This window comes from Myxocyprinus asiaticus, unplaced genomic scaffold, assembly GCF_019703515.2.
Source record: "Myxocyprinus asiaticus isolate MX2 ecotype Aquarium Trade unplaced genomic scaffold, UBuf_Myxa_2 HiC_scaffold_64, whole genome shotgun sequence".
NCBI lineage: Eukaryota > Metazoa > Chordata > Actinopteri > Cypriniformes > Catostomidae > Myxocyprinus > Myxocyprinus asiaticus.
This window is the reverse complement of record NW_026249814.1, coordinates 19,141-84,729: the sequence shown is the minus strand read 5'-3', so window position 1 is coordinate 84,729 and position 65,589 is coordinate 19,141. Positions and strand designations below refer to the sequence as shown.

The following is a 65,589-nucleotide window of genomic DNA, read 5'->3' as shown; positions in this document are numbered from 1 at the left end:
CATATTCACCTAGGGCGTGACCAATACACCCCATACATTTTGTTCTGTGTCTTTAGTCTGCTTAGAAAACATTAAACTATGAGAGAGGACCCTCCCCATCTGGAACCTCTTTACGGGGCCTTATCCTATATTTTCTCTAGTGTCAAAACATGAGACTCAAGTTTACCATATATGAGTACCATATGTGATTACACATTCCATTTTCAGGGGCCTCATTCCCACAGGCCACTAAACACACCCAAACACACAGTAAAGTCCATGCTTGACCTTTAGAAATAATTGTAGACAAAAATGGCTATATTTACATTGATTATACTTGATTAATTTATATTTAACTTGATAAAAATATTCCACAAGGTCCGCACATTAAGTTCCACGCGAACATCGCTATTAATCCATGGCTTCTGGTTCGGATAGATCCGTGTTGTTCTGGTCGGAACGGCGTCCTCTACGCACTTTCTGATGAAACACATTATGCTATCAGCATAAAGCTCGATGTTGTCATCAGAGGCTGACCGGAACATCTCCCAGTCCGTGTGATCAAAACAGTCCTGTAGTGTAGAGTCTGATTGGTCCGACCAGCACTGGATCGTTCTGAGAGTGGGTGCTTCCTGTTTCAGTTTCTGCCTGTAAGCGGGTAGAAGCAGAATGGAAGAGTGGTCCGATTTGCCAAATGGTGGGCGGGGGAGGGATTTGTAGCCATCCCGGAAGGGAGAGTAGCAATGGTTCAAAACCAGGTCCCCTCGTGTGTTGAAACTAATGTGCTGGTGGTATTTTGGTGCGACTGATTTGAAACTGGCTTTATTAAAGTCCCCGGTCACAATGAACACGGCCTCAGGGTGCGTGGTTTCCTGTTTGCTTATAATCCCATACAGTTCCTTGAGTGCCCGGTCTGTGTTGGCTTGTGGCGGGATGTACACAGCAGTGATAATGACCGCTGTGAATTCCCTCGGTAGCCAGAATGGTCGACACAGAAGCATGAGAAATTCCAGATCAGGAGAGCAGAAAGACTTGATAGAATGTACGTTCCTCTGATCACACCAGGATTTGTTGATCATAAAACATACACCACCATCTCTGCTTTTACCTGAGAGGTCTTTCGCTCTGTCCGCTCGGTGCACGGAGAACCCAGCGGGTTCAATGGCTGAGTCTGGAATCTCCGCAGACATCCAAGTTTTCATAAGGCAGATAGTGCAGCAGTCCCTTGTCTCTCGTTGGAAAGAGATCTGTGCTTTCAGCTCGCAGAGCTTGTTATCCAGAGACTGAACATTTGCCAGTAGAATACTGGGTAGCGGGGGTCGATTTGCATGGTGTCTTACTCTGATGAGAACGCCGGCTCTGTTTCCCTTTTTCCTCCTGCGTTTCCGCGGCCGTGCAGCCCAGACAAAGGGCTGCATGTTTGTAAACAGCGGGTTGGCATTGAGGAATCTGAAGTCCGGTTTACGATGTGTAATTGCTGAACCAATGTCCAAAAGTGTTTGTCTGTCATAGACAATAAGACAAAAAACATGAGAATTGTAAACAAAACAAACAAAACACTACCATGTTGTGTTGGAGCTCACAATGCAGCAGCCATACTCGGCGCCATCTTGAGTTAATTCCCAAGTGTCCGCTCATGTTCGTTACCACAATGGTCATTTCCCAGTCATCCAAGACTCTTAGTCTCGAGCCTCCCACGGCTCCGCCTTCCACGGATTCGCCCCTTGAGCCTACCATGGTTCTGCCTTTCACGGCTTTGCCCCTCAAGCTTCTAACGGCTCCACGTTCCACGGTTTCACCCCTCGAGCCTCCCATAGCTCCGCATGCCACAGTTTCACCCCTCGAGCCTCCGACGGCTTCGCCTTCCACGGCTCCACCCTCAGAGACTTCCACAGCTCCAGTCTCTAGTTTGTGGCCACCTCCCAGGCCTCCTGACCCTGTTTCAGCCCTATTGTTGCCAATCAGGCCTCCTGATCCAGTCCCTACCCTGAAGTGGTCTCCTGAGTCCCCTGGCCATCCACCTGATCTGTTCTGGTCTTCTGGGTCTCCTGGCTGTCAGCCTGATCTGCTCTGGTCTCCTTGGCCTCCTGACCATCCACCTGATCTGCTCTGGCCTTTTTGGTCTCTGGCTCCATCTTGGCCCTGCCTCCCTTACCAACCTTCCTTAGGGGTCAGGAGCTGCCCGTTGGGGGGGGGGGGGTTCTGTCATGGTTTTGTCACAGCCTTGTCACCTTTAAGTTCCCAGGACTCTTATTTTGATATGGTCTTGTCATCTGTCTCTAGTCTCCCTTGTACTACATTTCCCATGATTCCCTGCACTCATTACTACCGTCTGTTTCCCATCATTGCTCCCAGGTGTTCTGTGTTTGGTTATTGTCCTAGTCTGTATATATATATACCCTGTAGTTTCAGTCATGTTTGTCAGTTCTTATTTGTATGGCAGTGCATGAGTGTTATTTTGTAGTTTTCCTAGTCTGCAGCCTTGAATGTTCCCTTATCGTAGTCATAGTGTTTTTGCCATTGTTTTGTTCCTGGTTTCACTCCTCTTTGTTGGTATCTCACATTATCTCTATTAAAGAAGCTTGCGTATAGATCCTTGCCTCTCATCTCAGCTCTGACAAATCCTGACAATCTGTATGCTTTGCCTCTCTATATGCTATTATGTTATTTTAATCAAGTAATGATTTGTCAAAAAGTAATTTAATACATTCAGCATGAAATAAAACTGCTGTCTATCTCTCGCCCGATCGCGCTCACGTTTTCACCATTATAATTACTAGAAAGGTTTCCAAAACTCTCTTCTTATTGACAAATTCATCCAGATCTGACAAGAGCCCTTAAAGGGATAGTTCACCCAAAAATGAAAATTCTCTCATCATTTACTCATGCCTCATGCCATCACAGATGTGAATGACATTCTTTCTTGTGCAGAACACAAGTGAAGATTTTTAGAAGAATATTTCAGCTCTGTAGGTCAGTACAATGCAAGTGAATGGGTGCCAAAATGTTGATGCTCCAAAAAGCACATTAAGGAATCATTAAAGTAATCCATACGACTCCAGTAGTTCAATCTATATCTTCAGAAGTCATATGTGTCAGAAAGCGAGAGCGAGACAGACCCAAGGGCAGAGGAACAGTTCAAAGGGTTTATTTACAATAAATTATAATTTCAGCAAAACGTGAGGAATCCTCTGTGCAGCGAGTGGCAGATCTGCGAGGAAATCTCTGCTAAAGAGTTGTGTGCACCGCTCACACACTCCCGGCATGCCGGCAGAGACAGGCAACCAAACAGATACACGAGACAGGACCAAATAGGCAGAGAGAGTAAGGTAAGTTACTTCACATAAAACACAGTTCAACACTAAACACATTCAATATTAACTAGACTACATTCACAAATCCAGCCACGAATATGACACATGAGGGGATTAAAATAGGCAGGAACAAACAAGGGACAGGTGCCGCTCGCCAGCTGAAAGTTGGCATGAACAGCGTGCCCATAGAAACAATCAGGGTTCCCATGGAAATGCTGATTCCATGTGCCAGCGGCACCTAAAACATATGAGGGAGAAACGCAAACACGATTTGACCAAAACAAACAGAACATGGAGCATGAATGTCCGGATCCCGACTGAGATCGAAACTGAACCATACAGGAAGTCAGGATCCAGACACCATGCTCCGGACATGACACAAGACCGACCAAAGAGCGCATAGCGGTAACTCACATCGCGCTCCAGTTGTCAGTCGCATGTTCGGCAGAGCAAAACGCGTTTACACTTAATGTGTATGTTTACATGGATTTATACTGTTTATACTGTTAGGTGAAATATTCTTCTAAAAATCATAATTTGTGTTCTGCAGAAGAAAGGAAGTCATAAATATCTGGGATGGCATGAGGGTGAGTAAATGATGAGAGAATTTTAATTTTTGGGTAAAATATCCCTTTAAAGTGATAGCTCAGCCATAATTTAATTTTCTGTCATCATTTCCCCACCCTCATGTTGTTCCAAACCCGTGTGACCTTCTGTAATCTGTTGAACCCAAACGATGTTAGACAGAATGTTACAGACTGACAGTCTCGGTCACCATTTACTTTCAAAATATAGAGGGGAAAAAAAACACATTCACTGAATGTAAATGGTGACTCAGGCAAACATTCTGTGTAAAATCTACATAATGTGTTGCATGGAAGAAAGTCATATGGGTTTGGAAAAACGTGATGGTGAATGATGACAGAATTTCCATTAATAATAATAATAATAATTCAGTAATACATGTTAAATGTGTATTATGTAATGGAATATAGGAGTGTTAATGTTCATTATGTCATTTGAGAAAGTAACAAGTTACTCTCTACTTGAGTACTCTTTTAATTGGATACTTTCTTACTCTTATTTAAGTAATTATTTATGTTAGTACTTCTACTTGAGTAAATTTTTTTAAAGTAATTGTACTTTTACTTGAGTAAAGTTTTTGGCTACTCTACCCACCTCTGACCGCTGACCACTTGTGATCAGAAAATGCGTCTTAATACCAAGTGGAAACAGGTTCATAATGTCTCCCATGCGAAGCATATACAAAGAGAAAAGCAGAGGACCTAAAACGGAGACTTGTGGCACTCCATAATTCAGTTTGATCTGATAATTCCTTGTTTACACAATCAAAGTGGTTGCGATCGGATAAATAGGACCTAAACCAAAGCTTTGTTCCTTGTGAATCTAGCCACTGTACTAAATACCTAGAACTGTTCTGGTTATTTTCTATGAGTTTGCGAAAACATGCTGACCTGGCAGAGCCTATCTGTCTCTAAAGACACAATGCTTCCATGCTCCTTGAAACACCTCTAATTTTGTACTCTTCCATTCGCGCTCCACTCCCAAAACCGAAGGGTAGTGAGTCATGCACACTCTAACCACATCCAAAACAGTACCCGACAGCTTTTTTTCCTCACTTCCGAATGCCTCTAATAGCATTCGGATGCGTGATTCTAACTCTGCAAACTTGTCCGTCAGCCTAGCTGTTGCCTTACATTTATCACATGTGAATCCCTCAGTGCTGATGGATGAAGCTATAGTAAACATGTGGCATTCAGTGCAAGTGACGTTAACCAGTGATGATGACATACTGCAGTTGTTTTTTGAAGTTCCTTAGCCGCAAGGTTTTGAGGTTGATGCAGTGGTCCTTGAAAATGTGCAGGGTACAATGTGTGCATGCATTAGAATCAAAATAAAAAGTAAAAGTTTAGCAAAAATGTGGGGAAAATGGATGCAGGCAGTAGATTTGCAATGAACTGCACTAAAAATTAAAGAATGCTTAGCAGGCTCGCAGGCTACAAACACTAATATTTACGCTGTGCAATCATTGAGCATCTGACCAAAGCCATCTGAGAGCAAGCCACAGGCTACCTTCAGAGTTGAATGGACAATAAAATGGACCTTCTAAAGATGGAATTTAATATTATTTTATGTCCATCTTATATGCTTCCTGAACCAATTGTCCATGGGCTGGTTTTTGTTATTGACCTAAAAAGGATAGAAAAGACTTGAATTAGAAGCACAGTGATGGTTCATACAGCACATTTGGTTAGAATGAGGCGAATTCATGGTGAGTTTCATGGGTTACATGTCCTGTTGAGGCACAAGTGCAACATCTTTCAGTTATGCAACCATTTTTATTTGCTAATTTACACAAATGTGAATACTTTCTACATTAGTCCATTCAACCTTTAAAATAGAGTTTGTCTGACAAATGGAAGTGTATTCACGGAGCTCTCTCCTCCAGGTCTATGTGGCCACTCTCTGTAGTCAATGAACGAGCGTAACCTGGTGGTTCCAGCACAATGTCTATTTCACTAGCGTTCACGCTCTCCGTTCAGCTGTGGTGGATTGAGCTTCCAACCTTTACACAATCTGCTGATACGATCTCAACATTCATGAACCAGCTGAAAACACATCTCTTCATCAGCATTTAGCCGGTCCACAATAATGACATTTACGATTTAATTGTTAAGAAAACACCTTTCCTTGTCAGTCTCTTTGATCTGTACTAGCTTCTATACTACTATATTGTTGACTCTTGATTGGAAAAAATAAAAACACAACAACTGACCAAGACTGAGCAGACATCAGGGCATTATATACACAAGGATTAATGAGGTAATGAAAAACAGGTGAGAACAATTGGGAACAGCTGGCAGTGATGAGGGCAGTGAATTATGGGGAATGTAGTCCAGGGAAGACAGAAGACAGAGGCTAAACACGAGGCAAAACAACAGTGAATCATGACACTCACAATCACGGTCACAAACACACAACAGCAAACAGAAACAGTCAGAATGACAGTAGACAATAATCCGAAATTGGACATGACACACGCGGGGTTTAAATAAGAGACACAAACGCGGGGCAGGTGTTGCTCGCAGCTGAAGGTTGTAATAATCAGCATTCCCATGGAAAAACTGATTCAGCATGCCAGCGAGCCCTGAAACACATAAAGGCAAAACGTATACACGCTTTGACAGAAACAGAGAAGGGAACGATGATGCCCCGGTCCTGCACAGGCGTAACACCCAACTTGGCAAGGTGCCATGAACGTGACATCAACGGAGGGCACACGGCGGCAAATCTCGCCCACATTAAACACGAACACGAAACACAAGACAGACAGGGGACGATGATGTCATGGTTCTTGTCAGACAAAGCCCAACCTGACTGGCTGACAGAACCATGACATCACCGGAAAGGGGGAACACAAAACACAAAGGCCGGCTGATACTGCCCTGGTCCAGTCAGGTAGAACCTCAACCGGACAAGGTGACTGGGCCGTGACAGTTCTTCAGTTCTGTAAATCAAAACTAACAACCAAGGGAAAAAAAATCTAAAACTCAAGATTTTTGTCATAATCGTAATCATAAGCCCTAACCGGACATCAACTTTTGCCATTGGAAATGTGGTGTTCTTGGCACTGGCTCAGTAGGGCTGATAGCAACACTTGTCAGCCAATAAACTTTGTTACTTTTTTCACAGTCCACCCCAAACTACTGAAATTCATCAACACTGTTGCCAAAAGTCTTCCAATATCCTTTAAAATGAATGGGTTACAGCATTACCCTTTATGGAAGCTACATACTGGCTTAGCCAGTCATTAGGAATTGAAGCCCTGTTTTTACACTCCTAGTTTGTGAAATACATTTCAGCTAAGTCCTTTGAGGTCTTCAAAAGTATTAGTAAGTGTCGGTGACATATATTTCCATTATTTGACAGTCTGTTTATTCATTCTCTCAATCACGAATACTCTTGCTTTTTGATCATTTAATATTCTTCTTAATTGCACTAGATCAGCTTTTGAAAAAGTCCCAGATACCACACCCCTGGAAACAAAAAGTTACAGATCTCATGCAGTGGTTTCTTTCTCTCATCACTCACCCAAAAATTTCTGTTTATGTTTCTGATGCCAGATTCGGCATCTCTCCCATCTCCAGCTGTAGCGCTTCTCGAACTCCCGCAACGTTCAATCAGTGTTAATCATGTCTACTTGCCAAATAACACCAACTTTGAAGGGTTGTAGCTCCAGCCAAAGGATGTTTCCATTGGGGCAAGGTGAGTGAAGAAAATGCTCTAGCGATAAATCAATTTAACAAGCTTGATTAACTCCTCCCCATAATGAAGAAAAGTGTTTAAATATCAGTGTAGATGAATGAGAAAAGTAGTACAGGCTTTCTTTCTTTTTTAGTATTTCTGAAAGGGAGGGTTGATTTGTGTTGAGTCTTGGATGATCTGTCTCCATGGCTGTAAAGGAGATTTGTGTTTGGAAAAGGCTCATTTTAGCCTTGTTCCTCTTTGCTGTTAATGGACAAAGATCAGGGCCGTAAGTACCATTAAAAAGGGCTTTAGCTCCCTGTTGTCTGTTCTGTGCTAATAGTGTAAGCTCAGTCACATGTTTATTTCTGAATGCATACTGACTCCATAATGGTTTCTGAGACTCTGACAGACTTGTGTTTTGTATATTTGGACAGATTTTTCATGGTGACGTTTCCTGCAGTGATTGAGTCAGGATCTGAGGCCAAGTTGTGTGCAGGCCTTCTCAAACCCAACGAGAGTCTCACGATGACCATTTCTCTCTTTAATGAGAGAAATGTGATAACTGAACTTGTACAGCAGAGATCTGCAACCGACTTTCAGCGCTGCTATAACTTCCGGGTCCGTCATGTGAATGTGTAGCTGTGTGCAATTTTACCTTCTGGTTTGTTGTACCTTAACGAAACCTTTCTCTACTACAGGCTCCTCAAGTAGGGGTAGAATCTGTGCAGAAAGTGAAGGTGGTGATTCAAGGGAGGGCTTTCAAAATGACTGAAGAAAGGAAAGTCCTGTTCAGACCTTCCCTACCTTTGACCTTCATCCAAACAGACAAACCCATCTATAATCCAGGACAAATGGGTGAATGACCCTGGGATGAATATCAGTATTGACCCAGTTACCGCACGCTTTCATATTAAAGCGTGTAATGTTTCTCATTTTACAGTGAATTTCAGAGTCGTTACCGTGGATGGCAAGTTTGTGCCTCTCGATCAAATGGTTAGGCCTGATCTTTCTTTGACCATATTGAGCAAGAAAACTGTTTTAAAATGGAACTTGTTTTTTGATGCAGTAGCACAGTTATGCAAATATTCAATCATATTGGAGTGTGTGGATTTAAATGCCTCTTTGTTTTTGTTTTACAGTATAGTGTGGTGGTGGTGGAGGTGAGAATTTGCTCCTGTTCAAGTCTTGAGATGTTGTGGTGGGTTTTTTTGTGCTTTTTGCTCCGTCTTTCTGTGCTGTCTTGTTTCTAATAGGACAGTCAGAGTAACCGAATTGGTCAGTGGACAAATGTTTCCTCCACAAGGTGGATATTGACACTTTCTCATGAGTTAAACCCAGAGGCTCGGCTAGGGATGTACGCACTGAAGGCTTTTATTGGTGAAAGAATGATTTTGCAGGTTTTTGAGGTGAAAGAATACGGTGAGTTAAAGGGTTAAAACGATCAGAATGGGTAACTTCAGATCTTGAGTAAGCACTTTGTTTCTGGTGTAGTTTTACCCAAGTTTGACGTTACCGTGAGAGCACCACAGATGTGTAGTGTTGGAGATGTGGGACTGAAAGTTGAGGTTTGTGGCAAGTAAGTGAAGCCTTTTTTCTTAACCTTCCCAATCCTCTTGTCGTTGGTGAGTGACACGTCATTGTACCGTTTCCCAGATACACATATGGGCAACCTGTACCTGGTCAAACATGGATTGAAGTTTGTCGTAAGCCTTTTGAATTCATTTCGGTTCCTGAGGTGACCCCTCTGTGCCTGAATAAAACCATGAAGGTGTGTGAGTACAGTGGAGTTTCTTCTTCTGCATCTGGTTGACTTGACTGACCTTTTGTGTTCTGCTACAAGATGAATGACACTGGCTGTGCCTCCCATACCTTCAATATGTCAGTGTTTTTCAACACCAAATTTGAGGACCGTCTGCAAGATTATTTTGTCATTAATGTGAACCTCACTGAAGAGGGAACTGGTGAGCTATATTCTGATCTGAACAAAAGTAGGCTGCTGCAAGTTTGTTCTGTGCGTTAATGTTTGTGGGGTTTACCTTTTTTCTCAGACATTGTCGTCACAAAATCTGTAACTGTATCCCTTACGTTTGAAATTGGCAGTGTCACGTTTGTGGACATGCCTGAGTATTTTGAACCTGGATCAACCATAAAGGGAAAGGTACATACAATTTTTAAATTCTTCAGTTCAGCACTTCACATTGGATGCATCTTGCCAACCTCTTTCTATCCTAACAGATCTCTGCATCTAACTTCAATGGGACCCCAATTGCACGCAAGGTCTATCTCCTGGAGAGTTCCAGCTGGCCACCCAAACTGTTGTTGAATCTCACTACAAACCAAAATGGACTGGCCACGTTCTCCCTCAATACAGCTAGTCTTCCTAATGCTGATGTTAATCTGGTGGTATGATTGTTCATTGAGTACACTGAATTAAATTGAGGACTTTGACTTGCAAGGAACCAATTCCATTCATTGTTCCCCAGGCAAGTGCAACTCCTGAGGAGTCTTATGGTTACAAAACACCATACTTTACCACAGACAGAAAGACCGTTAGTCTCTTCCAACCTGCTACTCCCTACACGCCAACATTCAGTGAAATTGCTATAATGAAGCTCGTGCAGCCATTGAAATGTGGTGCTGAGTTTACGGTGACTATCAAATATTCTTTTGTTGGGGAGTCTGGTAACTACAACACCAACATTACCTACATGGTGAGTATATCCGTTTTGTAGTGGATGTCTTAAAATTCTGTTGGTCTGCACTGATGCACTGGTTTGACTTGTCAGGTGTTGTCCAGAGGAGTGATAATACTACATGGATTTGAGAAAGTTGATGTGAGGACTTCTGGTTCCATAACCAGTGGCACCGTATCGTTCAAGCTGTCAATTGTTGTCGATTTGGCTCCAGCAGTGCAGATTCTGGCATTCTGTGTTCTTCCCAGTGAGAATGTAGTTGCTGGCAGTGCAACATTTGACACTGAAATGTGTTTAAAAAACCAGGTTTGAAGAGCACTTTAACGCCTTTATGATGGGACGAGTGACGTGTGTGTGTGTGAGCTGTGGTTTTTGTTTTGTTGCAGGTGTCCCTGCAGTTCTCCCCTGTTATGGCTGTTCCTGGTGAGGGAAATGTTTTGACACTCTCTGCTCAGCCAGGATCACTGTGTGGCCTCAGTGCAATAGATCAGAGCATCCGAATCTTGGAGCCAGGAAGACGTTTGAATGCTGAAACGGTACCCATGTGCAATTGGTGAAGTTCCTGTTGGAACATTTGTGCTCCATCTCTATTACTTGGTCCTAGTTTATTTCAAATGCAAATTTTTAGTCTTTTGGGGTTTAATAAACGCACTGGGTATATTAGTGTCTCTTTGACCTGGATGTGCTCTTATGGTCCCAGGTGTTCAATTTACTCCCGATGCGATCACCGTCAGATTACCCATATGTTGTGGAGGATGAACGGGAGTGCCTGATTGTTAGACCCCGTCGAGCTGTTCCTACAGACAAAGCCTACGACGCCTTCAAGGTAAAGTACTCCTGACTTGTAGTTTATTGTGAGCACTGTAATGCTTAATGAAGAATCCCCTAAATGAATCACATTGACTTTGTGTCTGTCTTGTTGCTCTGGCAGAGTGTGGGGTTGAAGATTGCTACAAATTTGCCTGTCCGAGAACCGGAGTGCCTGATGTATAGGGGCCTGAATTATTATCACAACGGATGTAGGTCCATGCAGTTGTCTGGCATTCTGTAAAAAAAAATTACTTCCCATTTTTTTAAAAAAAAAAAAGCTCTTCCAATTTCTTTAGATGATATACTTTGCAACTATTTGCTCCGTAATGGTCTATTGCGCTGTTAGTTCCGGAGTGTGCCGTTTCTACTTGTCATGAACACAATTATGCCTCTTTTGTAGTTCCCATCCTAAAGTGCATCAATATGCAAGCACTACTAGATGTGTTTATTGCTCCTCTGTTTCAGTTGTGAGTTTTAAGAGGGGTGAAACTGCCATGGGTGCCCTGGTGGGTGCCATGCAAGGAGCAGATGAGAGCAGTTCCTCTTTTGACCTGACCTTCAGGACATTCTTTCCAGAAACGTGGATCTGGCAACTTGCTGATGTGGGGTTAGTTGGGATTATCTCCTGTAAATGTCAATGGTTGACACCAGAAAGCCATTTGCCCACAGTACTTTCATATCCTAAATGCCTTTGTCAACCTGTCATTTCTTCACAGGGGCACTGGATCGGCAAAGATTCCCGTCAAGGTTCCTGACACAATCACCACATGGGAGACTGAGGCATTCTGTCTGTCCTCCAATGGTCTCGGTCTGGCACCTCCTGCTCTGTTGACTGTGTTCCAGCCCTTCTTCTTGGAGCTTTCCCTGCCTTACTCCATCATCCGTGGCGAGTTTTTTGAGCTGAAGGCCACTGTCTTCAACTATCAGTCCAAGTGCATCATGGTCAGGGTTTGTTTATTTTTGCATAAGGCATCACCTCGTCGGAAAATGTGCACTAATGCTGTTCTCTGGCAGGTACGAGTAACTCCAGCTCCATCATCGGGCTACACTCTTAAACTGGTGTCTAGTGATCCGTATTCATGTCTCTGCACCAATGGGAGAAAAACCTTCAAATGGGTTCTCACGGCTTCTGTTCTTGGTCTGTTTTGGATCAATATATATTTTTATTTTTTTTTTGTCTGGTCTTGTGAGGTTTGCTGATGTCCTCATTTACAGGAGCTCTAAATGTGACCGTCAGTGCACAGGCTGAGCAGTCCCGGACTACGTGTGGCAATGAGGTTGTGAGCGTGCCAGCAAGAGGACGCATTGACATAGTGACTCAAAGTCTACTTGTACTGGTCAGCATGTGTTAACCAACTTTCTGGAGTTTGAGTTGCTGGTACTTTTTTACTGAGGAATTTGGTTTTTAATGCTTTTTGTAGGCTGAAGGAGTTGAGAGGATAAAGACCCAGAGTTGGTTACTGTGCCCAAAGGGTTAGTGGGGGGTTTTTTTTTGTTTTGTTTTTTCCCCCTCCCAAATGTACAGTTAAATGTTAGCCTAGTGCTCTGATCAATTTGTTTTCAGTCTCTTGCACTCTGCTTGGCAGGAAGCCCTCTTTTAGAAGAGGTGGTGCTGATGCTTCCTGCAAATGTGATCCAGGGATCAGCCAAATGCTCTGTTTCGGTCATTGGTAAACTGTTTAATGAGAACCAAAAAGTTTAGCTGATACCTCCAGGTATGGGTTTTAGCTTTAACATGTTTGTTTTCCTGTTGTAGGGGATATAATGGGCCGTGCTTTGAAGAATCTTGATGGACTATTACAGATGCCATATGGCTGTGGAGAACAGAATATAGCTGTTCTTTCTCCCAATATTTACATCCTGCAGTATCTGAAATTCACTCGGCAACTGACCGCAGCCATCCGAGAACGAGCCACTGGCTACCTTGAGAGTGGTATGCTAACCGAATGGACCTATCAAATTTCAATGTCCACCTGAGTCTCTGAACACATTGCCCATGTACTGGGTTTCTGACCTAAACAGGGTACCAAAGACAACTGAACTACAGGCACAGTGACGGTTCCTTCAGCACATTTGGTTACGATGAGTCCAATACATGGTGGGTTTCATTGATGCAGAAGTGTCCTCTTTGTCACCAGTGGATAAACTGGTTTGTAAATGCAGTTTCTCTGGGAACTTTCTCTGCCAGGTTGACTGCCTTTGTCCTGAGGTCTTTTGGCGAAGCACAGAAATTCATCTTCATTGATCCACATGTCATTCAGAGCGCAAAGGATTGGCTGATGAGCAAGCAGGGTTCAGATGGCTGTTTCATGCAACAGGGAATTCTGTACCACAATGCCATGAAGGTGTTTCTTTGCACAAACCGTAACTTGGTCATGAGGTCTGAGATGGTTCTTTCTGAATTTTATTTTCATGTGTTCAAGGGTGGGGTTGGTGATAATGTGACCATGACTGCCTACATCACTGCATCACTGCTTGAACTAGACATCCCAGCAACGGTAAAAACGCCAAGGGGTTGCATTTGCACAAGCTATTGGCAATCCAGTTTTGGCTGTAGTGTCATTTGTTTGCGTTGTTCCAGGATCCTGTTGTCACCAGCGCTTTGTCATGCTTGAGGTCTGTCGTTGGGAACCTGGGAAACACCTACGCCACTGCTCTGCTTGCCTACACGTTCGGTCTGGCTGGAGAGACCAACACTCGATTACAGCTTTTAAATGCCTTGGACAATGTTGCTATTACTGATGGTAAACCATATACTAGACATTTAATGTGAGATTTCTCAGTCCATTTCTGTTTTTGGTGTCTTGACGTTTCTCTCCCTCTCTCCTCCTGAAGGAGGACGTCTCCATTGGTCTCAGACTGTATCTGGTGACACTCTGGCAGTGGAGATCAGCTCCTATGTGCTGCTAGCTGTTCTTGCTGTAAACCCCCTCTCTGCAGCTAATCTGGGCTATGCTAACAGGATTGTCAACTGGCTTGTGGCTCAACAGAATCCCTATGGAGGCTTCTCTTCCACCCAGGTTCTGCAAACTACCCAACAAGTGCACCATATTCCGTTTAACTTCCATGTCTATATGAATGCAGTTTTACCCATGTTGGTGGTTATCAGGACACGGTGGTGGCTCTTCAGGCTCTCTCCTTGTACGCGGCTGCAGTGTTCAGCTCCGAGGGCTCCAGTACAGTTATTGTACAGTCCTCCGCAGGAGGAGAAGTTTATAACTTTGATGTGAATCGAGACAACCGGCTGCTGTATCAGGAGAAGCCGCTGAAGAATGTTCCCGGCAAATACAGTGTTAAAGTGACTGGTTCTGCATGCGTGTCTGTGCAGGTCTGTATGTTTTGGCTGCTATGTCTGTCTCTTGCATGTCAAGCTCAAGGATAATTGGGACTTTCACTCGTAGGTTGCAATGTTCTACAACATCCCACCACCTGTTCAAACCACCAAAACCTTGAGTGTTGAAACTAAAGTGAAGGGAGAATGCAGACCCCTTGGAGACAAACTCCTGCTCAGCTTCACTGTGAAGTAAGATCTGCTTTAACTTGCATAAATCTCTGTAATGTGACTGGAACATTTCTGAACTTGGTGTGTGTCTTCAGATACAATGGACCAAAAGGAAGTACCAACATGGTTGTAGTGGACATTAAACTTCTGTCAGGCTTCACGGCAGACACCTCAACGGTTGGTGTTCTTTTAAGGTGACAAATCCCAAGATGCTGGAAGCTACTTATGTAACTATGCATGATGGGTCCTTTCCACAGCTTGGTGCTCCACCCAATGCGTATGCCCCACTAGTGGAGCGTGTTGATACTGAAGATGATCGCGTCCTAGTGTATCTGAAAGAGGTGAGACGTGTATACTGGATATTAACCCTACCAGCCACATTAAAATGCTACATGCAGTACGTACATGTTTATCCTGTCTTGCAGGTTTCTAAAAGTGTCCCTATGACTTATGCGCTCCAGCTGAAAGCAGTTCTAGCAGTGAAAAATCTCAAGCCAGCTGTAGTCCGAGTTTATGACTACTATCAAACAAGTATGCGTTTTCTCAATGTGATTTTGGGCTGTGCTCTTGTCTGTTTGAAGAGTCTTATTTCCTGTTTCTATTTCAGGTGATCAGTTTGAGACTGTATACACATCTCCCTGCCCATAATTGTGCTTCAGTACTGGCTACAGGATGCATGGCTTAAATAAAAAAATTAAAGTATACATCAGTCTTTTGTTGCCTCTTTTGTTAGACCAACATTAACAAGTGCTTGTTGCGGAATTGCTCACTTGGTCTGGTCCTTTTCTTTCCTGGCCCACTTTGCTTTAATGAAATGGATGCAGGGCTGTTCGTCCTGTTGGTGTGTGGATTTCCTGGATCCTGGCGTGTATTTTTCCGTTATAGGAAAAACGACAAGCTTGCGCATTCTGTTGCGAGTTTGGATCATTGAACACACGTGCAACTCTGTATGCATTTGCGTGAGGTTGAGACTCATTTTCTCTCCATAGCTGATTCTAGGGCTACCAATTATTTCGCACAGAACCCTCATCTGACCAAATTGTCATAACCTACATGTTGTATTAAGTGGATTTAAATCATGCAGTTAAAATATCACCTCGGTGAATTTGGTAAAAAATAATTCTTCAGCCTACTCGCATTCTCTATGAATATAGAGTACACTAAGTTTCTGTTTTGCCTACTCGTAATTTAACGCTACACCATTCCCACTGCAAACATGAGGCGACGTGGCAGTGAGCGGATGGGCTCAATGCTGAAACTATTTTTGCCATGTGGCTCAGCAGCTCTGGGTGCAGTACAACGCTAAAATAATCAGGAGGTTATTGAAAAGACACCAATTATTCAGACCTATAATACAATTTATGTCTGCATGCAAGTTAACTTAAGGAAAGAATTAAACTGCCAGGCTTTTTTTTTTTTTTTTTTTTTTTGTGTGTAGTATAGACACAACATTAACCAATCGCACCCAAGTGTGCTGATGAAGTGCATGTGACTGCCTGCTGTTGTCTTGAAGCAGCACTAACCTCAGCTTATGACCATAATAAAGAGAGAATTTGGCATAGGACCCCATAGGCCTCTTTTCTGTGCAGAGGCGCTGCTGTTTCTCGCGGCAGAGCCAATGTGAACATCCAACCTGACCGCTCACAAATGTGTGAACCTGGCGTTAGATGAAGCGTGTCAAGTCATGGTGTCAGTTTTCAAGGGCATCTGCGAATGGAGACGCCAGGACCGGCCCGTCCTATCTGCGATTTTAGGTGACTGCCTAGGGCCACGACGTGGCTGAAGTGCCCCCATGAATACGTCAAGTCAATGTTTTCATTAATTCGCTAATTTCATTAACTTTAGTTTTGAAACTGACTTGCTGCATGGCGCTTTGCAATACATGTGATCTGTACACACAACATACAAATCACAATGATGGTGGAACTTTATAATATGAGCTCTGAATAATCCCCAAATGCTAACAACTAAGAGATAGGATCAAGAGAGGTATAACGGGCGAAGGTGATGTTAGATGGTTGAAATGTACCGGAAATAATACATAGTTGGAAAGCCTCTCTATAATGGTGCATTTTGACGAGAAGAAACTGCCAGATAGATGTGTTTCTTGGTTTCGTCAGCTATATGGTTTGGCCATGTGGTCCACCAACGCTTGGATGCTATAAATGTCAAAAATATGGACCTGTAGCAGCTGTATGTAGAGAGAAGCAATGGTGTGCAAGTGAAACCGGTCCTGCTCCAAACGGGATCCGAACTGATATCTCCAGCATGGCTCTACAGCCTCTAGCGTCAGTCATCCGTGTGCCTCGTGATGCCGGGGGAGTGAGGTTTACACATACCGCACAGCTATCGTGTACCAGCTGGCTCCCTTTACACAAGGTGTGACGGAGAACATGAGTATGGGAAGTGTGGGCAAGGGGTAAAACCCAAAGGCTGTAACTGTGGAGGAGAGCACAGTGCTGGATGTGGCGGGTGTCGGTCTTTCAGAGGCTATTGAACATGTGCTATTAAGCTGCAAAGCATATGAGAGAGAAAGATATCAGCCAAAAGAAGAATTAAGATCATTGGGTATTGCTAGACTATCAGTGCAGAATCCCATGCAAAATGTTCCTAAGCAATCAGGAATTGATAAAGCTCTGTTGTGTTATATAAAGGATTTTTTATTTTGTAGGTAGGTAATTAATATTGTTTGTTTATATTGGTCACAATTCAACGTTGTCGCTCCACACGCCAGTCCAGCTGGTGTCGCTAATGAGACAATAGTTGGTTTGCCAACCGTCAATAAACAGCACGAAGAAGAAGACGACACTCGAGCTCCTGCAGACTGTTGTTTAGATGAAACGGATGAATTTATCTCAATGAATCGTCAAATAATACTTTTTTAAACATTAGTTCACATGTTAACGCGTCTTTGAGCTTTAACAACTCACCGACCGAGCGGTAAGAGAGAAACCTTCATAAACTGTTTGTTTTATTATTGTCTGATGAACACAAGAGGGGTATTCCAGAAAGCAAGGTTAACTTAGCGTGACATAAACCCTGAACTCTCGGTTGATTGACCCAAAACGTGTTTACTCGCGGGATTCGTTCACTCAGCCGTGAGTTTGAAACTCGGAGTTTGTGCGCGTTCATGGTGATTCTCACAATCGTCACAACGGAAAGAGACTTATTAATATTTCAGTGATGCAGAACATGAAGTTTTAATGACTGTAAATGAGCATTACTTCATCTTCACTCCTAATAGCGACAGGAGCTGCATCGGTTCAGGACTTGACAGAAAGTATACTGAATCACTGCGTGAATTTTTTATTAATAAAACTATAAAGTTATACTGTATATGTACAAGTTTAATTCAGCTATAATATTAGACCTCTCTCGCCTGCATTAATGTTTAATAGGTCGACCTTTATTTGTTTGCACTGAACTTCATTATAAGCATTAACGTGCATATTCTATTAACATTATGATAATACCATTAGGTTTATAGGTTTACTATATATTTTATTTTAAGATGAATTCCACTTGTATTTACCATATTCTGTGCATGCTAATTTTATTTTACTCTATGCATTTCCATTTGATGTTCCCAGTTTAACATTTGGAAAACTTAGAATCACATCACCTTTAATTTCCCACAGTTGCTGATGGTGACATTGTCTTAATACACCCTCTTTTAATTGTAGGATCTCCCACAGTTCGCATCCTTTTTCATAGATTGAATGTAATGTTTGTCAGTAGGACACGCGTGATGATTCGTAAGATCTGCTGTAACAGAGGTGGACAATGATGGGAGATGTATGTCCATTATATCCTTTTCTTATCTGGTGTGGCAATCAAACTTGTTTGTTGTCTTGTCCCCTAAAAGACAATGGCTGTGCAGTCTCGTGTAGAGGGTCCATCGGCCTCCAACAACTCGCTACTGAATGAAATTATGTTGTTACAACTGAAGATCATGTGTCTTGATTACACATTATATATGTTAATGATCTCAATATTAGAGAGAAAAGTAACTCTCATCTCTTCCTAGTTGTAAAAGGTCAGTACTGAAAGGCAGATTAAAGGACCACGTACAGCTTCTAATGGAGTAGAGGAGACTGAGCATCAGAAAGACATCTTTTCATTGAATCGCTTCACCACCAGCTAAACGAGGGCACTGTGGGTGACTCTAAATGACAGCATGTCTCATTTATATTTTCAGATAATAGAGTACAACGATCAAGTCTGGAAATGTGTGCATTTATAAGTACAGTACATGAATTCAAGTGATATGAAATAAGATCTCTATGCTATATCTGTGGTCTGTGATCACATTATCTAGTTAGTGAAGAAGAAGAATGATTGATTATTTGCTGAAGCTTCGAATTGGCAGACATTACCTGCATATCGATACTATGTAATGTTATAAATAACATGATATGTGAATTGACTGAAGCAACTGTCAGAAGAATGTGGGTACTGTAATAATTGTATTCTATGAAATGTGTAGAATAAAACGTGTTTATTAGATGGGCTAACTATAAATACATAAAGCCCTTTCTTTACGGTGAAGAGTGTGGAGGCCTTTCCAATGTATTCTACGTTAAAAATATTACAGTATTAAAAACTTCCCGTTGAAAGAAAAACACAATGTACACAATTTGTTCACTTTTGAATGCAAATCTGTGTTGTGTGAGACTGGAAATGCCGGAATAAAGAAGATTCGTGAGGTAAAGATTGCGGTTTACTGTAACATTGCTTTAAAAGTCTAATCGTGTGCGTAATCTGAGCTTCCACGGCCACTGCGTCGCTGTTAAAAGCGCACGTGTGCGCTAACAATCTCTGAATGATATCTGTCTGAAATGAACTAACTCTGGAACATAATCTACTCGCACCCAGTAAGTAGAGTAAACTGGCTACTAACATACCCTGAAATGACCTTTGTTTTTGGAACAGAAAGTTGAGGTTATCCGCTTACTCGGAGTAAACTTACCCGGATAAGTTGCTTAACCTGCTTTCTGGAAAACCCCTCTGTAGCCATAATAATAACAACAACATATATTTACTCATATAAAGATGCTCATCATTACTGTCATTATTCAAGAGTGTGATGTCAGTAGAGAGTATTGAAGAGTGTGTCAGTTTGAACATCTGATTCACATTGAACACACACGATTAGAGCTGATAATGTTCACAGATATGGACTGTGAGCTGCAGGAGGACAAACTGTGAGTAACACCAACATAAATAACTGCAAAATCCAAAACTGACTCTCTTTCAACTCATGAGTTGGAATTTCAAATGAATTGGATTACACACACACAGGAAGTTGAATTCAAAGAAATTCAACACAGTAACACAATTTCATTAGTCCGAGACACATCTTATGACATAAATTATTGAGTTATTATTTCAAAACGCGAATCTATTGATTGTTTAATATATTGAACAAATTAGAGCTTTCTGGGAGATGAAATGTTCTTCAATCATGGTCCATAAAATGAAAATATACATGAAATATAGTGAGATAACATATTACATTTTTATTATATTTATTATTCATTATTAATAATATAAAAGATGTGTTTGTAGAAATTAAAGGGCTTTTCCACCTAAAAATGTAAATTCTCTCATCATTTACTCACCCTCATGTCATCCCAGATGTGTTGGACTTTCTTTCTTCTGCTGAACACAAATTAAGATATTTAGAAGAATATTTCAGCTCTGTAGGTTCATACAATGCAAGTTGATGGTGACCAGAACTGTTAATCTTCAAAAAGCACATAAAGGCAGCATAAAGTAATCCATACAACTCCAGTGGTTTAATTAATGTCTTTTGAAGCGATCCAATGGGTTTTAGATAAGAATGTGCTGAAATGTTATTCCTTTCCACTGTTAATCTTGACATCAGCAGTCTCCTTGGCAATCATTATTTCAAGCTCATTTACACTACCTATAACGCCATCGAACGCTCTGCGCATGCATCAAGCACCAGGATGTATAATCAAGCTTGAAATCACGATCGTGCCTAGAGAGTACAATGACAAGGTGTACAGTGAAAAAGGAGTTTTGGTCTGTTCTCACCCAAAACCGATTAAATCTTTAATACCTTTTTAATTTTAAGATATTAAACATTTTAATTGCCCAGACCTGCAGATACCCTGTTTTTCAAACCTAGCAACCACACACATTAGGGGTGTAACGGTTTATTGTGGCACTAAACATCGCGGCTCAAAAATATGACCATACGCATTGTGGAGATGGGACTTTTTTATTATGATTAAAATTAGCGTCTGTTTTGTCCAATATGCACAACGTCTTGAGCCTACATAATGCGGGCATACAAATGGAAATCGCTTCATTGCACACAAGGACCCGCACCAGTCGACTTCATGACAACGTCTTCACCGAAGCGATCAGACTTTTAACTCTTGAACTCTCATGATATATCTTATGCCTGGGGGTCTTACTGGGGAAACTGAAATTCCACCGGAAGTTGTTCTGTAGCATTCCCTAATGTAGGCAGCGGTCATTTAGACCCCGTTTCCAGCTGGTATTAGGATGTGATTCAGATGATTCGATGACAAGTGATCAACACTATATACAGGTGTAAATAGGGTGCAAAACCTTTTGTGATTGAATCACAAAAAACACATATGGAGGTAGTCAAAAATGCATTTGAAACGCCGTAAACACTGTCCGAGACGCAGCAAAGCGCAACTCCTTATCTGTCAATCAACCGCTGCGCTAAATAAAGAGTTTAAACTGTTCGTTACTCTGGTGACACATGGCTTTAAAAGGAAATAACTGTCCAATCGGGGAAAATGGAAAAGAAAGCTTACACATACATGTACGAGATCTTTATGGACCTTCTTCAGTGTGTCTTCGTGTGTACTTACAGTAAAATTTTAGCTGTACCTGGTACGCCATTTTTCCAAGCTTCTTTGTCTTTTGTGACATTTTTCCGGTTTATTAATTTATGATGTAGTGGTGCCAAGTTTTCATTAAATATTACTTTATTGGTTCATCCGGCTCCCGCCTCTTCCTTTTCAATTTTAATCCCCCCTGCTAAATTGGTGCCGAAACCCGGGAAGGAGGAGGGATGCACTGTTGTGGAGTCCTTGCCACTGCCGTCCGCCAAAGGAGCAGACGCAGCCGTCCGCTGTGGGACGGAGGAGTCGCTGCTGGCCGCCTGGATGCAGAGGAATGTCCGCCGTCCGCGAGGGGAGGAGGGGCTCGCTGCTGGCCGCCTGGAGTGGTGGAGCCGCTGCCAGGGGCGGAAGGGCTCACTACCGGCCGCCAGAACACAGACGGGACGGAGGAACGGCTGCTGTCTGTGAGGGGAGGAGGGGCTCGCTACTGGCCGCCAGAACGCTGAGGGGCGTTCCATCCACCAGGGGTCGGAGATCTCGCTGCTGTCCGCCTGGGGAGGAGCGGCTGTCGTCCGCCAGAAGGTGGAAGAGTGGTCGAGGACTGGTGAGCAATTTTGTCTGGGAACCGCGTGTCTGGGAACCGGTGAGCAATTTTTTTTCTCTCTCTCCTCTCTTTCTCTCACTGTCGCTCTGCCTCGCTCTTTCCCTCTCCCCTTTTCCCTCCCCTTGTCTCCTTCCCAGGTCTCGAGGAAGGTGGGGAAAACCTGCCAGCAGGTGCAGCCGGAAGGGCATCTACCTTTTAAAATACAATACAATTGAGTAAATATAGTGCTAAATAATTATGTTTGTTATTTACTATATTACAGTGCATCTGGAAAGTATTCACAGCACTTGTTCCACATTTTGTTATGTTACAGCCTTACTCCAAAATGGATTAAATTCATTATTTTCCTCAAAATTCTACAAACAATACCCCATAATGACAACGTGAAAGAAGTTTGTTTGAAATCTTTGCAAATTTATTAAAAAAAAAAAAACGAAAAAAAAAAAAAATTACATGTACATAAGTATTCACAGCCTTTGCCATGACACTCAAAATTGAGCTCAGGTGCATCCTGTTTCCACTGATCATCCTTGAGATGTTTCTACAACTTGATTGGAGTCTACCTGTGGTAAATTCAGTTGACTGGACATGATTTGGAAAGGCGCACACCTGTCTATATAAGGTCCCACAGTTAACAGTGCATATCAGAGCACAAACCAAGCCACGAAGTCCAAGGAATTGTCTGCAGACCTCTGAGAAAGGATTGTATCAAGGCACAGATCTGGGGAAGGGTACAGAAAAATTTCTGCAGCATTGAAGGTCCCAATGAGCACAGTGGCCTCCATCATCCGTAAATGGAAGAAGTTTGGAACCACCAGGACTCTTCCTAAAGCTGGCCGCCCGGCCAAACTGAGCGATCGGGGGAGAAGGGCCTTATTCAGGGAGGTGACCAAGAACCTGATGGTCACTCTGACAGAGCTCCAGCGTTTCTCTGTGGAGAGACGAGAACCTTCCAGAAGAACAACCATCTCTGCAGCACTCCACCTATCAGGCCTGTATGGTAGAGTGGCCAGACGGAAGCCACTCCTCCGTAAATGGCACATGACAGCCCGCCTAGAGTTTGCCAAAAGGCACCTGAAGGACTCTCAGACCATGAGAAACAAAATTCTCTGGTCTCTTTGGCCTGAATGGCAAGCGTCATGTCTGGAGGAAACCAGGCACCACTCATCACCTGGCCAATACCATCCCTACAGTGAAGCATGGTGGTGGCAGCATCATGCTGTGGGGATGTTTTTCAGTGGCAGGAACTGGGAGACTAGTCAGGATCGAGGGAAAGATGAATGCAGCAATGTACAGAGACATCCTTGATGAAAACCTGCTCCAGAGCGCTCTAGACCTCAGACTGGGGTGAAGTTCATCTTCCAACAGGACAACGACCCTAAGCACACAGCCAAGATAACAAAGGAGTGGCTCCGGGACAACTCTGTGAATGTCCTTGAGTGGCCCAGCCAGAGCCCAGACTTGAACCCGATTGAACATCTCTGGAGAGATCTGAAAGTGGCTGTGCACCGATGCTCCCCATCCAACCTGATGGAGCTTGAGAGGCCCTGCAAAGAAGAATGGGAGAAACTGCCCAAAAATAGGTGTGCCAAGCTTGTAGCATCATACTCAAAAAGACTTGAGGCTGTAATTGGTGCCAAAGGTGCTTCAACAAAGTATTGAGCAAAGGCTGTGAATACTTATGTACATGTGACTTTTTTTAGTTTTTTATTTGTAATAAATTTGCAAAGATTTCAAACAAACGTCTTTCTCATTGTCATTATGGGGTATTGTTTGTAGAATTTTGAGGAAAATAATGAATTTAATCCATTTTGGAATAAGACTGTAACATAACAAAATGTGGAAAAAGTGAAGCGCTGTGAATACTTCCCAGATGCACTGTAAATTGTGTGATATATCGGCATTGTAGTGGCCTATCGGCCCCCTGCTGTCTGGATATCAGCATCGGCCATTAAAAAACCCATATCGGTCGACCACTATCTATAGTTGAAGTCAGAAGTTTACATACACCTTAGCCAAATACATTTAAACTCAGTTTTTCACAATTACTGACATTTAATCGTAGAAAACATTCCCTGTCTTAGGTCAGTTAGGATCACTACTTTATTTTAAGAATGTGAAATGTCAGAATAATACTAGAGAGAATTGTTTATTTCAGCTTTTATTTCTTTCATCACATTCCCAGTGGGTCAGAAGTTGACATACACTTTGTTAGTATTTGGTAGCATTGCCTCTAAATTGTTTAACTTGGGTCAGAAGTTTTGGGTGTCCTTCCACAAGCTTCTCACAGTAAGTTGCTAGAATTTTGGCCCATTCCTCCAGACAGAATTGGTATAACTGAGTCAGGTTTGTAGGCCTCCTTACTCGCACATGCTTTTTCAGTTATGCCCACAAATTTTCTATCAGATTGAGGTCAGGGCTTTGTGATGGCCACTCCAATACTTTGTTGTCCTTAAACCATTTTGCCACAATTTTGGAGGTATGCTTGGGGACATTGTCCATTTGGAAGACCCATTTGTGACCAAGCTATAACTTCCTGGCTGATGTCTTGAGATTTTGCTTCAATATATCCGCATGATTTTCCTTCCTCATGATGCCATCTATTTTGTGAAGTGCACCAGTCTCTCCTGCAGCAAAGCACCCCCACAACATGATGCTGCCACCCCCATGTTTTACGATTGGGATGGTGTTCTTCGGCTTGCAAGCCTCACCCTTTTTTCCTCCAAAAATAACAATGGTCATTATAGCCAAACGTTTCAATTTTGGTTTCATCAGATCAGAGGACATTTCTCCAAAAAGTAAGATCTTTGTCCCCATGTACACTTGCAATCTGTAGTCTGGCTTTTTTATGGTGTTTTTGGAGCAGTGGCTTCTTCCTAGCTAAGCAGCCTTTCAGGTTATGTCGATATAGGACTCGTTTTACTGTGGATATAGATACTTGTCTACCTGTTTTCTCCAGCATCTTCACAAGGTCCTTTGCTGTTGTTCTGGGATTGATTTGCATTTTTCGCACCAAACTACATTCACCTCAAGGAGACAGAATGTGTCTCCTTCCTGAGCAGCATGATGGCTGCGTGGTCCCTTGGTGTTTATACTTGCGTACTATTGTTTGTACTGATGAACGTGGTACCTTTAGGCATTTGGAAATTGTTCCCAAGGATGAACCAGACTTGTGGAGGTCCACAAGGCTGATCTCTTTGGATTTTTCCATGGTGTCAAGCAAAGAGGCACTCTGTTTGAAGGTAGGCCTTAAAAAACATCCACAGGTAAACCTCCAATTGCCCAAAGGCTTGACATCATTTTCTGGAATTTTCCAAGCTGCTTAAAGGCACAGTTAACTTAGTGTATGTAAACTTCTGACACACTGGAATTGTGATTTAGTCAATTAAAAGTGAAACAATCTGTCTGTAAACAGTTATTGGAAAAATTACTCATGTCATGCACAAAGTAGATGTCCTAAATGACTTGTCAAAACTATAGTTTGCTAATATGAAATCTGTGGAGTGCTTAAAAAAATTAGCTTTAATGACATAAACCTTAGTGTATGTAAACTTCTGACTTCAAATGTATACTAATCTACTATTTATAATGCTGAATGTTGTGCATAATAAAGCTATGGGGCAATTTAATCCTTATGTCATGTCTGATTTGATTTCATCAGTGAATTATTATTACTACCATTGAATATGTATTTTTGAAAATAATATTTAGATGTAATCAGTGACAATATATATTTTTTTTATTTATTTTTTTTAATAAAAAATATTTTAAATGTATGTCATCAGTGACATTGGGTAAGCAGTATATGTACAGTATATAACATGATTCCGTATTTCCAGTAAGCAGAATTATCTAATATTTCCATTTGGTGTCACTGTTGCCCTGTTGTAGGCTTATTTTAGTCCCTGTTCATCACTGATGGATTATTTAACACTTTTAAGAACAATAGTTTTAGCCAAATTTTACAGGAAAGGAACTGTTTTGCATATGTCTTTATAATATAATAATACTAAAAAACTTTCAATCTTAACTTTTCTTGATTTAGGCTTAGTTTAAAGAACCGTGAACTGAACCAAACCAAACCGTGAGCTCATTATCGTGAACCGAATTGTGAGATGAGTGAATGTTTACACCCCTTACACACACTGATAATCTAATTTAATCATGTATGTTACATCATCTCAATGGGCAGCTGCACTGAAGAGGCACTGCAAGCTTTATGCTTTAGTTTGAGTCAAAACTTATAATTAGTGTGTACATTTTAAAATTCAAATGATGCTTAGGGAAAAAGTTACAGGGCTCGAAATTAAGAATTATCATGTGCTTGTCTTTCGGACAGGAAAATTGGTCATTCACTTGTCTGGAGAGAAAAATACATTTAAAGTAATAGTTACATCCTCAGTTAACATGTCAAAGTTTCTGTTGTATGTTTTAAAAAAAAAAGAAAGCCCAACCTAATGGTATGTCCACTGTCGGCCATCTTTGGAAAGCTCTCGGGAGGCTATTTCCAGTCATGACAGTGCAGCTCCTATCTACTTGAATGGAGAAAGACCAAAATTTCTAAATCATCAAGGTTATGATAAAAACATATTTCCAATCAGCAATAAAAAAAATCTGACAGTACTGTTATGAGAAATTTTGATTAATTACCTCATATTACGCTGAAAAACGCAATTTTCCCAGCTTGTATAGCTAATGTGCTTGCGTGTTATAGAGTTGATTGACAGGTGATCTCTGGATATAAAAGGTGATTGGCTCTTTTAACTTTCTATATCCGTTGACCGTTTGGTGTTCAGAGCTTCTTGGTTGAGCGTTCCAATTTCTCCCATAAATTATTATTATTATTTTTTTCTCCCCTTTTCTCCCCAATTTGGTATGCCATTTAAATAAAAGTGGCCCATCTCTGCTAAATAATCTCTGACTTGATACACTGTGACCTCCCCTAGGGGGTCATGGTCAAGGTAGCCAAGGACTCAGAGGGCTCAGAGCTCATAGGCACCAAACCAGGAATGGAATCTCTTGGGCCACAGAGGCTAGGAGTACCGAGTCTGTGACCATCAAGACTTGGACCAATGGAATGAAGGGGCCTCAATGACTGGAATTTCCAAAACCAATGAAGCAGGGACCCCTCTCTTCCTTCTCTTAACTCTCGCCACCTTCGTAAAGCAAGTGCTGCGAGCCGCCTCCAGATAGCAAGCGCTGAGTACTGTCTCTGACAAGCGAGTTTTTGGCGCCGCCCTTGGTGAACAAGCACTGGAAGTCAGGAGAGTGTGATTGCCGTGGGTACGGATTGCAAAACCCTAGGTATAGTTTATGAATCTGTGGGTACAGATTGCAAAATTGAGCGTACGGTTTAAAAACCATGGGCACGTTTAGTTAAAACAAGGGATCAGTTTACAGTTCTGTGAGTATGGTTTATAAACAGAGTACAGATTGCGAAATCGTGGGCATGGATCAGCAGTTCTCTTTATATTTCCTCTTATTGGTCCATAGAAATGAGATAACATAGAAGAACAATTAAACTACTAAAATACGGAGAAAAAAAAAATTTAAGAGTAAAGACCATGACTTTGAAGCTCTGCACAAATTCACTTTTTCTAAAACACTATTTCATAGCCTAAAAAAAGGATGTTTCTTTCTTATCATAACTTATTTTACTTTAAAGTGAGACCTTTTTTATTTACTGTACAACATATTGTCAAAGAAATGATCAGAACATCAAACAGATCTGAAATTTCTCATGTAGAATACAACAAATATTGTTTCACTCACATACCAAATATAAATCAAGTACAATTGAAAAGACCACAATGTGTAATTACACAACAATCACAATCCACACCTTCAAATAAGCCGCACCCTTTTCAATTAGCTTATAAATGCTTGGAATATTCCCATCATCCTATAGGTGAAGAAAGAAGAATAAGGTGGCATATAAAGAGGGAACAACTCCAAGTGTAACAGCTGAAGTCTATTGACATACTGTTGCAACAGTGAAGACATGAGTGATCTAAAACCATGCAGAATAAAATTTGAAGATACTGAGGAACAAATAGGTTGGTGTCCATTTTTGGTTCTTCGTAATGACTGTTGATGAACATTAAGGCAACAAATCTTCAGACTGTTTGCTAGATCTTGCAGCTGTAGTTTGACAGTTATAGAAGCAGTGAAATTACAGTTAAAAAAATAAAACCAGAATCTACCAGATTTTGTGATATTAACCCGAGAATGACAGAACTAACCTTCAACATGTTAAAGATAACATAAAATAGATAGCAGCCTTTGCTGCTTCAAGACATTAAATTGGAGTTCAATTGTATGTTTTGTTTCACATTTCTGTTTCTTTTATCTATTTCTGTTTACTGTTCATTTTAGACCTGATGGAGGTGAAAGAGGAAATTCAAGAACTAAATGACATAGATCAGAAACACCATCAGCATCCTAAATCTAATAATTCAATAACTGATGAAGAATCTAATATTTGCTTCAAGAGTGAAAGGAATTTCTCACAAAAAAGCACTCAAAGAACAAGAGCCAAATATTCTTTCATCTGCCCTCACTGTGGAAAGAGATTCACAAAAAAAGCAGGTCTTCAAAGGCACATGAGAATTCACACTGGAGAGAAACCTTTCACATGCACTCAGTGTGGAAAGAGTTTCACACAAGAAGGAAACCTTAAGAGACACCTGACAATTCACACCGTGGAGCAGCTTTACACCTGTCCTCAGTGTGGAAAGAGATTCACAAAAAAAGATCTACAGAGGCACCTGAGAATCCACACTGAAGAGACGCCTTTCACATGCACTCAGTGTGGAAAGAGTTTTACACAAAAAGGAAGCCTTAACAAACATATGAGAATTCACACTGAAGAGAAGCCTTTCACATGCCCTCAGTGTGGAAAGAGTTTCACACAAAAAGCATCTCTAAAGAGGCATCTGATAATTCACGCTGGAGAGAAGCCTTTCACATGCACTCAGTGTGGAAAGAGTTTCACAATAAATAAAACCCTTCAGGAACACATGAGAATTCACACTGGAGAGAAGCCTTTCACCTGCCCTCAGTGTGGAAAGAGTTTCACAGAAAAAAGAAGCCTTAAGGAACACATAAGAATTCACACTGGAGAGAAGAAGCCTTTCACATGCATTCAGTGTGGAAATAGTTTTACACAAAAAGGAAGCCTTAAGGAACACATGAAGATCCACACTGGAGAGAAGCCTTTCACATGCACTCAGTGTGGAAAGAGTTTTACACAAAAAGGAAGCCTTAAGGAACACATGAGAATTCACACTGGAGAGAAGCCTTTCACATGCCCTCAGTGTGGAAAGATTTTCACAAATAAAGCAGATCTAAAGAGGCATCTGAGAATTCACACTGGAGAGAAGCCTTTCACATGCCCTCAGTGTGGAAAGAGTTTCACACAAGAAGGAAACCTTAAGAAACACATGAGAATTCACACTGGAGAAAGGCCCTTTACATGCCTTCAGTGTGGAAAGAGTTTCACACAAGAAGGAAACCTTAAGAAACACATGAGAATTCACACTGGAGAAAGGCCCTTTACATGCACTCAGTGTGGAAAGAGTTTCACAATAAAGAAAACCCTTCAGGATCACATGAAAATCCATACTGAAGAGAAACCTTTCAAGTGTTCTCATTGTGAAAAGTGTTTCATGATGTCAGAAAATCTGAGAACCCATGAGACAGTGCATACTGGAGAGAAGCCATACCACTGCACTTCAAGTGGAAAGAGTTTCATTTAATCAAGTAATCTACTCTCATCTAAGAAAGTGTTGTCCAAATTTGTCATACTGAGCAAAGATCATTTTCAGGGTATACTCTTTTTCCAATAAACGCTGTGAAATTCAGATTCACAGAGTCACAAAGATGCAATTTATATGATCAGAAACTACATAATAACTGGCAAATAGCAGCACAAATGGAGATTGCACCAGTTTGATCTTAGAGTTCTGAGCCCAGCCTAGTGTAATCAAACCAGTTTGGTCGTGCATGCATTTTCACTAGCCAAAATCCCACACCCAACAAAAAGTGATAAAGGTACTGAAGACTGTTACTGCATGCATTTCTTTGGAAATTCTTTGGAGTTTAGCAGGACACGAGACATTGTCCATAATTCATGGAAGTCTAGACTTTAAACCCATTCGTTCTAAATTGTACTTGCCTTTATGAAAGATTACCATTGCTCTTCTATTGCTTAAGATTGGCATTTCTAATAATAAGTCCAAAACTACTGGTAAGACCATGGACAGCTCTATATTACCATGGTTATAATCTTTATAAAAAATAAACTAGTATTTTTTTTAATGAAAAAACTAATAGCCTAAGCACACTTTGGATATTAGATAAATGCAAGAACATGTCTTATTTTTATTTTTAATTTGTTTAAGTACTGTGTAAAATGTATTTCTCTGAATTATTTACTTTATACTTTGCTATACTAAACATTACTATGTTTATTTTCATTATATGTAACCTTACAACTATTCCTTATAAGTTTGACATAGTGTACCTTGTTTGTAATGCTTATAATGTTGTACATTTGAACGTTCAGAAGATAGCGTCAATGTATTAGTTTTGAGCTTTAATGAAGTAACCTTGTGTATGTAACATAAGCAAATAGCTTCATCAAACAGCTGTTTCTTTGTAATATTAAACATGAAAACAGAGAAAAGTTATTTAACTGCTTTACACCATAGAAGAACATGTACATGTAGTAGAATAAAGAAGTTTAACCTAAATGTAACCAATGAGATAAACATGTAGTAATCATAAGTGTACAACAGAGGATGGGGTATGTATGAATAGTTTTACAGACAAGACTCTTGAGAAAGAGATCCAGGAGAAGAAAAAGTCGTCTGGCTAAGAAACTGCAAAAGAGGGTTTTAAAGGCGCTCTCAAAGCTGCAAGCGATGTCACCCAGAGAATCCTTTAACTCTGAAAGAATGCGGAGACTGACTATATAAAGACTGATGAATTGATTGAACATGGGATTCAGCATCGATTTACACTGTTTCCCCAACACTGCTGTTGCTCAATTGAGATTGTTTTCTAACCATTTACAGTACCTTTTTAATTTTAAGTGTTATGACTAAAGCATTGTAACCAATAAAACTGAGGGTTTTATGTCGCAGGTGTCTCCCTGCGCTTTGATTTTTGAGACTTTGTAAGTCTGAGTTGAAGGACTACCATTTAGTAGAGGTCTGCATGGGTCTTAAATGAGACCCGACCGGTATCCGAGGCCGTGTGAATCCGAAAATGTTTACTCTCTTTATAATTCTTCTCAAAATAATAGGATGTATGTAAGCATTGTGTACAACATTCATAACAGTACAGTAAAAGTAAACATCCACAGGCAGTAAACAACACTGTACGGCAGCCCCTTCAGCACACCAGAGCAGAGGGGGAAAAACATTGGCTTACCTTTTATGAAGCGCGGAAACGTTTGTAGTTGCAATTTTCTTGTTGAGGGCGAAGAATTGACGTGGGTTTTTGTTCAAGTTTAAACTTTAATGAAAACGTATTCAGAATTACAAAAGCAACAAAACAAAAACAGTTATAAACTTAATATCAAAACTCAGGTCAAAACTGTGTTGCTCCGTTTCTTTCCAGCTCAAAAAAATAAAGGCTTCATATCCTTTCTATTGGGAAACAGAGCAAACCAAAAGAGCATAAAAGGGGGGTGTTTTAGCAAATATACACAAATAATGTATCTAACATTTATATAAACATTTTCTATATAAAAAAACTTACACAGTTTCTAAATTCTAATATAATTCTTGAGATTTTTTTAGCCATTCATTCTTATAATTTCTTTCTTGATTCAGTTGTTCAAATTATGTCTCTAACATCACCAGTCCCTAATTGTACAGGCAGGCGGACTATATCGATTACTGTACTTAATCATCTAGAACCATGATATTTCAGGGTTAGAGTATCTGAAATTCTACTCCATCTACAGTTAGATAGATAACTTGGAGATAGGTCTGTCCAGGCATGCTAATCTTCGTCTGAACATGGACACTGCGAATATTTCCCTTGGAGTCAGGCATCGTCCTGATGATGCGACCCATCCTCCAAGATTTCAGAGGTGCATTGGAGTCAACAATCAGGACAATGTTTCCAACCTCGAAGTTTCTCTTCAGTGTGGCCATGCTGTCATTCCTGCATTAGAGGCAAGTATTCCAGCGTCCACCTATTCCAGAAAAGATCCACCATGTATTGAATTTGTCTCCATCCATGCCTTGCATAGATATCGACATACCAAGAAAAAGATCTCTAATAATATTTGTGATTTACATATTTCTTGCAATAAATTTTGTTTCATCAGGGTACACAGTTACTTTTCAAAACTTGATCTGACACTGAATGCTCAAGCAGCGTAATTTACACTTAGAAAACTCCTGATGTTGCTATAACAATGCAAAAAGCACTTACCAATTTGCTTGAAGTGAAAATCAGTCCTCTTTTACTGTTTAATTAATCAATCCACGATGCAGAACATCTCAGGTTTTTAAATCCATGAGGATCTCTTTCTCAATTGCAATAGCCGCAGTGATGACAGCTGTCTCGTCAGCAAGATCTCGCGCTCTTCGCTTTCAAATTACGTACATCACTTAAAGTGTGATTGCGTCACTCAAGGACAGCTAGAAGGCCTGGACTGGGACATATCCTAAAGACCACACCCACCAAGAACAAACAAATCAATCTGATTGGCTGATGAATCTGAATACTTATTCACTGCAGTGTTGCGGGATTCTGTAGAAATTCTGAGGGCCTGAAGGGGTGGAGCTCAGACTTACGCGCTGCTACGGAGCATGGCTTCGGGCATGCGATTTGTGAAACAGTTGTACACTTTGCTTGTAAGCATCGAGGAATAAATTCTGATTGGAAACTTTTTGTTTTTTGCTGTTCATTTGTAGTTGAATTAGGAGTGGAAAGCGATTGAAAATACATAGGCAAAAAGATCAATGAGAATGAAAGGATGGTGGATTTATTAGGCATGTTACACCAGCAGAGAGGCTTTGCTGGCCCTGAGAAATCGACTCTTGAACACACCTGGAGGTAAAACTGGTTGTTTTCTCATTAGCAACAGGTGGTTAGGGGTCAACGCTTCAAGGTTCTTAGGGTCATCCGAAATTTTAGTAATGGGCCTATCATTGATAATGGATTCCACTTCGCACAACAGTGTATGTAGACCATCATCATCCAATACGTGCTGTTTTAGTACAGAATTTAGAACTTTCCACACTGTGCACATCTGACATTCCCAGGTGCCACCGTGGTGAGATCCACCAGGTGTATTGAATATCCGCTGAATTCCTCTCTTTAGCATCTCTTCTTTGATCATGGACTGATTCAAATTTTGCAATGCTTCACGCAACTCCCTTTAAGCTCCTACAAAATTTGTTCCATTTTCTGAAAGGATAACAGACACATGCCCTCTTCTGCTAATGAATAAAAAGTACGCTGTACCTTCTGAACATTGTACGTCCTCATCTAACCTCGAGCAGTCTGAAGTAATCAACTTCTGTGTTGGTAAACGGTGCTTTGTCTGGTAGCAGCCTATCCTCTAGCAGATCTGCCATCTTTTGTATGCCCGGCTTGGGATTTAATCGTCAGCAAATGTGACACTCATTAATGATCCTTCTGACAGCAGCGTAAGTTTTTGGAAGCCAGTATTTCTGCCTGAGCTTAGCGAGTACTTGATTTCTTCCAGAATGACCAACTTCTTGGTGTATGTTTCGAAGAATCAAGGAAGACGAACTTCATGCAGGTAAGGCATTTCTGGATATCCTTTTGCTCATGAATGTTCCCTTTCTTCACAGGTAAGTGTTGTTGAGTCAACACACTGGGAAAATCAATGTAGGTTGTCTCTTCTAAACCGCACACCTCTAAGTCAGACAGAAAGTATCCATGCAGATTTGTTTGTTGAGATGGTACAGAGTAGAAAACAGTGTTGTAGTACTTGAGATTGGTCTTTGTCTTGAGACCACTTTTTGAACGTCTCCGTCTCGTCCCAGGATCTACCGTATTTTTACTCGGTCTTGTCTCAGTCTCAGACAAAGAGGACTCGGGATTTTATTTCAAGACCACAACTGCGGGGATATCACTAAATTGCCTGTGCATTGTCTGATTTATTTGTTAACATCATTACTGTGATTGGATGTAAAACTTCCTGCTTCAAATGCAAGCAATAACTTGACTCATTTATAATTTGAAATTTTTGTTACTGTTAACGGCTGTCACCCCTCCCCGTCCCCCTTCACATGCACTCCAAGAAAGTGAATGTGGGAGACAGGAGAAGAAACTTTGGCTGTCTGAGAGATATCAGCCAAATCTTCTGTAATACAGTTTGGCAACCTAAACCAGTGTTTCCCAACCACTGTGCCCACTAGTGTGCTGTGAAATATTGTCAGGTGTGCCATGGAAAATGATCAAATTCCTCAAAATAAATAAATACTGTTTTGTTTTTCTCTGTATTTTAGTGAAGGCATAGAGACGGTAGAAGAGTTTTAAAGTTGCCAGTTCAGTATATTTTCCATTACAAAGTATTTTATGCAACCAGTTTAAATATTTTGTCCATCATAACATTATTGTTCAAACAAACTCTAGTCCACTGTCAAATGCAACTCCTCACATGCCCACAAAATGATGCTTCATCATCACACATATAGTAAGTACATTCAGTCAGTGAACTGAATGAATGAACAGAATACAACAGGTGTATTTTTTTACTCAAAGACTAAAAGCCGTTTATTTGTGCACAGCGTAGAGTTACAGATGTAATAAACAGATGTAGCTTACTTGTCGCGTTTCTCTCATGAAACATAAAAAGCATATGATAAACTTACGATTGCTAAAAGCAAATTCTCCTGTTTTAAACAAGTCCAAAAACACCATGATACGATGTGAAGATTCTGAGGTACTGTAATCTTCATGGAGCGCATTTCACATCTAAACCAGTGAATGGAGGCCGGATGGTTGCTCCTGGGTCCTAGTGCCTGCCGGATCCAACCTCTGTCAATGTGACTTGTGTGTGTGTTTTTTTCTCTATCAACAACGCGATTTTGACCCGGTGCGACTTATAGTCAGGTGCGACTTTATTTTCAGAAGATACAGTAAATAAATAAAAAATAAAAAATGATTTGCTGCGCCATTGCTAAAATTAATTTGCAAGAACAAATATACAAATTGGAAAAGACACAAATTCGTTGGTTTTTCATTATCCATTTAGTGCTCTTGGCATCTGTGACCTTATTAGGACCCCTCTGTCAAGCTCCTGAAGTTTGCAGACGACACCACTGTTATCGGCCTCATCCAAGATGACGATGAGTCTGCATACAGAAGGGAGGTTGAACAGCTGGCTGTCTGGTGCAGTCAAAACAACCTTGAGCTGAACACACTCAAAACGGTGGAGATGATTGTGGACTTTAGGAGGAACACCCCAACACTGACCCCCCTCACCATTCTAAACAGCACTGTGGCAGCAGTGGAGTCATTCAGGTTCCTGGGCACTACCATCTCACAAGACCTGAAGTGGGAGACCCACATTGACTCCATTGTGAAAAAGGCCCAGCAGAGGTTGTACTTCCTTCGCCAGCTGTTACAGTTCTACTCAGCAGTCATTGAGTCTGTCCTCTGCACTTCAATAACTGTCTGGTTTGGTTCAGCTACAAAATTAGACATCAGAAGACTACAAAGGACAGTTTGGACTGCTGAGAGGATTATTGGTTTCCCCCTGCCCCCTTCAAGAACTATACACTTCCAGAGTGAGGAAAAATGCTGGAAAAATCACTCTGGACCCCACTCACCCTTCCGATTACCTTCCGCTTCAGAGCCGTCAGGCACAGGAAAAGTTTTTTCCCTCAGGCTATCCATCTCATGAACAGTAAAACTGCCCCATTGAGCAATAACTATGTGCAATACACAGTTTAGTCTTTTTTATATTTATCCAACACATCCAACCTCTTCTGCTATTTCATTCCTCTTGAAATATATATATTTTTTTTTGCAATGTACAAAACAGATTGTATTTGCACTGTACATAACAGATAACAGATTTGTATTAGATTTGCACTACGTATGTGTATGTACGTATGTGTATAGTTATTTTTTTATTATTATCTATGTCTTGCTGCTGTTTTTGTATTGTATCGTAAAAAGTGTGCCGTGGCAGAAAAAAGGTTGGGAAACACTGACCAAAACCACAAAGAGTTCATCTGCAAAAAAACATCCAAAAGAAAACACGCAGCAGTATGTCAATTCTGCAATTCAATGCTTACCGAGATGGCTGGGACCATGTCAAACTTTTATTGGCACATAGAAAGGAAGCATAAAGAAAAGTAAGCTAAGTGTAAGCGATGCTATCAAAGCTAGCTAGCTAACCTTAGCAATCTGCCTCTTGCTGCATTCCATTCAACTCGGAAAGTCGGATTTTCCAACTTCCTACTGGGAAAAGTGCAATGGAATGCCACTTGAAGTCGTAATTGCAACTTGGAAAGTCATGCGGAAATTTTAAACTCCTACTTCACCGAGATGCAGGTGCGTGACATCACAATCTTGTCGGCACCCAGGAAGATGTACAAAATAAGTGATAAACATTCACTTTGATTGAATAATATTGATAAATTAGTCAAAGTTCCTACATTACAGGATATTAAAGCTTGTTTAACAAACGTTAGCAGAGTAGCAGGTGTTCAAAACATGGTAAATTATATTCTCTTTTGATAATCGTACACCTGTAGCACAAATGCTAGCGTTGTTTCTATAATTGTTTCTAAATTGGGTTGCTAGGAGACATTTCTGGTGACAGTCAAACACCTGCTAACGGAAGCATTGCAGTTTTGTTTCCTTAAACGTCATCTTCATGCAATGGAACGCCTTTAGTCGGAGATCAGAGATATCAAGCAGAATATCCCATATCCAATTTGAATGGAATGAAGCATCTGTACCTAAACTCATCTTCACCTTTCACCCAAAGAGATTTATTAAGCGAGTATTAGCTATACATATTAGCTACCTACAGTTGAAGTCAGAAGTTTAAACACACTTAGGTTGAAGTCATTAAAACTAATTTTTTAACCTCTCCACAGATTTAATATTAGCAAACTTTAGTTTTGGCAAGTTATTTAGGACATCTCCTTTGTGCATGACATGAGTAATTTTTCCAACAATTGTTTACAGACAGATTTTTTTCTCTTTTTTTAATTGACTACATCACAATACAAGTGGGTCAGAAGTTTACATACACTAAGTTAACTGTGCCTTTAAGCAGCTTGGAAAATCCCAGAAAATAATGTCAAGCCATTAGAACAATTATCCAGTTAGCTTCTGATTGGAGGTGTATCTGTGTATATTAAGGCCTACCTTCAAACCCAGTGCCTCTTTGCTTGACATCATGAGAAAATCCAAAGAAATCAGCCAAGACCTCAGAAAAAAATTTGTGGACCTCCACAAGTCTGGTTCATTAATTTGGAGCAATTTCCAAATGCCTGAAGGTACAACGTTCATCTGTACGAACAATAGTACGCAAGTGTAAACACCATGGGACCACGCAGCCATCATACCTCTCAGGAAGGAGATGCATTCTGTCTCCTTGAGATGAACGTAGTTTAGTGCAAAAAGTGCAAATCAATCCCAGAACAACAGCAAAGGACCTTGTGAAGATGCTGGAGGAAACAGGTAGACAAGTATCTATATCCACAGTAAAACAAGTCCTATATCAACATAACCTGAAAGGCTGCTCAGCAAGGAAGCCACTGCTCCAAAACCACCATAAAAAAGCCAGACTACAGTTTGCAAGTGCACATGGGGACAAATATCTTTAACTTTTTGGAGAAATGTCTTCTGGTCTGATGAAAAAAAAAAAATTGTTTGGCCAAAATGACCATTGTTATGTTTGGAGGGTGAGACTTGCAAGCTGAAGAACACCATCCCAACCTTGAAGCAATGGGGTGTCAGCATCATGTTGTGTGGTGATTTGCTGCAGGAGAGACTGGTGCACTTCACAAAATAGATGGCATTACGAGGAAGGAAAATTATGAGGATATATTGAAGCAACATCTCAAGACATCAGCCAGGAAGTTAAAGCTCAGTCGCAAATGGGTCTTCCAAATGGCCAGTGACCCAAAGTATACCTCCAAAGTGCAACAAAGTCAATGTATTGGAGTAGCCATCACAAAGCCCTGACCTCAATCCGATAGAAAATAAACTCAGCAAAAAAAGAAACGTCCTCTCACATTCAACTGCTTTTATTTCCAGCAAACTTAACATGTGTAAATATTTGTATGAACATAAAAAGATTCAACAACTGAGACATAAACTGAACAAGTTTCATAGACACATGACAAACAGAAATGGAATAATGAGTCCCTAAACAAAGGGGGGGGTCAATATCAAAAGTAACAGTCAGTATCTGGTGTGGCCACCAGCTGTGTAAAGTATTGCAGTGCATCTCCTCCTCATGGACTGCACCAGATTTACCAGTTCTTGCTCTGAGATGTTACCCCTCTCTTCCTCCAAGGCATTTCCAAGTTCCCGGACATTTCTGGGGGAATGGCCCTAGCCCTCAGTTGATCAGATTGAGGTCCGGGCTCTTCGCTGGCCATGGCAGAACACTGACATTCCTATCTTGCAGGAAATCATGCACAGAATGAGCAGTATAGCTGGTGGCATTGTCATGCTGGAGGGTCATGTCAGGATGAGCCTGTAGGAAGGGTACCACATGAGGGAGGTGTATGTCTTCCCTGTAACGCACAGTGTTGAGATTGCCTGCAATGACAACATGCTTAGTCCGATGATGCTGTGACACACCGGCCCAGACCACAACAGACCCTCCACCTCCAAATCGATCCCGCTCCAGAGTACAGGCCTCAGTGTAACATTCATTCCTTTGACGATAAATGCGAGTCCGACCATCACCCCTAGTGAGACAAAACCGTGACTTGTGACTGTTAGTGTCTTAATGACCGCTCCACAGGTGCATGTGCATTAATTGTTTATGGTTCATTGAACAAGCATGGAAAACATTGTTTAAACCCTTTCCAATACATATCTGTAGAGTTTATTTGGATTTTACAAAATTATCTTTAAAATACAGTATCCTGAAAAAAGGTAGTTTCTTTTTTTTACTGAGTTAATGTGGAACTGAAAAAGCATGTGCGAGCAAGGAGCCCAACAAACCTGACTCAGTTGCACCAGTTCTGTCTGGAGGAATGGGACAAAATTCCAGCAACTTATTGTGAGAAGCTTGTGGAAGGATACCCAAAACATCTGACCCAAGTTAAACAATTTAAAGGCAATGCTACCAAATACTAACAAAGTGTATGTAAACTTCTGACCCACTGGAAATGTGATGAAAGAAATAAAAGCTGAAATAAATCATTCTCTCTACTATTATTCTGACATTTCACATTTTCACATTCTTAAAATAAAGTAGTGATCCTAACTGACCTAAGACAGGGAATGTTTTCTATGATTAAATGTCAGGAATTTTGAAAAACTTGAGTTTAAATGTATTTGGCTAAGGTGTATGTAAACTTCTGACTTCAACTGTATGTATTTACTGTTTTTTAGGGAGCTAGTTTCAGTTGCTTGCCAGCTATTTGCCACCTAGCTAGTTGTGCAAGCTACCTAATTTATTTAACATATAGTGTGATTGTTGTGAGAGATTGAGGGGACAGGGCATGTAGTGACAAATTGTTGTTCCTAAGTTACGTTTTTGCTTGTGATAAACAATGACGAGTCAGGCCACATAAAGCTATGTAGCTAATGTATATAAAGTTACGTTACATCAATGTTAGCTAATGAAAACTCTGACATAAACACTACATGCCGTGGTAACGCTCCCTCACTTGGGTGAGAGAGCTACAGATGTGACAGCAGTGAGTGGAGACAGAGTAATGCACCTCCACTTATATGAAAAATTTACATTTTAAATAGGCTGCTTTGCTTATGTTTGGCATTCTTTTTTTTGTAATTAACAATTTTTATTGGATCCAATGACAAATCAAATAAACATAACAGGAAACACGGAATCACATTACATAAACCTAAACCCTTCCCTCCGAACATTCAAAATTCTTGAATCTTTACACACCTCCCAAAAACATGTTGTGTCCCCATCTTCTGATTGGCATAGCCAGCAGGTGGGTGTGTCTTTGAGACCAAGTCTATACAATCTAGAGGGGGTCCAACAGAATCGATGTAAAATCTTAAATTGCATCAGACGCACCCTTGCATCTCTAGATGTAAACTTGATGTTTTTAGAATCCTAGCCACACTGCCTCCAATACTCCACTACTCTTGAGAGAAGTTGAAGCTCCGTCACCCGACACTGAATTAACAGGGAATAATACACTGATGCCTCATGACCTTTTCCAAAGGCAGTAATCACCACTTCCAGAGTATCTGCCGCTTTAGGGGAGTGTGTGCTACTCCCAAAAACAGTGCAGACCAGGTGGCACAGCTGTAAATACCTATAGAATTGAGATCTGGGAATCCCAAAATGTTTAATAAAATTCTCAAAATATCTCAATACTCCACTCTCATATTGGTCACCAAGTGTATTAACCCCCCTCACAATCCAGTCTGACCAGCAGAAAGGGGACTTATTAATACATAGTTTAGGGTTCAGCCATATGCTCGAGGCAACATTTAAATAAATGTCCAAATTAAACACTCTGGACACTTTTGTCCATACCCAGTGCAAATGCGAGATAACAGGGTGTAATTTAACCTCTCCGATTAGTTTGATAGAAGGGCTTTACAGTGGCGAAGTTCAAATTACAGTGGCGAAGTTCAAATTCAGTGGGAAAGAATTTCCTGTTCAATACAAAACCAGGGAGGAGCTCTCTCAGGTGGAAGTGGCCAATAAGCCAAATGTCTAAAACTGAACGCATAATAATAAAACAAAATCTTGGGTAGGCCTAGCCCACCTTTGTCAATCGGCCTATGTAACTTACTGAAATGTAATCTGGGACGCTTACCATTCCAAATGAAGGACTTCGTTATGCTATCAAATTGCTTGAAATAAGAGAGGGGGATATCTATAGGGAGAGACTGTAGCAGGTAGTTGAACTTTGGAATACAATTCATTTTAATAACATTAACCTTTCCAATCATAGATAAATGTAATGAAGCCCACCTGCCCACAAACCTTGCTCAAGCCGAGGACCGGCAGGCGATCCGGAGCCTCCTCGGCCAGGGGGCATCCTCAGCCGCGACCCCGGACACACCCACGCCGTTACCCCCACCAGCATTACAGAAAATGGGGGCGACGGACGACCCCGAGGCCTTCCTGGATTTGTTTGAGCAGACCGCCGAGATCTGGGGCTGGCCGCTCGGCCAATGGGCAGCCCGATTGATCCCACTATTGTCCGGGGAAGCCCAGCTCACGGCTCAACAACTGCCCGCGTCGAGCCTCCTGGCCTACGGAGATCTAAAAAGAGCCATCTTGCAACGGGTTGGTCGCACTCCGGAGGAAAGTCGTCAACTCTTCCGGAGCTTGAAGTTGGAAAGCTCCGACCGCCCGTTTGCCTTTGCCCAGCGGCTCCGTGACGCCTGCCGAAGATGGCTGCTAGCGGGGGATTGCGACGTCCAGGGAATTATCGACCAGGTGGTACTGGAACAGTTTATAGTTCGACTGCCAAAAGGGATGGCAGAGTGGGTCCAGTGCCACCGCCCGGCATCGTTGGAGGAAGCCATCCGACTTGCGGAGGACCACATGGCGGCGATCCCGAGGGTGGAAGATCCCTCCTACGTTTTCTCTCCTCCCTCTGTTTCTTCCCCCTCCCCTCTCTCTCTCTCGTCTGCTCTCTCTCCAGGTCCCGTTCCTGCCCCACGCAGACGAGGAGGAACTCAGCCCCTGAGACCAGTTCCCCGGGTGTGGGAGGCGACACCTTCCCCTACTCCAGTGCCCCGCCGCTCTCCCCCTCAGGGGGGGGGTGCCCGCCGATGCAAGTGCGGGCGTAGCACCTGGGCCGGCCTGCTGGAGGTGCGGAGACCTGAGCCACTTCCGAGATCAGTGCCCTCTGATGGAGCTGGGGATGGTGGTGCGGGTCTCTGACCTCCCACAGGCTGCCCCCGACCGGGCCGGAGCGTACCGGATACCGGTAAGTGTCAAGGGGGGTACTCACCAAGCGTTGGTGGATACCGGGTGTAATCAAACCACTATCCACCAACGCCTGGTTCAACCCGAGGCATTGGTCACAACCAAAACGGTGAAGGTGAAGTGTGTACACGGGGATATTCACAAGTATCCGGTGGTGACCCTGACAATTAAATTTCGGGGGAAAAAGCATAGAGTGGAGGCTGTGGTTAGTTCCTGCCTCACCCATCCGCTGACTTTGGGGACTGATTGGCCTGATTTTAGAGTTTTATTAAAGGGAATTTGCGTGGATAGGTCCTGTGTGAAAATAGGGAGATGTGTGATGTGCGATGCTCTGGCAGGGGAGGCGGAGCCGGGGGCCATCCTCGACAGCTCCACGTCATGATGACGAGAGAGGGGGAGAGGCTGCAGCCCCTCCCCTTCTCAGGGAATTCCCTGAGGGGGATTTCCCTTTGGAGCAGTCACGAGACGAAACCCTCAAACACGCCTTTGACAAAGTGAGAGTCATCGATGGTCAACGACTCCAGCCTGACATCGCACTTTCATACCCCTATTTTGCAATTATAAATGAGCGGTTGTATCGAGTGACACAGGACACTCGGACCAAAGAGGATACAACCCAACTTTTGATTCCAAGGAGCCGTCGGGAAATGGTATTCCAGGCGGCTCATTATAATCCCATGGCAGGTCATCTAGGAGAAAGGAAAACCCTGAACCGTCTAATAGCCCGTTTCTATTGGCCGGGCATTGGCGGCGATGTCCGCAGGTGGTGTGCGGCATGCCGCGAATGCCAGCTGGTTAACCCACCGGCCACCCCAAAAGCGCCATTGCGCCCTCTCCCTCTGATCGAGGTCCCCTTTGAGAGAATTGGAATGGACCTCGTCGGGCCATTAGAGCGGTCAGCACGCGGACATCGCTTTGTATTGGTCCTAGTGGACTATGCAACGCGATATCCGGAAGCCGTGCCTCTTCGCAACATCTCAGCACGCAGTGTTGCGGAGGCACTCTTCAAAATAATCTCCCGGGTGGGGATTCCGAAAGAAATCCTCACCGATCAGGGCACAACATTTATGTCACGAACGCTACGCGAACTGTACGAATTATTAAATATTAAATCGATTCGCACCAGTGTATACCATCCTCAAACGGATGGCCTGGTGGAACGATTTAATAAAACCCTCAAAAACATGATTCGTAAGTTCGTGCACGATGATTCTAGAAATTGGGATAAATGGCTCGACCCCCTGTTATTTGCAGTACGAGAGGTCCCGCAAGCCTCCACTGGCTTCTCCCCATTCGAGCTGCTGTATGGGCGACGCCCACGTGGCGTGCTTGATGTAATGCGAGAGGCCTGGGAGGAAGGACCTTCAAACAGTAAAAATGAAATTCAGTACGTTCTTGATCTTAGAGCAAAACTCCACACCTTGGGGCAACTAACACAGGAGAATTTGCTCCAAGCTCAAGAACGACAGCGCCGACTGTATGACAGGGGAACTCAGCTAAGGGAATTTGCACCGGGAGATAAAGTGCTTGTATTGCTTCCCACATCGAGCTCTAAATTACTCGCCAAGTGGCAAGGACCCTTTGAGGTCACACGACGAGTGGGAGGTCTCGATTATGAGGTTAAACGAACCGATAGAGGGGACGCACGTCAAATATACCACCTCAATCTCCTAAAATTGTGGAGGGAGGTGGTCCCCGTGATGTTGGCTACGGTGGTTCCCGAGAAGGCGGAGCTCGGACCGGAGGTGAGTTCAAAACATAAACAGTTCACCCCGGTCACTTGCGGAGACCACCTCTCACCGAGCCAACTCGCGGAGGTTGCCAAGTTGCAACAGGAGTTTGCAGATGTGTTCTCCCCTCTACCGGGACGTACAAACCTCATCCATCACCACATCGAGACTGAGCCGGGGGTGGTGGTACGTAGCCGCCCCTATCGACTACCCGAACACAAAAAGAAAATTGTTCGGGAAGAATTGGATGCGATGCTTGATATGGGGGTAATAGAAGAATCCCACAGCGATTGGTCCAGCCCAGTCGTTCTAGTGCCTAAGAGCGACGGGTCTGTGCGATTCTGTGTGGATTACAGGAAAGTCAACGCGGTGTCTAAATTTGATGTGTATCCAATGTTTCGCGTTGATGAGTTGCTCGATCGGTTGGGCACTGCTCATTTTTATTCGACATTGGATTTGATGAAGGGTTATTGGCAGATCCCCTTGACACCAATTTCCCGTGAGAAAACCGCCTTCTCCACACCGTTTGGATTACACCAATTTGTGACACTTCCGTTCGGTTTGTTTGGAGCCCCGGCTACGTTTCAGCGTCTCATGGACCGAATCCTCAGGCCGCATTCAGCTTACGCCGCTGCCTATTTAGATGACATCATCGTTTACAGCAATGATTGGCAGCGGCATATGCAACATCTGAGGGCGGTTCTGAGATCGCTGCGCCAAGCGGGACTCACAGCGAACCCGAAGAAGTGCGCGATTGGACGGGTGGAGGTACGGTATCTGGGGTTCCACTTGGGCCACAGGCAGGTGCATCCCCAAATTGACAAGACAGCGGCGATTGCGACCTGCCCGAGACCCAAGACCAAAAAGGGGGTGAGACAGTTCCTGGGGCTGGCTGGCTATTATAGAAGGTTTGTGCCTAATTATTCGGACGTCACCAGCCCGCTGACTGATCTCACTAAAAAGGGAGCTCCAGATCCGGTCCAGTGGATGGAGCAGTGTCAACGGGCGTTCACGCAAGTTAAAGCCGCACTTTGCGGGGGGCCGCTGTTACATTCACCTGACTTCTCTCTCCCTTTTGTTTTACAGATAGATGCTTCAGATAGGGGGCTGGGGGCCGTACTCTCGCAGGTGGTGGAGGGGGAGGAGCGCCCGGTGCTGTACATTAGCCGTAAGCTCTCGTTAAGGGAAACTAAGTACAGCACCGTGGAAAAGGAGTGTCTCGCCATCAAGTGGGCGGTCCTCACTCTCCGATACTACCTGCTGGGGCGGGCCTTCACCCTCTGCTCGGATCACGCCCCACTCCAGTGGCTCCACCGTATGAAAGATACTAACGCCCGGATCACCCGTTGGTATCTGGCTCTTCAGCCGTTTAAGTTCAAGGTGGTCCACAGACCGGGGGTGCAGATGGCTGTCGCCGACTTCCTTTCCAGGAATGGGGGGGAGTGGTAGGCAGGCCAGATGTCGCCCCGGCCTGAGTCGGGCGGTGGGGATATGTGGCAGCGGGGGCGTGGTCAAGCATCTCTCCGGAGAGAGAAAGCGGTAAGAGCGCTTACACCTGAGCTAAATTATGTCTAACACCTGTCTCTAATTTCAGTGGGCACGGGGAGAGCGGCATAAAGAGAGCGACACAACACTCAGTGAGGGGAGAGACTGGATACGACAGAGAGCCGAGCAAAGATGTTTCTAGAAGTAAAAGTTTATTTATGAAAGCTGTGTGTGTTAGTTTAGTGTGTGAAGGTAAACTGTAAATTGGTGTCGCCCAGAGGGGAAAATAAAGCCTGACCTGTAGAAGGAAAAACTGCTCCTCGCTTCATCTTTTACAAAATCTTATGGACTGATGAAAAAAAATGTATAGTCCCTCTCAGATGGGTTTAAATGTCTCCAAATACCTGTAGGAGCAAGATTTTTACACATCCTGTGAAGGGTCAATGTTGCTCTAGGGGGCTTACACACTTTTGCTTCACTGTGATCAAGGACTGGGTCCATCAAAAGATTACAGTCTCCTCCCAATATTATATTATGAGGGGTGCCAGCGGCTTGCAACATTACATTTACATTTATTCATTTGGCAGACGCTTTTATCCAAAGCAACTTACAAGAGAGGAAAACAAAGTGAATCATCTTAGGAGACAGTGGTATGAAAAGTGCTGTATTAAAGTATCACTAGCATCATAATAGTATTCAAAACAAAATAGTGCAACTGAATTTTATTTTATTTTTTTTTAAATGACTGTTTAAGTGCTCATGGAAAAGATGTGTTTTTAGTCGTTTTTTGAAGACAGAGAGTGAGTCAGCTTCACAGATGGAGTTGGGAAGGTCGTTCCACCAACGTGGTATGATGAAGCTGAAAGTCCGGGAAAGTGTTTTGGTGCCTCTTTGTGTTGGTACAACAAGGCGACATTCCTTAGCCGACCGCAGACTTCTAGTGGGCGCGTAGCTCTGCATAAATGATTTTAGGTATGCTGGAGCAGACCCAGTAACTGTTCTGTATGCCAGCATCAGAGCCTTGAATTTGATACGTGCATCAACCAGTAGCCAGTGGAGAGAGACAAGGAGTGGTGTAACATGTGCTCTCTTTGGTTCATTAAAGACCAGACGTGCTGCTGCATTCTGGATCATTTGGAGGGGTCTAGCTGCACATGCAGGGAGGCCTGCAATGAGAGCATTACAGTAGTCCAGTCTAGTTATGACAAGTGACTGGACAAGCAGTTGTGTGGCATGTTCAGAGAGGAAGGGTCTTATCTTCCTGATATTGTAGAGTGTAAATCTACATGATCTTGCGGTCTTTGAGATGTGGTCTGTGAAATTTAGTCTGTTGTCGATGGTTACCCCTAGATTTCTGACCGATTTGGAAGGCGTTACTGTAGTTGCACCCAGCTGCACGGTGATGTTGTGTTCAACAGCAGGGTTGGCTGGAAAGACGAGGAGTTCAGTCTTGGCTGGGTTGAGTTGCAGGTGGTGCTCCTTCATCCAGGCCGAGATGTCCGCCAGGCAGGCAGAAATTCGAGCAGTCACTGTGGTGTCGTTGGGCTGGAAAGACAAGTAGAGTTGCGTGTCATCAGCGTAACAGTGGTAAGAGAGACCATGTGCCTGAATGATGAGTCCCAGTGATGTTGTGTATATAGAGAAGAGAAGTGGCCCAAGCACTGATCCCTGAGGTACCCCAGTAAGTAGCTGATGTGACTTGGATACCCCACCTCTCCAGGCTACCTTGAAGGACCTACCTGAGAGATAGGAATTAAACCAGTCAAGCACAGTTCCTGTGATGCCCAGTGAGAAGAGGGTAGAGAGTAAGATCTGATGGTTGACTGTGTCAAAGGCTGCAGAAAGGTCCAGCAGAATCAGGACTGATGATCTTGATTCAGCTTTTGCCCGTCTCAGCGACTCGGTGACAGACAGCAGGGCGGTCTCGGTGGAGTGTCCACTTTTAAAGCCTGACTTTTAAAGTCATCCAGCAGCTTGTTCTGTGAGAGATAGGCAGAGATTTGATTGAAAACTGCCCTTTCAAGTGTTTTTGCCATGAATGGGATGAGAGAGACTGGTCTGTAGTGTTCTATTTGTGTGGGATTAAGTGCGGGTTTCTTCAGCAGCGGGGTTACTCGAGCCTGCTTAAATGTAGTGGGAAAAGTGCCTGTAAGTAGAGATGTGTTAATTATGTGTGTGAGTGCAGATAGGATGGATGGAGAAATGGCCTGGAGAAGGTGAGAAGGAATGGGGTCAAGGGAACAGGTGGTGGGGTGGTTGGAGAGCAGGAGTTTAGAGACCTCAGTGTCAGTCAGAGGAGAGAACATGGAGACAGAAGAGTTGCATACAGGAGACAGGTGTTTGACAAGGTGTGGTGCTGAGAATGTATTGCTGATGGCTGCAACCTTATTAGTAAAAAATGTGGCGAAGACATCTGCTGTCAGTGATGTGTCAGGCGGTGGAGGGGGAGGGCAGAGAAGTGTGTTGAATGTTCTAAACAAGCTGCGAGTGTCTGTGGTGCTGTTGATCTTGTTCTGGTAATAGGAGGTTTTTGCAGATTTAACATTATCTGAAAACGTTGCAAGCAGGGACTGATATTTACCTAGATCTGCTGGATCTTTAGATTTCCGCCATCTCCTCTCAGCTGCCCTGAGGTCAGTCCGATGTTCACGAAGGACGTCAGACAGCCAGGGGCTGGGTGGTGTAGCACGTGCTGGCCTAGAGGAGATAGGACAGATGTTGTCTAGACAGGTTGTTAAAGTAGAGCTTAGTGTGTCTGTGGCAGTGTTTACATTAAGCGTGGTAAATACATTTTGTGTAGGAAGAGATGTAGAGACAGCAGTGGAAAGGCGAGAGGGTGAGAGGGAACGGAGGTTACGGCAAAAGGAAACCAATGGTGGGGTCTGTTTTAATGTAGATGGGAGTGTCATGATGAATTGAACAAAGTAGTGATCAGAGACATGTAAAGGAGTAACAAGAATATTTGAGTTGGTACAGTTACGTGTAAAGATGAGGTCCAGCTGGTTGCCCGATCTGTGAGTTGCTGTGGTGTGTAGTTTTTCCAAGTCAAATGAGGCCAGGAGAGTATTCAATTCAGTGGCCTGGGGCTTGTCTTGGTGTATGTTGAAATCAACAAGAACCACAAGTGGCCTACCATCCTCCGGCATGGAGGACAGCAGGACATCCAACTCCTCAAGAAAGTTTGTCAGCTGACCTGGAGGGCGATAGATGACAACAACATGTATTTTTGTGGGTTGCATTGTAATAATAGCATGGAATTCAAAACTAGTATTGTTACATAATGAAGAGTGTGTTGAAAAAGTCCAGTTGTTATGAATAAGCAAACCTGTTCCCCCGCCCCTACCGGCGTGTCGAGGGGTGTGAGAGAAGGAGAAGTTGTTGGAGAGAGAGCAGCAGGTGTTGCTGTATGGACTGCGTGGCAAAGGCTGGAATGAAGTCAGCTTTGTTCACAGCTGACTGGCAGTTCCAGAGTCCCACTGAGAAAGAGAACGGAGCAGGTGCTGAAGTGCAAAGTGGCCGTAGGTTGTGTGGGTTGCATTTGGTCTTGCATCGATATCGCGTAAACAGTCTGTAACAGATAACAGGCATGTGGCATGTGTTATTCGTGAAGTAGACATGTTAGTATATAGAAGGAAAATAGGAAAAGAGATACAATAACAAGATACTTAAGTGCTATGGTGAGTGGCGCCTTGTCGGTGTCCTTGCTCGGTGGACTCGCACAGGTAGACTCACTGGTCTTTACACAAGTAGGTCTTCACACGAGGAGGGCTTTACACGAGGGCTACCACTTCCGCTGCCGCTTCCATGTCAGCATTCGAGTCAAATATATACGCGATGATAATGAGCCGTTCAATGAAAAAGGCAGGACACGCCTTAATGCTACTTAGCACAACAAAGCTAGTCACGTGGTCAACCGAAACTAAGGGTCGTGCGAGGTGACAAGTGTGACTTCCGTGCACCGCAAATAAATTATGCTGCACTTTAGCAATAAATAATACCCAGAACAAGTGAAGCACTGTTTATAAACACTAAAAACCATGATAGTTTTACACACACTGGCCAATCAAAGCTAAATCTAGCAGTAAATAACCTGGGACAAGTCAAAAACAATATAGTACACACACACACCAACCTTCGTATAAGCGACACGAGTTCAAGACAGTAAACAAACAGCACAAGTCTAGCAATGAATACCACTCTTCAACAAAGTAAAACAATGAAATAAACACACTTACACGCAACTGCAGACTCCTGTAGATAGATTGCTTATCCTTAACATCCCTTCAAGATTAATACAAATGACCTGATCATCAGCGTTAGGTGAGTAAATATTAGCCAAAATCAACCTTTGCCCCTGAATTTCTGCTAAAACAATAATGACTCTTCTTAATTTATCGTTAATCTGTTTGAGACATTTGAATTGTAGATGTTTACTTAGTGTAATGACTCCCCTGCTCTTACTTGAGCCAACACTAAATAAAACATCCACCCCATATCTTCCCAAATTTTTCAGCTTCCTGCGGGGAAAGATGCGTTTCTTGAAGAAACACTATATCATATTTCTTACATTTAAGAAAATAAATAACCCTTTTATGGGGTGCCCCAACCCATGCACATTCCACATGGAGAGAGACAATCCACTCATATTAACATTTGACATTTTGACATATGAGAAAATATAGATTGTGTGTCAAAAATAAAATTATTAAGACCATATTCCACATTGGTGCAACAATCAAACCCCGAACTAACCCCAGAACCAAACAAACAGAAAAAAGAAAAACGTGCGCTTTAACCCTGTGCACGACAGCGCCAACCAGCATCTATCTCTCTAAACTCAAACAGTCCATGTACGCCTATGAGAGTCCCCACGACAACTTTGCCGTCGGATTGCTCAAGTCTGGTGCTTCTGTACAAATTTGTGAGACAGAATTATACAGCAAAAAATAGTCTATAAAACAAACTCCAGCCCGTAAGCAGAATAAACACAAAAAACTTGCAGATTCATCCACTTAATGAATGCACAACTCCTTTGATCATGTTCATTTGTCAGCCAGAGGAATGTGACGGTCCTGTATCCATTCTCACTAGCATCTGCAAAGTGGTGTAGTTTAAAGTTTTTGACATATCCAAATCCTGCAGGCTTGATGCTTCTGCTCACACTAAAGTTTAAAAGCTTCTGCAAATCTGCTAGCCAGGACAGCCATCTCTCAGCTCATTTCTCCGAACTTTCCTCATCCCATCCTACTTTCTCTCTGCACATGATGTCATGTACTATGACCTTTGCTAGTAGCACAAATGTAACTAAAAAACCCAAGAGGATCATAAACAGAGCCCACAACTGACAATATGCCTCTTCTGGTGAGTGGTTTGAATTCACCATTGAATTCCTAAAGCTTTTCCATAGGAAGTACTTCACTGCCCAGATCCAAGTCCTTAACTTCAGTAGCTCGTTCTTCAGGAGTGGATGAGAGTACGGCTCTGCTATTACTAGTCCAATTTGTTAAATGAACCTCGACTACAAAGTCTACTTTGTTAAATGGACCTCGACTACAAAGCTCTCTGATGTCTCTTGCAAGAGTGATTGCTTGATCTTCAGTAGCCAATGATTTAAGGCAGTCATCAACATAGAAATTCCTCAAGAGCGTCTGAGCTGCTTCTGGAGTGGTGTCATTAGTTCCATCTTCTGCTGTTCACTGAAGAACCAAACATGAACAAATTAGAGAAGAGGTTGCATCGAACAGGTGTAAGCACATCCTGTACTCCATTTTGAACTAGGTTGCCCTCTGGCCACCAAAGGATCCTCAGGAGTTGTGCGTCTTCACTTGTCAGCCATCATCGCAACCAGTGCCTCAAGGAAGCTGACCAGCACTCCAATAAGGATGTTAGTGAGATTAGGTCCCTGAAGTAACTGATCATTCAAAGAAAATTTGTGGTATGCTGCATTACAGTCAAAGACAACAAGAACTTGTGTGATGGTATACACCAAGGTGAGGAATATAGCACACTCTTCCATCACCACAGTGCAACTCTTCTTCAGGTACTTTCATGGCATTCCCTTTCTCAGTGATGCTGTTCATAAATCCAGTGTAGTTCTCATAGAATTCAGGATTTTTCTCTAGTCTTTTCTGAAGATTCTTGAGACGCTGCTCTGCTAAATCCCCGTTGTTTGACATCTGGATCTTGTCATTATTCAAAGGAAATTTCATGCAGTAGTGACCATCAAGGAACTGAGTAGACTCTGTTACAGACATCATGAATTGTCTGTATCTTCTTGAGACACTTTCAATCTAGATTGAACTGCTTTATTAACAAATCCTCAATATTCTCAATAGATATTCGATTCAGTGTATAGCTGTGTAAGCCAGATGTTCTTGTCTTGACGCTCTCTTCTTTTGGTCCATTCACTATCACTGTCTACACTGCATATGGTCCATTGTTTCAGCTATTTATCACTTTCTAATTTTCCATGGCCTTATGAGCATTCAGTCCAATCAGTAGCCCCACTTCAGCTTCAATATGTGGAAGACAAACTTCATGCAGGGCACGAATGTGATGCAGAGTCCTGGGGATCAGAGTCTCAGAAAACACAGACCTAGCACTTGAAGGCAACGAGATGCCTCACATTAAGGTGAATGTTAGAATAGGACCCCAGAGGCACCAACCACCTCGCCAGCAGGGTGGGAAACAGAACCAGGGGGTGGTGACCAGACACACCACCAGGGTCACACCGGGCCAAAACGCCAAAACACTCGCTGGCCGAAAGGAAAGGTATGGTTCAAACGGAAACCCAAACAAGAAGGTGAGTGTGAAGACAAGGTTTGAGACAGGAAATGGAGGGTATAATCAGGAGATGCCTGATGGAGGCAGTAACGCAGCTTGACGTGCTCTGTTGTTCACCAGAGCCACAAACTCCTCAAAGGAACATGGCGCTGACCTCCTGTCAGCATGACTAGACTATGTACCTCCTCCCGTTTACGCCAACATTTATTTTGTAGGTTGGGAAGGGGGAACAGGGGAGGCCAAGTCACTCCCCAAATCAGTCACTCCTAACACACAACACCCTCCTTATCTGACCTTCTTGGTGATCTGGTCCATAAGGGTAATGCCCGACACATTTACACATCAGTAGTGGTAGGGGGGTGCATCAGCTCCCACGCACTACTCAACACTGGTTCCAAAATAAGTCTGATGGGTTCCAACACCTTCACAGAGGTGGTTAGAGCAACACTTTCCCTCGGCAAACTGTTACAGATCGAGACCTGCAACGTAAGCAACGTAACATTGTCCCATTAATACGGAACCATTGTTAATTGGCCAGGACCTACTGGACTGACTGGCTCCACTCTTAGACTGCTGTTGTTGACACATTTGGGCACAGGTTGACACACCAAGGTCACTTGGTTCGCCAGCTTCAGATGGACAAGTCGCCATCATCCAAGAGTCCAGAGGACCCCACCAATGATCATGCCGCCTCCAGAGCCTGACACTGACTAAGATCCTTCTGATCCTTCGATGCCACCTGTGAGCCCACAGCTGCCGCAAGCTGATAGTCTTTCCTTACTTCACTGAAGAACAAACTTAACCCTGTACACCTCCCACATAGTGGGAGGCATGCACATGAACGGTATAGTGACACCAGAAGCACTTGTAGCACTTACACTCCAACTGACACTCCAACCCCCGTTCTTCATGGGGCGGACCTTCTGGTCAGACTAGGCACTCAATTGGACACAGTCAACCAGGTTCTGTGGTCCCAAGCCCGGGCCGAAAGGCATTCTCTGACCATTGAGGCAGAACAGATATCCAGCCAGACCATTCCCCAGGTGTGCCAGGTTGCTAGTGAGGTAGATATGACTATCCCCACACAAACATTACGTGTTCCCAACCGCCTGGTGACCTCTAAAGGACGATAACATGTTTCATGATTTTGAACTGACACTGCCAGTGACAAGAGAATTACCTCCATCACTAGCCAGGGACAACAACCTGGACTGTGTCGTCCAATTTCCTGACCAAAATGTTCATGGTGACCTGCCACAAAGCACTACAAGGCAAACCAATCTGCAGCGCTACCCTGGGCACCAGAGGTGACATGGTCGTATACTCTCATGTGCCTCAACCCAGAGACACAACCACTGGTGATGACAGAACCTGTTCCTAACCAGAGGAACATTACGTTGGCTTTGAGGCCGAGGTCAATGAGCAGCTTGCCAAAGCATATGCTTTAATGACAGAGGATCAGAGAAACGCGCTTCGGAAACATGATTTTCAGCCAATCTTCTCGAGAGATTCTCATGACTGTGGGGTCACAGATCTCCACACTGTTTGCACTCCCACTTATCCAAATGCACCACTCACATTTGTATGCCAGTACACAATTCCCCTGGCTGCCTATGAGTCGATCCAAGGGATCCTTGACAAGCTTTTGCAAAAGCAAATCATTTGGGAATGCAACTCAACCTACAAATCTGGCCAGTGTTAAAGCCGACCGGCAAGTGGCATCTCACCACTGTCTGTCACCCTCTGAATAAGCAGGTACCACTTTCCCGCTGACCCGTGATTTATTTGGACCAAGAACTGGCTAAGGTCAAAGGGGACTACTTCTTCTCTACTGTGGACGTGGCCAACAGCTTATGGACAATGATGACCAGTACAAGCTGGCTTTCACTTTTGGTAACCGCCAGTACACCTGGAACCGCTGTCCAATCTGATATTTGAACTCCCCAGCCCAGTTTAATATCTTCCTCCATAAGGCCATGAGTGACGCCACTGCCCATGGTAACCTCATCTACATGGACGACATCCTCAAGAGGAACCAGACTTTTGAGGAACACTTGACCAAGATCTGATATGTACTTAACCAACTCTCCACTGCTGGCATCGAACCCCATCTGCAACATCAAAACTCAGACAGGTTTGTCAGAACTCAGAAGCTTCCTAGGTGTCTGCGGCTGCTCCCCGCAGTTCGTCGAGGACTATGCAGAGATAGCCAGACCCCTCACAGAACTACTCCATAAAGACAAAACTTTCAAGTGAGGAGAGCCACAGGAACAGTCTTTCCTCCAGATGAAAGACAAGCTCAGCTCTGTGCACTCTCTGGCCTGCCCAGACATGGATAAAAAGTTCCACCTTGAGGCAAGCTTCTTGTCCCACTGTCTCAGTGCCGTGCTGACTCAGAAACAAGAAACAGACAAACGTGTTGTCACCTACATGAGCCAACCTCTTAGTGTTATTGAGATTAAGTTTTCTGACTGTGAGAAGGCCCTCCTGGCCTTTGTATGGCTGTGGAACACTTCTGTAGCTATATTGGGGGTCAGAAAACAGTCACTGAGACTTTTCACCAACCCGTCACCTCCCTGAACAGCCAACGGCTGAAGGAGGGACGGGTATCCAACAGCTGCATTGCCACTTGGATGATGGCACTGCAAGGCTGCGACATTGAGGTCAAGTACGCCCAGAACCATAAAATGGTCTTGGGCCAGGCTGAATGCCAACACTGTGACTGTGAAGGGCAACCAAGCCCAGAATCTTTACTTGTCACCACTCCGCTGCTCCTGTCAAATCATCGTTACTATGATGAGAATACCTGCGCAGACCTCCCAAGTGTCTATGTGGATGGCTGTTCATTCTGCCATGAAAGTCAGACTTGGGCAGGAGCCGGCATCTTTTGGTTCAACCACAACATTGACAAACCAAACAACTACTGTGCAACAAGGCAAGCCAGTATGTGGAGATTGCAGCAGTGCTCATCATGCTCCAGCAGGCCACCAAGTTGACTGTTGAGCAACTGACGATCTGTTCTGACTCAAACTATGCTTGTCATAGTTTTATCTCTCACTTTCCTACATGGAAAGAGAATGGCATGAGGAACGTGAGAAACAAGGAAGTCAAGCACTCGGAACTCTTCCTGGCTTGCGACTGACTTGTGACCAATTTGGGAGCGACAGTTTACTGGAAAAAGCTCAAAAGTCATTCCCAAACCTCTGGTGCTGACAAAGGCGGTAATGACGAAGCCAACCACCAAGCCAAGCTATGCGCGGAACAGGGCATGGCCTGGGAGTTCTGAGACGAGTGGCTTCCACTTACCCAAAAATGTGTGGTAAACGCTATCACCCATCGGCAGGCAAAAGAAAGGTGAGAAGACCCGCAGACCTGCCCACACACTCGGCACCTGGGAAGAAGACCCGGCAGATCACCATGCAGAAGCAAGACCTGGCCATCCAAACCGTCTGGCAGCAGGTAGCAAACCCTGCAACACAAGGGGCCTCTCAAACCCCACCGTGTGTGTCGGAGATGCTGCATGATCTCCTTTGCGACCAGCCGCGTCTTAAACTGGAGAAAGGTTTGTTGGTCTATACCCAAACCGACCTGGGACTAGCTCGCTGGGTTGTCCCAGCCAATCATAGGGGGGTGATGCTAGCCCATGCTCACGACTCCCCTGACTGAGGCCACCAGGGTTACAAGGCACCCTCAAGACCTTCCAGCAAGTCGTTTATTGGCCATCGATGGCCCACGACACCCATTCCTCTGTCAAAGGATGCCTGGTCTGCAGTTAGTTCCAGTTGCCAGACCACTGGATCGGGCCCCACTCCAGAACTGAGGGATCACATTACAGTGGTCCCACCTCCAGGTGGATTGGATTGGGCCAGTCCCCAAGTCCTCACGAGGTAACAAGCAGCTGGAATGTCTCCCTGCCCCTAACGACACAGCCACAACAACCACAGTCCTGCTGCTGAACCATGTGGTCAGCCGCTGGGGGCTACCCCTCTCCGCTGATTCGGATCGAGGCACCCATTTCACCTCAAGCTTCATGACTACCATGTACAAAATCATGGGTGTGGAAGTCAACTTCCACATCCCGTATCATCCCCAGTCATCTGGACAGGTCGAACGTTCCAACTGCACCATTATCAACATGCTCAAAAAATATGTTAACAGAAATGGCAGAGATTGGGATGTAAAACTCCCCCTGGTGCTGATGGTCATTAGGTCTACTCCACACCACTCCACAGGAGTCACACCGTTCGAAATGATGACTGGAAGAGAACCACTACACCTTCTGTACCGCCCCGAAGACGTCATTGTTGCAACCGCCTATACACGCACCAATACGTGACGGAACTGCACGACCATCTTCAGGCCACATTCGTGTGGGCCCAGAGGAAATTGTAAGCCAGCGTCAAGGGATCCAAAGCCAACTATGACAGGAATGTGTCTCACCCAGAGTACCAAGTAGGCAACAATGTACTCTATTTCAGGTTCACCAAACCGGCCGGAATCTCTAAAAAGTTCCTACCAAGTTGGTCAGGCCCCTTCGAGATAGTGGGAAAGCTCTCACCAGTAGCCTACTGCATCAGGGTCTCAAAATCAAGCCAAACACCAATATACAAATGGGTCCATTTGAATCAGATTAAGCTCTTCAAGCCGTTTTCACTCCAAAGGGAAGAAGACACACCACAATAGCACCATAAAGATAGCTGCATGCCTCAACCCATCACATCAGCATGCACTAACTCCTAGCACCACTCTGAGTGGTGGAAGGATTCCAGCTTACATGGTCTCCCTAGACCTTGTCAAACAATTCCATAGATCTGCTACGACCTCCGTTGTGCAACCTTCACAGAAACACCTGGCATACAGTCTTGGCAGTGCAATTCCAATCTATGTAAATCCTTAGAACCTCGGAATAGGATTCATCCTCAATCTATCCATCATAGAAAGGCAGAATATATCGACTAAAGTCCGTACTGAATGTTGGTTTTCGGAGAGGTAACACATATTCACCAATACTCGCCTACCATGATGAGGACCCCTCGCTCTACATTATCCCTAACCTAAGCATGTGTACAATGACAAAGGACATTCATTGGGTTTGTCCAAGCAAAGCCTTTGTTATAGAGGCGACTAACTACCTCTGCGGCCTAAGAGCCGACAAAAGTGTCAAGGTAGCATGTCTGTCAAAGATGAAGGAACAGAGACCAAGGTGGAGCGAGCAGGCAATCGCTGTCTCGTTAACACACCACCCACAGAAAATCTAATGTCATACGACCGCCATGATACAGCCACTAAACTAACGCTACCAAACCAGATGGTGTTCTTAACGTTTCCCCAAGAAGCCACCATGCACATTGACGATATTGTCCTCCATCATCTTAGCGTCGACGAACATGACGTGGAAATTGAGATCATGGATGCATTTAGAAATCACAACCTCACCACTGATGACACCCTTCAACAGCAGCTTCAGGCTGAAGGGACGAAATTTGTGAAGTTCAGTCTCAAACCAACTGGCTTTACCACTATATTTTCTAGTCACATAAAGCAGATCGTCATCCTATCAAGAACACCCTATCAGTCTGGTCGCCCTCGGGCTCCTCCTTAATGGTTGGATCACCATGGCAATTATTGCACACGCCCTGTACAGGTACATTCAAAACCTACAGGCCAGACCTGTGGGATGGGCTCAGACTGGTGTGTAAAACGCGGCTGTACAAGAAGGATGGTTAACCCCAATCATTTCTAAGGAAAGCCTTTTAACCTCTAATCCTCCTTTCCTTTCCTAACCTCCTTAACGTTTTGGTCCTAGGATCCATTGTCAGGTTCTATTATGATTTTGTGTTATGATCAAAGAACAGCAAAGGATTGTGTTACGGTTAATGCTGTGCCTACCTAGAACTTGGAATGTTTGTCTTTATGTGTGATGAATGTAGTTTTAGACTTAGCTAGAAGTTCTATGCCCAGATGTGCCTCAGTCTCTGCCCAGACGATAAAGCATCTGTGAACTCTATGAACTGTATGGACTGTGCAACCGTTTTCTTTTCTATCAGGAAGACATGGACAGCGTAACCCACAGGTTACTGTGAACCTACAGGAACTGTTCAGCCCTTCAGTTACTCTAAAGATGCTGGACAACAACCAACTCTTCATACCAAATGGGGAATGTTAGGCCTCAGATGCTCAAATAGGAGGCAGAGGCAGGCCTACACACAGTCAAAAAACCTGACTGAGTACTGTAGGAACACTCAAAGCCTGATAACGCAAACAGCACCACAATCAAACAAAGAGAGTCCAAAACATACTACAGATCCCATCAAGCCTTGTTCACTTTACACCTAGGTGTGAAATTCTGAAAGATCGAACTCTCAACTCCTATTGGAAGAAACGCACGACAGAACACATCCCTCAACCATGACATCATCGAGAGTATAAAACCTCAGAGATCCTTCTAAGCTTTGCTTCCAGCGACGGTATGCACAACGTCTAGTTGCAGCCCTGCTGCTCCCAGGTGTAGCTTTGTTGCCCAAGGAAGTAACGTACATACTTGAACTTTGGCCATACAATCTCCATCTCGCTGGACGAGCTGAGGTTTCTCTGTGTTCCACCGAGCATGCTAACGGATCTGAAGGAGACCGCCGAGCAATCCGTGTCTCACCCTTTTGCCTGCAGAAGTGAAGAAGATTTCTCTTTTCTTCAACCGAGTCGACTTTGCTGATTTCTCCGCCAACTCGCCGTACCACCTGAGGACAGAGCAAGGAAACGGCCTCCCATCATCACCCGAGATTCGAGTAACCAAGTCAGAGTCAAACGACAGACATACACACATTCTACCCATGTCCTCACGTGACTCAAGTAAGAGGTTTACGTCTGGGCAGAGATGGATTATTATAGTGTGTTATTCTTGTGTATCAAGGTTGTTGCTTGTACAACAATACTAATAATACTCAAGGTATTAATGTAACTTACTGTTACCACAAATGAGATTTGCTGTGTTGTCTTCCAGCCACATTGCTACACTCCCTAGCAACCAGGCCAATTTGGTTGCTTAGGAGACCTAGCTGGAGTTACTCAGCACACCCTGGATTCGAACTCGCGACTCCAGGGGTGGTAGTCAGCGTCAATGCTTGCTGAGCTACCCAGGCCCCGCCTAATGTAATTTAATTGTTAAAATGTAATAAATGGTTTAGTACAAATCATTTTTTGTTGTGAATATTTGTAATAACCTCTTTATTCTTCTTTTGTTCATTATTACAGACCCATATCATGCAAATATGAATGTGGAAAGACACAAGACTGAAGGTATTTAATCTTTTCCAGAATATACTGTGGCTGAAAAGGAGACCAGTTATGGATGAAGGGATTCAGTGAGACGCATGTTCAGACAATGATACTTCTTACACAAACACACACAGAGGTAAGTATCCAACAATATAGAGTAAACCATAGATGAAAACATGCCGTTGCAAGTGTATTAAATGAACAGCCTTATTTAGTTATAAGGGTTAACAGTATGGACACACTTTGTATTCTGAAAGTGTTGCAGTAAATGCACTGTTGCATCATTATTGAAGACATTTGATTGTAAAGACACATTGCAAGTGACTGCCTTCATCATTCCTATACCTGTTTATTTTAAGGTTAACACAAAGAAATGAATAGTACTTTTACATTTATGCATTTGGCAAACTGTTTTATCCAAAACCACTTAAAGTACATACAAAATATATATTTTTTATTAGTTTGTATGTTTCCTGGGAATTGAACCTATGACCCTGGTGTTGCTAGTGCCATGCTCTACATTTAAGCTACAGGAACACATTGAAATTATTTGAACAACATATTTTAATGGTGTACACTCACATGAGATGAAGACTGTAATTCCTTTAAATAATAGTGATTATGTGCTGTTCTCTAGTGGTCTAAGATAAATTATGTCTGATTGACTTAAGACAAAATTTTTAAGGAACTTACAAATATAGTGCCATGAATTTTTAAAGCATATTTAAATAACTTATAAAAAATAAAATAAAATTAGTAGTTAAAAAGAGTTTAGGAGAAGAAACCATCTTAATGATCCTACTCAAACAGAATTATTAGGAAGTTGTGCAAAAGACTTTACTATTAATAAAACAAATAATAAACAATAAATGTGAATTCATGCATATATACACTGGCAGCCAAAAGTTTGCTGTTTCGGAAATAAATTGGTACTTTAATTCACCAAAGTGACATTCAACTGATCACAAAGTAAAGTCAGGACATTACTGATGTAAAAAACAGCACCATCACTATTTGAAAAAAGTCATTTTTGATCAAATCTAGACAGGCCCCATTTCCATCAGCCATCACTCCAACACCTTATCCTTGAGTAATCGTGCTAAAATGCTAATTTGGTACTAGAAAATCACTTGCCATTATATCAAACACAGTTGATAGCTATTTGGTTCATTAAATGAAGCTAAACATTGTTTTTGTGTTTGTTTTTGAGTTGCCACAGTATGCAATAGACTGGCATGTCTTAAGGTCAATATTAGGTAAAAAAAAAAAAAAGTGCCAGCAGCACTTCTCTAGAAACTCATCAGTCATTAACTAAGTCAATGCTTGAAATTGCCAATTAATATGAAGTTTTCATTCAAAGTTGTTCAGTACTGTCTTCAAAGACAAAGGACAACTGGCTAACTAGGACAGAAAGAGATGTGGAAGACCAGATGTACAACTAAACAAGAGGATAAGTACATCAGAGTCTCTAGTTTGAGAAATAGACGCCTCACATATCCTCAGCTGACAGCTTCATTGAATTCTTCCTGCTCAACACCAGTTTCATGTACAACAGTAAAGAGAAGACTAAGGCCTGCACCCCTGATGGGAAGAATTGCAAAGAAATAGCCACTTTTGAAACAGAAAAACAAAAAGAAAAGGTTCGAGTGGGCAAAGAAACACAGACATTGGACAACAGATCATTGGAAAAGAGTGTCATGGATCTTAATCCATTGAGCTTTTGTGGGATCAGCTAGACTGTAAGGTGCGTGAGAAGTGCCCGACAAGACAGCCACATCTATGGCAAGTGCTACAGGAAGCGTGGGGTGAAATGTCACCTGAGCATCTGGACAAACTGACAGCTAGAATGCCAAGGATCTGCAAAGCTATCATTGCTGCACGTGGAGGATTTCCTGATGAGAACTCTTTGCGAACGGAGGAGTCACTGATGCATGTTGAGCGGAGCTGAGCAGGCATTTTCAATTAATTCCTGTTGGAGCCGAGTGCCACAATAGCTAGGGGGATTGACAGTGGCGTGGAACAAGCGTTGAGAGTGACGAGAGTGTCAAAAAGTTGAGAAATGCTTCCGCTTTCTTCTGCTTTAGTGGACACGTACCGTGAGGTGCTGTTCACAGCCAGCATGTTTTTGCACATCTGCACTGTTTTCAATTGTTTTCCTTTGTGAACACATGCTGGATGGACGTCTTTGACCGTTGCACAGTGTCTCATGCATTTGTTAAAAACATCTGACATTTTGAAGTAGTTCAGACTGCAAAGAGAACTTCATCTGTCTGTTACACATGATTTCAGATTGTTCTGCACCAAGCAACGTTGTTAGAGCTATAATCTGAATAACTGAATCAAGAAAGAAATAAGAAAAATTGTAATAATTCTATTAGAATTTAGAAACTGTTGATTTGTAAAGGTTTTTGATATAGAAAATGTTACATAAATGTTAGATACATTATTTGTGTATATTTGCTAAAACACCGCCCTTCTATGCTGTATTGGTTTGCTCTGTTTCCCAGTTGAACGGCTATGAAGAACAAGCTGTTATTTTTTGAGCTGAAAAGAAAGATGAAGCAACACAGTTTTTGACCAGAGTTTAATTGATATTAACTAAGTTTATATCTGTTTTTGTTTTCTTGCTTTTGTAATTCTGAATACATTTTCAAAAAACAGTTTAAACTTGAGTTTGTTTTGTGGAGTAACACAACTTCGGGACAGTGTTGTGGATGAATCTGCACATTCTTTGTGCTTATGCCTCCTATTGGCTGGAGTTTGTTTTGTGGAGTATTTCTTGCAAGTCATTGGAGTGATTAGGTCATTTGTTGCACTCATGTAGCAGCTGAATGGGCCGGCTCACTGAACATTCGTTTGACTGTCCAAGGAAATGGAGGGCCTTTTTTTGTGCTGGTTCCACCTAGTGGCTGGAGTTTGTTTTGTGGAGGAACACACCTTCAGGACAGTTATGTGGATGAAGCTACTCATTCTTTGTGTTTATTCCACCAATTGGCTGGAGTTTGTTTTATAGATTATCTTTTGTTGTGTAATTCTGTCTCATGAAATTTGTATAGAAACAACGGACTTGAGCAATCCGATGGAAAAGTTATCGCGGAGGCTCTTGTAGGCGTAGATGGACCGTTTGTGTTAAGAGGGATGGACACCAGTTGGCGATGTTGTGCGTGGGGTTAATGCTCACGTTTTTCTTTTTCTGTTGCGGGGGAAGTTTGGGGTTTAATTGTTGCACTAATGTTGGAATGTGGTCTTTATAATTTTGTTTTTGACACACAGTCTATTTTTTTCTAATATGTCAAAATGTCAAATGTTTATATTAGTGGATTGTCTCTCTCCACATGGAATGTGAATGGGTTGAGGCACCCCATAAAAAGAAGGAAGGTTATTTCTCTTAAGCCTATGAAATATTATATAGTGTTTCTTCATGAAACACATCTTTCCCCACAGGAAGCTGAAAAATTTGGGAAGATATGGGGTGGACATTTTATTTAGTGCTGGCTCAAGAGGGAGTCATTACGCTGATAAGTAAACATCTACAATTCAAATGTCTCAAACAGATTAAAGATAAATTAGGAAGAAGGGTCATTATTGTTTTAGCTGAAATTCAGGGGCAAAGTCTTATTTTGGCTAATATTTACGCACCTAACGTTGATGATCTGGGCTTTTTTATAGATCTTGAAGGGATGTTGCATGCCGCTGGCACCCCTCATGTTATAATATTGGGCTAGGCCTACCCAAGATTTTGTTTTATTATTATGCATTCAGTCTCAGACATTTGGCTCATTGGTCGTTTCCACCCGAGAGAGCCCCTCCCTGGTTTTGTATTGAACAGGACGTTCTTGCCCCTATTTCGCCATTGCAAAGCCTTTCTATCAAACTAATCGGAGAAGTTAAATTACATCCCGTTATCTCGCATTTGCACTCTGAATGGACAAAAGTGTCCAGAGTGTTTAATTCGGACATATATTTAAATGTTGCCTTGAGCATATGGCTGAACCCAAAATTATGTATTAATAAGTCCCCTTTCTGCTGGTCAGAGTGGATTGTGAGGGAGGTTATTACACTCGTTGACCTATATGAGAGTGGAGTGTTGAGATCCTTTGAAAATTTGGTTCAACATTTTGGGATTCCCAGATCTCAGTTCTTTAAGTATTTACAGCTGTGCCACATGATCTGTACTATTTTTGGGAGTAGTATACACCCCCCTAAAATGGCAGATACTCTGGGAGTGGTAATTATTTGCTAATTTAGAGTCAGGGGGACGGAGCTTCAACTTCTCTCAAGAGATTATGGGAGAAAGACTTAAACTTGGGATTGGAGAAGGGAGTGTGGGCTAAGATTCTAAAAAACATCAAGTCTGCATCTAGAGATGCAAGGGTGTGCCTTATGCAATTCAAGATTTTACATCGATTCTATTGGACCCCCTCTAGATTGTATAGGCTTGATCTTAAAGACACACCCACCTGCTGGAGATGCCAATCAGAAGATGGAGACACAACCCATGTTTTTTGGTGGTGTGTTAAGATCCAAGAAGGTTCATTCTGTGATTTGTTGATGTTGATTCTGTGTATATATTTTTTTGCTTTTCTTTTTTTATTGTATGAATCAATAAAAAATGTTAATCACAAAAATAAAAGAAAAATAAGAAAGAGAACTGAATGTCCTTAGCCAGATCTTAAGTGATTTTGAAGAGATGAATGCTGAAAAATTATTCACTATGCCTGATGAGGATAAAAAAAGATCAGTCTAATTGGTTTCAACTTAAAATTTAAAATTTTCAGCAGTTTATGTTTGATCTAAGAAAATGGATCTCAGTGACAAGAAGATGAATCTGATGAGTATGAACACCAAGACGAAGATGACAATGGTGGTCAAGAGTAGTTCCGTGATGCAATCTACAACCAGTTCTGCTTGTGCAGGAAGCTAAGTATGAAGCACTGTTAGCACGTGCAAATGCTTTCAAAAAGAAGCAAGAAATAGAGGCTGAAGAATTAAGAATAAAAGCCAATAAAGAATAATACGAAATGGATACAGAGATTGCTGCATCAATTGCTGAGATCAAAGTGTTAAAGGAGCATGAAGAAGGTCAGGATGGTATGAATGATTATTACAAGTCACAGATTACAGTGCAAGCTGATGGTTTAACCGAAGACAGAAAAGAATGTCAAATTAAGCCAATTCCTATTCCACACAGAAGGTCTGAGCCATCATCAGGCACCCAGAACGAATGCCCTACAGGGAGACTATCATGCCAGGTTACAAATTATGGGGATTCTCAACGGTCAAGTGATATTAACATACATCAGTTCCAAGCGATGCAACACCAAAACGAAATAACTGTGTTGCTGATCAAGCAGAGCTTGTCTCAGTTACCTCAAAGAGACGTGCCAGTGTTCTCTGGAGATCCTCTTGCCCATACCTCTTTCATGATGGCTTTTGAGCATGTAATCAAGGACAAAACAAACAGCCCACATGAAAGGTTGTACTATCTGGAACAGTTCATAAGTGGGGAAAAACAAGCTCTTGTTTGCAGCTGTGAACATACGAGTCCTGTGAGGGGATACAAAGAGGCTAAGCATCTTGTCCAGCAGCATTATGGTAATGAACTGACGATAGCCACGGCTTACCTTGAGAAAGCTCTGAAATGGCCACAGATCAAGGCAGAAGAAAGTAAGGCAAAGAAGACCTATGCCTTGTTCCTAGTTGGATGTAGAAACACCATGGTGGATGTTGAATTCATGGATGAGATGGACAATCCCACAAACATGTAAATGGTCATTTCAAAACTTCCTTTCAAATTCAGAGAACACTGGAAAAGCACAGCATTTTATATCTAGCAACGGAATGGAAGAAGAGCCACATTTGAAGATTTGGTGGACTTTATTGATTTGAATGCGCAAGATCTGAACGACCCTCTCTTCTGTGATTTCTAGGATATTAAAGATGGGAGAAAGGGAAAGTACAGGTCTCCAGAGAGGAAGAGCTCTAAGAAAAGTGGCTTCAAGGGAAGTTCACCACAAGTGTCTCACCAGCTTGAAGAGACAAAACTGAAAACACACAATGGAAGAAACAGAGTACAGAGAAGTCTGATCATGCCTAACGAAAATATTGTTTGTTCTGTAGCAAGGAAAATACTCTGGATTCCTGCAATATGCATAAAGAACAGGAATACAAG

General features: G+C 42.8%; 2 protein-coding genes across 4 annotated transcripts; both read left to right on the top strand.

Moving 5' to 3' along the window:
- The first annotated feature begins 7,765 nt into the window (after positions 1-7,765).
- On the top strand, positions 7,766-15,215 carry LOC127439496 (alpha-2-macroglobulin-like protein 1). Its single transcript, XM_051695676.1, has 34 exons — positions 7,766-7,848; positions 7,997-8,180; positions 8,261-8,417; positions 8,503-8,555; positions 8,702-8,722; positions 8,816-8,981; positions 9,054-9,138; positions 9,216-9,330; positions 9,403-9,523; positions 9,611-9,720; positions 9,798-9,965; positions 10,046-10,273; positions 10,349-10,561; positions 10,642-10,791; positions 10,956-11,081; positions 11,187-11,302; positions 11,538-11,672; positions 11,782-12,007; positions 12,080-12,203; positions 12,281-12,402; positions 12,487-12,538; positions 12,652-12,735; positions 12,822-12,998; positions 13,088-13,163; positions 13,254-13,410; positions 13,489-13,563; positions 13,647-13,809; positions 13,901-14,085; positions 14,175-14,393; positions 14,467-14,588; positions 14,663-14,744; positions 14,825-14,908; positions 14,993-15,098; positions 15,175-15,215. The coding sequence occupies exons 1-34, from the start codon at positions 7,766-7,768 to the stop codon at positions 15,213-15,215; spliced, it is 4,326 nt and encodes a 1,441-aa protein (XP_051551636.1).
- A 2,146-nt stretch (positions 15,216-17,361) lies between these two features.
- Positions 17,362-31,161, top strand: LOC127439499 (gastrula zinc finger protein XlCGF57.1-like). Of its 3 annotated transcripts, XM_051695680.1 has the most exons (4): positions 17,362-17,507; positions 19,648-19,771; positions 27,928-28,075; positions 28,395-31,161. In XM_051695680.1, exons 3-4 carry the CDS (start codon positions 28,021-28,023, stop codon positions 29,774-29,776), a joined length of 1,437 nt encoding a protein of 478 aa, XP_051551640.1. In that variant the 5' UTR covers positions 17,362-17,507; positions 19,648-19,771; positions 27,928-28,020; the 3' UTR covers positions 29,777-31,161. The 3 variants fall into 3 exon arrangements, with proteins under 3 accessions (XP_051551640.1, XP_051551638.1, XP_051551639.1); XM_051695678.1 differs by lacking the exon at positions 19,648-19,771; XM_051695679.1 differs by lacking the exons at positions 17,362-17,507; positions 19,648-19,771 and having other exon boundaries at positions 23,851-28,075.
- Positions 31,162-65,589: the final 34,428 nt, after the last annotated feature.

Bases quoted from the DNA above. Each gene is read 5' to 3' on its own strand.
- LOC127439496 (XM_051695676.1), top strand. From the start codon at position 7,766: ATGGCTGTAAAGGAGATTTGTGTTTGGAAAAGGCTCATTTTAGCCTTG. The intron at 10,792-10,955 runs GTACCCATGTGC...TTATGGTCCCAG, and splicing joins GACGTTTGAATGCTGAAACG to GTGTTCAATTTACTCCCGAT. The intron at 13,564-13,646 runs GTAAAAACGCCA...GCGTTGTTCCAG, and splicing joins AACTAGACATCCCAGCAACG to GATCCTGTTGTCACCAGCGC.
- LOC127439499 (XM_051695678.1), top strand. From the start codon at position 28,021: ATGAGTGATCTAAAACCATGCAGAATAAAATTTGAAGATACTGAGGAA. The intron at 28,076-28,394 runs GTTGGTGTCCAT...TGTTCATTTTAG, and splicing joins AGATACTGAGGAACAAATAG to ACCTGATGGAGGTGAAAGAG.